The 72,089-nt window shown below is 40.4% G+C and overlaps 2 protein-coding genes across 4 annotated transcripts; one reads left to right on the top strand and one right to left on the bottom strand.

Annotated features, from left to right (window-relative positions):
- Positions 1–16,057: 16,057 nt before the first annotated feature.
- On the top strand, positions 16,058–27,136 carry LOC110792301 (uncharacterized). Of its 3 annotated transcripts, none has more exons than XM_021997120.2 (8): positions 16,058–16,293; positions 20,254–21,652; positions 22,245–22,433; positions 23,157–23,252; positions 23,335–23,500; positions 23,617–23,749; positions 24,130–25,901; positions 26,009–26,182. In XM_021997120.2, exons 2-8 carry the CDS (start codon positions 20,275–20,277, stop codon positions 26,031–26,033), a joined length of 3,759 nt encoding a protein of 1,252 aa, XP_021852812.1. In that variant the 5' UTR covers positions 16,058–16,293; positions 20,254–20,274; the 3' UTR covers positions 26,034–26,182. The 3 variants fall into 3 exon arrangements, with proteins under 3 accessions (XP_021852812.1, XP_021852810.1, XP_021852811.1); XM_021997118.2 differs by having other exon boundaries at positions 16,061–16,293; positions 24,130–25,896; positions 26,009–27,136; XM_021997119.2 differs by having other exon boundaries at positions 16,061–16,293; positions 23,338–23,500; positions 24,130–25,896; positions 26,009–27,136.
- Positions 27,137–32,298: 5,162 nt separating this feature from the next.
- LOC110792300 (probable auxin efflux carrier component 1b) lies at positions 32,299–36,184 on the bottom strand. Its single transcript, XM_021997117.2, has 6 exons — positions 34,673–36,184; positions 33,869–34,145; positions 33,695–33,780; positions 33,442–33,599; positions 33,252–33,328; positions 32,299–32,696 (listed from the first exon to the last, which is right to left on the bottom strand). The coding sequence occupies exons 1-6, from the start codon at positions 35,829–35,831 to the stop codon at positions 32,624–32,626; spliced, it is 1,830 nt and encodes a 609-aa protein (XP_021852809.1). The 5' UTR covers positions 35,832–36,184; the 3' UTR covers positions 32,299–32,623.
- Between the last annotated feature and the right edge of the window lie 35,905 nt (positions 36,185–72,089).

The following is a 72,089-nucleotide window of genomic DNA, read 5'->3' on the forward strand; positions in this document are numbered from 1 at the left end:
TTTAATTACTCCGTATATATGGCAAATGTTTGCTAAATAAGAAAAATTAGGCGGGTATTAGCGCGGGTATGAAGCGGGGATAAGACGGGGATGGATACCCAGTTGGGTGGCGGGGCGGGGATGGACTTTAGCTTACACCCGTTGGGGCGGGGATGGGGATGAATTTTGTACCCGCCATGGGTGATGGGGCGGGGATGGGGATGAAAATTTTAGGTGGGGATGGGGATGGAGGGACCTACATCCGCATCCGCCCCGCCCCATTGACATCCCTATTTGTGTCTTACAAAAATCACACAAAAGATAGAATTAATCCAGCTGTCACCAGAATAAATTTTGGCGCTCAAAGTGCAAGCACTAGAAATAACCAGCGCTCCTGATCCAAGCGCTGGAATTTTCTAGCGCTGCACAGATCTCAGTTGGAAAATTCTCATTTCGAATATTTATCTTATTCTGGCCTATTTTACTCTAAATAGGGCCTCTGAAAATCGGAAAATAGCACACACTCCTGACCCTAAACCCTAAAGCTTGAGTATTGACCGAAGCTTTTCTCTGTCCTGTATTCGTGTGTCTGCCGCATTTAACACACTGTTAAGCAGAGCCTGCCCGCACGACCACCTGATAGCATGAATACTGTCGAAGTGCTGAAACCTAAACATAATCCTAAGCCTAAAATACTCAAAACTCTGGAAGCATCTCGTCCCATAGTTAGTCAGTCATCGGAAAGTTCTAAAGCCAAACGGAAAGCTAGCAAAGTCAAGTGGTAGGTGTTCTTGAGAACCGCAGTAAAGCCTACGCTTTGCTGTAATTTGAATCTATAATTTATTGCTTTCTTCTCCATATAAATATGCTAACTTTAATTTGTTATATTGTTCATGCTTAAATCAGATAATACTTGGACAAATCGGTTTATTGTTAAGCACCTTGAATCAATCTAAATCAGCGTTTTGACATCTGTTTAGTAATATCTGTGTATTAAAATCAATCAAGAGTAGTAATGTAGCATAACGCATGTCCCATCATCGTCACAATTGAACTAGTAAAGACCGCGTCGCGTAGGCTAATGCTGGGCACTCCCCGTATTAGTAAACGTCCCCCGAACTCTCAATATCTACTCCGCTGGATGTACGTTGAGCGATCTCCACGTCAGGGATCACAAGGGAACCTATGGTCGTTGTGAGTCAAATATGTTTGCACTCCAGGCATATCACGATAACCGGGTTTTGTTAGTTTTTTAAAACTGAATGGCGACTCCTAAAGATTAGTAAAAAGAGGCTAACGCCCACAATTAGTTCCTATTTACTTAATATGCTTGCCACATCCAAGGGGAAAAGTCGTGCGGGCCGTATACTCTTTCTAAGAGGCGCCCCGTCGTATTTTTCGACCCCCTCACAGAATCGTAAGATTCTACCATTTGAATCGCGATTTTAATAACGATATACAACCATATCGTAAAGTTTAGCGCTTTCAAAAGAATAGAAAACGTAAACAAAGCCTCTAAATTATACAGTAGTACATAACAAAGGACGACCTCAGAGGTAAAAATGGATTATGTAATAATTTGTACTATACTTAAAGTACCTATTTTTATACAGTATAACGGATATAGTATGCATGTAATAACTTGTACTATACTTACAGAACCCATAAAATATAATAATATGTACTATACTTACAGAACTCGTACTATATCCCTTGGGAAAATCCATTTTTATTACATGGTTTTTGATAAGAAGGTGGCATAGAATTTCATATTTTTGATGTTAGAGCAACATAAGGCATAAAAAATTCACACTTGCGGTGCTGAAGAAGGAATGTTTCACATTGAACCTATATGGTGAGAAATGTTCCCTATTAGAGATACAAAAGTTATTAGAGGAAAGAAAAAAAATTATTGTATGAAAATTTCACCTGTGGTTTTTGGTAAGTGTCATGAGTTAATCATCAGACGTCAGTATCACAAATTATCCTTTGCCAACCAAAAAAAAGCCAAATGGAACCAAGCATCATTTCATTTTAGATGATATCCTCCCTGGAAGATTTTTTAAGGTTTAGGAGTATTGTTTCATCAAAATGTTCATTTTTACCAATGTCGCTTGTGCTTCCCCCTGTTATTTGGGCCAACTTTTCACAGCAACACATAATAAATAAAATAGAGGGAATGAATAAACATAAATTATCCAAACAATGAAAGATCAACCGGCTAGACAAAAACGATATGCTCGACACGTGATTACAAAAACGATATGCTGGGCCAGGCCTTTGCGCTGGACCTGGTCGAGGCTTGGCGTGTGTTTGTTGCGCTTTGGCTTGCTGGGCGATGGCCCGGCTTTGTGCTTGGCCTTCGTCTAGCAGGCCTCGTCCGATGCTAATTCGTACGATACACTTCCGATTAAATTCCCGATTCCGGAATTCATTTCCGATACGAACAATATTTAATATTTCCGATTCCGAAATAAATTTCCGTTTCGAACAAATATTTAATATTTCCGTTTCCGGAATTATTTTTCGATTTCGATAATATTTCCGATTCTGACAATATTTCCGTTTCCGGTAATATTTCCGATTCCGGCAATATTTCCATTTCCAATAATATTTTCCGATACGTACCATGTTTCCGTTTCCGGCAACATCTACGACTTGGATAATATTTATATTTCCGATACGATCCATATTTCTGTTTCCGGCAATATCATCGTTTCTGGAGTATTCATTTCTTGCCTTTGACGATCTCAGTTCCCACTGAAACCAAGATCCGTCGATTCCGAATATCCATAGATGGAGTATTTAATGCCATTAAATAATTGATCCGTTTACGAACTATTTGTGTGACCCTACGGGTTCAGTCAAGAGTAAGTTGTGGATTAATATCATTAATTCCACTTGAACTGAAGCGGCCTCTAGCTAGGCATTCAGCTCACTTGATCTCACTGAATTTATTAACTTCTTAATTAATACTGAACCGTATTTATTAGACTTAACATTAAATGCATACTTGGACCAAGGGAATTATTTCCTTCAGTCTCCCACTTATCCTTAGGGACAAGTGTGCATTTCCTAATTCCTTTGTCGCTCGATGCTTGCTCTTGATCATAAGGTAAGAGATGTCATCCTTATTACGTCCAGAGGTGTTTCTCGATTTCGGAGTTCAACTGATCAAATAAACAGATAATCATAGCCTATGATTCATTTGAGCACGGCCATGCATTTTACAGTTTCTAGCTCTCTGAGTGGCCTTGTACAACTTTTAAGCATCTCATCCCGATTTATGGGAGGACAATCCTAATCTTGCGATCTTGAGATTAGACTTCGTTTGATAGGTGATTACCTGAGCGTTGCCTTTATAGCCTCCTTTTACGGTGCGACGGTTGGTCAACATCAAAGTAAGCAGTTCTCAAACAAGTAATCTCAAATCACTCAGGTATTGAGGATTTAGTGTCTAATAATTTTAATGAAATTTACTTATGACAAATTTTCATCTCTTACAGTAAAGTTTCATAGGTCTGTCCGATACTAGTCTTCCCAAAGTAAGTATCTATGCAAATGATTACGACATTGCCATGTCCACATAGTTCAAGAAACAGAACTACTAGTCATCTTACATTCTAGTCGTCTAACGTTTTCTATGCGTCCATCTTTATAGAAAACTCCGACCAGGGACTATTTTCAACTTTTGACATTCAAGTTCACTTGATAGACATTTCTTAGTCACAGGACTGGTCCTGACAGTCTATCTTGAATATTTCGTCAATTTGAAGGGACTCATCATTTAATAAACCACAAATTAAATGGAAAAATGAATTCTATTCATTTATTGTGAATGATTAACCAATAATGTTTTACAAAGTATTAAACTCTAAGACTTTAAAACATTAAACAAGGACATCAAAGCCATTCTCCAACATGCTTGATTCCCATAGCTGCAGTTTGCGAGTTGTGCTTCGCCTGCGGCAGAGGTTTAGTCAATGGATCTGAGATGTTGTCATCAGTTCCAATCTTGCTTATCTCGACTTCTTTTCTTTCAATGAACTCTCGTAGAAGGTGAAATCTACGAAGTACATGCTTGACTCTTTGGTGGTGTCTAGGCTCCTTTACCTGTGCAATAGCTCCGTTATTATCACAATATAGGGCTATTGGTCCTTTAATAGAGGGGACTACACCAAGTTCACCTATGAACTTCCTTAGCCATATAGCTTCCTTTGCTGCTTCATGTGCAGCAATGTACTCCGCTTCAATTGTAGAATCCGCAATGGTGCTTTGCTTAGCACTTTTCCAGCTTACTGCACCTCCGTTGAGGCAGAAGACAAACCCAGACTGTGATCTGAAATCATCTTTGTCGGTTTGGAAACTTGCGTCCGTATAGCCTTTAACAATTAATTCATCATCTCCACCATAGACTAGGAAGTCATCTTTGTGCCTTTTCAGGTACTTCAGAATATTCTTGGCAGCAGTCCAATGTGCCTCTCCTGGGTCTGACTGGTATCTGCTCGTAGCACTGAGTGCGTACGCAACATCCGGGCGTGTACATATCATAGCATACATTATTGAACCAATCAATGATGCATATGGAATCCCATTCATTCGTCTACGCTCATCAAGTGTTTTTGGGCACTAAGTCTTGCTTAGAGTCATTCCATGAGACATGGGTAGGTAGCCTCTCTTGGAGTCTGCCATCTTGAACCTTTCAAGAACCTTATTGATATAAGTGCTTTGACTAAGTCTAATCATCCTTTTTGTAAATCTTGATGCCCAGTATGTACTGTGCTTCTCCTAGATCCTTCATCGAAAAATATTTCCCAAGCCAAATCTTGACAGAGTTTAACATAGGAATGTCATTTCCGATAAGTAATATGTCGTCGACATATAATACTAGAAAAGCAATTTTGCTCCCACTGACCTTCTTGTATACACAAGATTCGTCTGCGTTCTTGATGAAACCAAATCACTGACTGCTTCATCAAAGCGTATATTCCAGCTCCTGGATGCCTGCTTCAATCCGTAGATTGACTTCTTTAGCTTGCATACCTTTTTAGCATTCTTTGGATCCTCAAAACCCTCAGGCTGTGTATAAACACAGTTTTTGTTAAAACGCCGTTTAAGAAAGCGGTTTTGACATCCATCTGCCATATTTCGTAATCGTAATATGCAGCGATTGCTAACATTATCCGAATAGACTTTAGCATTGCAACTGGTGAAAAGGTTTCATCGTAATCCACACCGTGGACTTGCCTGTAACCTTTTGCAACCAATCTAGCTTTGAAAACTTCAAGTTTCCCATCCTTGTCCTTTTTTAGTTTGAAAACCCATTTGCTTCTTATGGCTTGGTAGCTATCTGGCAAATCGACCAAATCCCATACTTGGTTTTCTGACATGGAGTCTAATTCAGATTGCATAGCTTCTGGCCATTTCTTGGAGCTAGGGCTCGTCATAGCTTGTTTGTAAGTCACAGGTTCATCACTTTCAAGTAATAGAACGTCATAGCTCTCGTTCGTCAAAATACGTAAGTACCTTTCCGGTTGAGATCTATATCTTTGCGATCTACGCGGGGTTACATTTCTAGATTGTCCATGATTCTCACCAGGTACTTCTAAAGATCTCTGAGTTTCATCCTGAATGTCATCTTGAGCATTCTCTAGAGTTTGTTGTTCGACTCGAATTTCTTCGAGGTCTACTTTTCTCCCACTTGTCATTTTGGAAATGTGATTCTTTTCCAAAAATATACCATCTCGAGCAACAAACACCTTGTTCTCAGATGTATTGTAGAAGTAATACCCCTTTGTTTCCTTTGGATAGCCCACAAGGATACATTTGTCAGATTTTGGATGAAGTTTGTCTGAAATTAATCGCTTGACGTATACTTCACATCCCCAAATCTTAAGAAAAGACACATTTGGAGGCTTTCCAAACCATAACTCATATGGAGTCTTTTCAACAGCTTTAGACGGAGCTCTATTTATAGTGAGTGCAGCTATATTTAGTGCATGTCCCCAAAATTCTATTGGAAGTTCGGCGTGACCCATCATTGATCTAACCATGTCTAGCAAGGTTCTGTTCCTCGGTTCTGACACACCGTTCCATTGTGGTGTTCCAAGAGGAGTCAATTCTGGTAGAATTCCACATTCTTTCAGATGGTCATCAAATTCATAGCTCAGATATTCACCACCTCTATCAGACCGCAGTGCCTTAATCTTCTTGCCTAATTGATTCTCTACTTCACTCTGAAATTCCTTTAATTTGTCAAAGGATTCAGACTTATGCTTCATTAGGTAGACATAACCATATCTACTGAAGTCATCAGTGAAAGTGATAAAGTAGCTGAAACCACCTCTAGCATTTGTACTCATTGGTCCACATACATCTGTATGGATTAAACCCAATAGTTCTGTTGCTCTTTCTCCAACTTTAGAGAAAGGTTGCTTTGTCATTTTTCCAAGTAAACATGATTCGCACTTACCATAATCCTCTAAGTTAAATAGTTCTAGAATTCCTTCCTTTTGAAGTCTTTCTATGCGTTTCAAGTTAATATGGCCTAATCGACAATGCCACAGATAGGTGAGATCTGAATCATCCTTTTTGGCCTTTTTGGTATTTATGTTATAAACTTGTTTGTCGTGATCTAATAAATAAAGTCCATTGACTAATCTAGCAGATCCATAAAATATCTCTTTAAAATAAAACGAACAACTATTGTCTTTTATTAAAAAGGAAAATCCCTTAGCATTTAAGCAAGAAACAGAAATGATGTTTTTAGTAAGACTTGGAACATGGAAACACTCTTCCAGTTCCAAAACTAGCCCAGAGGGCAACGACAAATCATAAGTTCCTACAGCTAATGCAGCAATCCGTGCTCCATTTCCCACTCGTAGGTCGACTTCACCCTTGCTTAACCTTCTACTTCTTCTTAGTCCATGTGGACTGGAACATAAGTGTGAGCCACAACCTGTATCTAATACCCAAGAAGTTGAATTAGCAAGTATACAGTCTATAACGAAAATACCTGAAGATGGAACGACTGTTCCATTATTCTGATCTTCCTTTAGCTTCAAGCAATCTCTCTTCCAATGCCCCTTCTTCTTGCAATAGAAGCATTCGGATTCAGAAGTGGGTTGACTGACCTTCCTCTTTTCAGACTTGGCGCCAGTTTGCTTAGTTGGGCTGGCCTTGTTGCCACCTTTCTTAGCATTCCTCTTCTTTCCAGATTTCGTGAACTTGCCCCCACGCACCATAAGCACATCTTGCTTATCACTTTTGAGCGTCTTTTCAGCGGTCTTCAGCATACCGTGAAGCTCAGTGAGCGTTTTGTCCAGACTATTCATACTGTAGTTCAGCTTGAACTGATCGTACCCGCTATGAAGAGAATGGAGGATGGTGTCTACAGCCATTTCCTGAGAGAACTGCTGATCCAGCCGACTCATATTCTCAATGAGTCCAATCATTTTGAGAACATGTGGACTTACGGGCTCGCCTTTCTTAAGCTTGGTCTCAAGAATTTGCCTATGGGTCTCGAACCTTTCGACTCGAGCCAGATCTTGGAACATGTTCTTTAACTCACTGATGATCGTGAAAGCATCTGAGTTGATGAACGTTTTCTGCAGATCTGCACCCATGGTTGCAAGCATTAGACATTTCACTTCCTTATTGGCATCAATCCAACGATTGAGGGCTGCCTGAGTGACCCCTTCGCCTGCGGCTTCGGGCATCGCCTCTTCCAAGACATACTCCTTTCCTTCCTGCATAAGAACTATTTGCAAGTTCCTTTGCCAGTCAAGGAAGTTTTTCCCGTTCAACTTCTCCTTTTCGAGAATTGATCGAATGTTGAATGAATTGTTGTTTGCCATAATTAAAACTACAAAAGAATAAACAAATAAATAATCATTCACAGTTTCTCTTAATAAACTTAAATTCTAGCATACATGCATAATTTAATGTTCATTAAGCATTTTATTCAAGTTATGTGTTCCGGTAGGTGTGAATAAAATGATTCCAAGACCCTAAAACCCATTGAAGAATTAAGCACATTATGTATTTAGACTCAATTCTAAAATCTTTTAGGTAAGCAAAAGCCTTTTGCTAATAGTCTAGAAACTACTCTTGGTTAATAGGTACGTCTAAGAGCTTATTAGGTAAACCTATCGATTTTGCCACGACATAAAAGGACTCCTTACTTATATCGTTGAGTTTCACCAAAACTAACATGTACTCACAATTATTTGTGTACCTTACCCCTTTAGGATCAATAAGTAACACCTCGCTGAGCGTAAAACTATTACTAGATTGATGTAAAGGTTATCCAAGTAAGTGTTCGTTTGGCATGGCACCTTTTAACTCAATTTTTAAGTTTGGAACTTAAGGCTCTTACTATGTTGGTAAGATTTTAAGTGAACTAAAATCCTTAATCATGCAACATAATCAAGCCACAATCTCATGCATAATTAAGACATATTTAAAAGCAATAAATAACTTAAAACATGCATAAGATAAATGTGATCTAGTATGGCCCGACTTCATCTTGAAGCTTCAACTTCAAAGTCCGTCTTGAAAATGGTTGGAAACTTCGTCTTGAATTTCACCGTGGGAGGCGCCATTTTCTTCAAACAGAATAAGCTATAATTAAACTAATTACAACTATTTGATGGTACGCAGACCATATTTAAATTGAAAAAACAAACTTTGGTGCATTAGACCAATTACATTCAAATTAATGGTACGCAGACCATATTTTCTATCCTATTTGGGCCATACTAGTCACTTCATAACCTGCAAAACAGTACATATACAATATATACCATTCACCCATTCATTATCATGAATGGCCCACATAGCTGGTTAGTAAAAACACGTTGTATGCATCACATAAATATTTGCACCAATTTAATCAAGGGCACCAATAATCTACCAATTATTCAGTCCTTATTAATTCTAATCAAGTTGTTTAACCTTAAAGGATTTGTAGACCTAATCAAGAGTTTATGACTAAAATTGCTCCCACTTAAACCAATAACTTTATATATGCTTTACTAATTTTAAAAATAAAATTGTATTTCTAGTCTAACCGGAAACATACAAGTTTAATTAAAATTTAAAGCTCATATAAAATTACAATCGAATCCATTTATTGAATTTATTTTTCAGTTGAATTAAATAAATTTAAATTAATTCAAGGCTTAATTTTAGTAAAATAATTAGTATAAATTAAAATTTATAATAATTATAATATTCAACATTAAAATCCAAGAAAACAATTTAAATTATTAATTTTAAAATTAATTAAAATTATTTCTGAAAATTTAAAATTAAAACTAAACGCATCAATAGTTTGCAAGACGAGGCACTTGGGCTTGCGCCCAATCCCCATCGAGCTACGAGGCCCATGCCCCGTGCCATTGACCGTTGCACATTGCCCGCACAGCAACACCGCACACACGCCCCATGGCCACGCACACACGCAGCCTCGAGGGCCACGCTGCGCGCAGCTAGGTGTTGTGTCGTGGTTGTCTACCTTGCGGCAGGCTTGGTGCGTCGTGGCGCAGCGCTGCTGCCCACACGCATCTCGCTTGTTGCTGTGTGCCCATAGCCCTCGCCCATCGCCCTGCACGCACGCCCAGGCGTAGAGCCTTGCGTGCCGCATAGCTCGTTGCTCGCTGCATTCGTACCGCATGGGCAACGAGCTCCCTTGCTCGTCGTCGCGTGCCCGCACTATACAACACCCCTTTAGGGTAACACGTAGCTTCCATTGCTTTGTGCGTGCAACATTTATGGGGGGTTTCATAAAAATTTAAAATTTTTAATTTAAAACTAATGACAAATTAATAAAACATATTAATTTTATAATTTTAGGGCTAAAAATCGAAAATTTATTAATCAATTAATTTCCGATTAACATGGATTCAAATTTAGGTCATAAAAATTTAAAATTTAACATAAATTGACAATTTTTATGGTGGATTTTAATCATGGATACCTAATTAAATTATTAATTAATTATGAAAAACAAATCAATTCTAAATTATTCGAATTTCAACAAATTAATCATAATTACAAATTAGGTTGTACAATTAACAAGTCTAGGCATTCATAAATGTTAAACATATATTGTAGGTCAATCAAAAACTCAAGATTTATCAACAAGAATCGTAAATATTCAATTTAACATCTTAAATTTACAAACTTTTGCGTTCGAAAAACTAAAACCTCTGAAAAGTCATAGTTAGGCTTCGAATTTGGGAATTCTGGGTTCAGCCGAAAAATACTAATTTTGTCAAAATTTTAGAATGCCTTTTACATGCGAAATTGACACAAAAATCACTCGATTTGGTTGAGTAACGAATATTCTGCCGAAAAACTGCGTACATATAATTAAATAAACGCAATTTGCAATTAATTACGAAAAATAATCACCCCTTTTAATTCCTTGCAAATTTGTAAAATTTAACCATGTTCATGCAATTTAGATTATGAAAATAATAAGAGGCTCGTGATACCACTGTTAGGTTATGATACATATGACAAAACATAAATCATGCGGAAAACCTTAATGCCAGGAAACATATTATTTACACATAATCATTTAGCATAATTCAGATGCATACACTTTGTAGCGTGCCCTCCCTAGCTGCGCCCGAACCGAACAAGAACAAGTCTTTAGGACTTCAAGTGTCGTCCCTCCGTAGATACTCCACAGCACGTCCGGATCCGCCTTAAGCTTGACCAACTAGAATCGCCCTTAAGGTTCCTAGGATTTTCGGCTAAATAGGTTGCAAGTGTTTGGCTGATTTTTGCTCCAAAATCTTACCTTTGAATACTTCAATTGTGTGTATAAATCTGTGACCCTAGGCACCTATTTATAGTGTTATGGAAAAGGAATTATAATCCTATTAGAATACAAATTTATTTAATTATAATCCTACTAGGACTCTAATTAAACAAACTTTATCTATTAGGATTAGATTTAATCATATGACGAATCCCGGTAGCCTTAGGATTTCGAGTAACACACACGAGTGGCGCACAAGCACCGCACGCAAGCCTTACGGCCCACGCACAGCGCAAGGCCCAGCTCGTCGCTGCCTTTGATCCGCGCGCGCGCCCAAGGCCTTGGCTGGACCTGGCCTTTGCGCTGGGCCTGGTCGAGGCTTGGCGTGTGTTTGTTGCGCTTTGGCTTGCTGGGCGATGGCCCGGCTTCGTGTTGGGCCTTCGTCTGACAGGCCTCGTCCGATGCTAATTCGTACGATACGCTTCCGATTAAATTCCCGATTCCGGAATTCATTTCCGATACGAACAATATTTAATATTTCCGATTCTGGAATAAATTTCCGTTTCGAACAAATATTTAATATTTCCGTTTCCGGAATTATTTTCCGAGTTCGATAATATTTTCGATTCTGACAATATTTCCGTTTCCGGCAATATTTCCATTTCCAATAATATTTTCCGATACGTACCATGTTTTCGTTTTCGGCAACATCTACGACTTGGATAATATTTATATTTCCGATATGATCCATATTTCCGTTTCCGACAATATCATCGTTTCTGGAGTATTCATTTCTTGCCTTTGACGATCTTAGCTCCCGCTGAAACCAAGATCCGTCGATTCCAAATATCCATAGATGGAGTATTTAATGCCATTAAATACTTGAGCCGTTTACGTACTATTTGTGTGACCCTACGGGTTCAGTCAAGAGTAAGCTGTGGATTAATATCATTAATTCCACTTGAACTGAAGCGGTCTCTAGCTAGGCATTCTGCTCACTTGATCTCACTGAATTTATTAACTTGTTGATTAATACTGAACCGCATTTATTAGACTTAACATTAAATGCATACTTGGACCAAGGGCATTATTTCCTTCAATATACAGGGTAACACAACCCTCGTCTTCAAAAAGAATACATACCTCTTAAATAAAAGTCGAGGCAAATGAAAAGAAATAACTCCAATTAATTGTTGGCTAACCTTCTCCAGTTATCTCCATTTTCAAATGAAACAGCATCCTAACCTCTCTATCCTAGACATGAAGAAATATGAATCTCGTCCCTTCGTAAAAAATGCAACCTCTAGTACAATTGACTGCCTACTCACCATCCTTGACAACTTTGAGATCCAACTATACGTATTCGGTAGACTTGAATTATCTTGTCCTGTCCATACCAGATTCACAACAACTTATTTCCTTTCATGCAAAAAGAGCGCCATGAAAAGACACTACCGTAAAAAGACCCATACATTCTCCATAAAAGCTGATGTCTAACACTCTGTAATCATGAAGCCAATTCTTCCGGACTTACACGCAATTTCCTCGGCCATCGATCGATCGCGCGAGTACGACCCCATTGAAGACGAGAGTGAGGTACAACAAGGCCATTTATGTCCACCGCCCACAAGTGCGAAACTGCCAATAATTTTCTTCAAAGCCCGATGCCGGAGGGGCACCTCCGATTTCTGGTCCCCTTCGCGTAACTTTCATTCCTTAGTTTGAGCTTGCTCGTGAACGGAAGGACGAATTCATTACACTCCATATCCTTAGAACCCCAGTTGCTTTATGAACAACAGCAACATGAATGAGTTGATCCCAACATGCAACTTATTTTTTAACAAAAGTAGTAACCAAATGACATATGTGAGTTCTATAAAAGATATCTAAAATGCCCTCTTACACCAGTTCTTAAAAACCACATAAATGGTATTACATGATCGCTTGAAACAACAATTTCATCCATGCAAACATCTGGCATGTCAATTAGATTTATATCAAGGAAATACAATCTTCAACACGTCATATTTCTCAGAATGTATTATAAAATGTTGCAGGAAGAGGGAACACAAAAGAAGAAAAGATAATAGCATATTAGCATAAAAATTGAAATCCTATATGGCTGCATCGAATGTCTAACATCATGATGGATACGAATCACTGCAGACTTCCCTCTTTCCTTCAAACTGCAATGTCTGCAACAACATTTTTCATACCAACTAAATTTTTATACAGATTAACACCTTAACTCTTGACTTTTTTCCCGATTCTTAAACAATTAAACTTCATTCTTATTTTATATTGTAGGTTCTACTGCGTTCTATCATAATATAAATCAACTTATGACACACCTACCAGTCTACTACGGTTAACTTACCCATTTCTTCTTTACGTCAAGTAGAAAGTGATTCCCCTTAAATTGTCGTCCTCCGTTGATCAACATGGACACTATTAAAAGACCAAACCAATCTATACCTAGTCTATAAAAAGGAAAACCATTGATTATTATATGACAAGTGTCACCTCCATTATATTGATTATTATATGACAAATGCCACTTCCATCTTATTGATTATTATATGATAAGTGTCACCTTCATCTTATTGATTATTATATGACAAGTGCCACCTCCATCTTATTGATTATTATATGAGAAGTGTCACTTCCATCTTTCATCTATAAATTTGTATTTTTTTTCCAACTTTTCCTTTTGTCGTTTGTTATACGAATTAGTTATGTTACAGCTTCAACACATCTTTCACTCTATCTGGCTCATTGAACACCAATTCACCATTTAATTTATGCGAAGTACTTTAGATTATTCAACCTCTCCACTTCATTTCCTGCTTTAACACTCATAATTCACCATCAAATTTATACGAAGTATATACCTAGTATTTAAAAAGGAAAACCAACTTCATTTTAAGGACACGTAAGCAACACCATTTTAAATACACATGGCGGACACATAATCGTCACCACTTAGAAGACACGTGGCCAAGAATACATAATCAATTCTTCATTTAATACGCAATAAGTCATCTCAACATTTCATCATCCCTTTCCAATTTAGTTTAACCGTTTAGAACAATTTAATTAGAGACATCGGGTAATACATTGGCGGTTATGGTGAATCAAGAATGAAAAACGTTTCAGATGGTTATAATTCTCGGGTTAATAAATTTGACTATTTATTAAACCTACATGTTTACAATATTTTATAGACCGACATTCCTTCCTAACTTATTTTTCTAAATTTCTTCATTATGAATTTTTTTACTATTTTCCTATAAGTGGTTGGAAGTTAGAATTATGTTATTAACTTCTAATTCATGCCCACCCCTCTGTTTTTTGGGAAAATATATCTTTTAATGAGGTTGGTATTAGTTAATGTTATCATTATATTCATTTTTTTAGCCCATTTAAATCAATGGTGCATCTTCTTTGCATCCCGTTGCCTGACTTGCCTCAATAATCATCATATTTAATTTCAAGTTCTTTTACAAACGACTTAAAAAACCGACAACATGGATGCATATTTGTTTTGAAATCTGTATGACATCTACTACTACCACACCCCTAACTCTGTAAGCATATTTTCGAGTTTTTAAAAAATGGTTTAGTCTTTGATATTTTCCAGAATTTTGACATATCACGTCTGGTTAGCTTGATCAACAACTCTTAATTCTTAGGTCATTTTCCTTTTTGTTAGTTTTCTTGATTGTGATGCAAGATATGGTGCAAAACTTCATGTATACTTGGCAATTGAAACATAGCTTTTTAATCCAACAAACAACAATCGTGAATTTCTTAGCACATTGAAGATTTGTGGATTTCTTTGGTTTAATCCAAAGAATACACATGCTTAGCTTCCCTTCAAAAAAAAAATACACATGCTTAGCTTAGGCCCTGTTCTGTTCGACTTATTTTGACTTATTTCAGATAAAATAAGTTCAGATAAGTTCAGTTAAGTTCAGATAAGTTAAGATAAGTTCAGTTAAGTTCAGATAAGTTCAGATAAGTTCAGATAATATAAGTTTAGCAAAAATAAGTTTTTTTCAGACATTTTCACACACAAATAAGTTTATTTCAGACAAAATAAGTTTTTTTCAGATAAAATAAGTTCAGATAAGTTCAGTTAAGTTCAGATAAGTTCAGTTAAGTTCAGATAAGTTCAGATAAGTTAAGTTAAGTTCAGATAAGTTCAGATAATATAAGTTCAGTCAAAATAAGTCCAATAGAACTGAGCCTTAGTTACTCTGTACTAGCATATTTCTCTTATTCTCATTTTTTAAAAAACCCCTTGGATAAAAGCTATACTCCTAAACTAAGAATGTATTTGTGGTCTTGTGGGAACTCATAATATATTCCATAAAAGTAATCATTCCACCCAATATATCTTGGAAATTTTATTTTGTCTACGTACTATCAAAATAATTAGTGAGAGTTTTTAAGTTAAGTATTATACATTTATACCTTTATCATTTTGGTATATCAATTTACCATTTTTTTTAATTGAGTTTTCTAAAATATAGCCCGTGCATAGAACGGGCCAAAAACTAGTCTATTACTATATACTAAAAGAGACACCAGGAATGACACGTGTCACTTCCTGGTAAAAAAAAAATCCCGCCAAAAACTCTTTCCTAAAAAGACATATTTATTTTATTCTTTTTTATTTTCTCTCCTTTTGTATAAATGTTTATATATGTAAAAAAATATAGGATTATGGAATATGCCATTATTAAAATTTTGGTAAAATTTTAGTCAAATTGTCATGTCAATAATAGAAAATATTCTTACTCGATATTTTGGTCAAATTAGCATATTAAATATATCAAATATTTTAGTCAGATCATTATATTAAACATATAAAATATATACGGAGTAATACGTAGTAAATTAAAATATGATAAAATGAGTACATTCGAGATTATTAATTTACGCAATAGATTTAAGGGATAAATAATTCAATTAATTTTTTTATAAAAAAGATAGTCAAATAATACTTTTTAAATATCCGTGCGTGCACGGGACCTAATCTAGTTAATATAATAAAGCGGAGGCGAATCAATAGTCAAATGACACGTGTTATCTATTTGAGGAAGAATTATTAAAAAAAAAAAAAGAAATTGGGGGTTGTAGGTGAACAAGGGTTTGGGTTTGGGGATTCTCTCTACAATTTTTATCTCCGTTAAATCTGTTAAATTCCAACGTTCCTTCAACCTCGGGTATGAACTGACAATTTTACCCCTGTGATGATCCAAGCAATCCAAAATCACAGTTATAAAACCTCCTTCCTCCCTCCCTTGAACGCTAAAACCAAATCCCTCTCTTCTTTCTCTCTCCAACTCGATCTCCATCTTTCTCTCTCCTCTTCATGCATCTGTCATCTCCGTCGCCAACTCCGCCGTATCCTCCTTCGTCATCGTCTCCGCGCAACCGCTTCAACAACCATCCAGGCAGGCGTCTCCTCCCACTCGCCACCCTCTTTCACTCGAATTTGAACTCGGACTCGAACACTAGAGCTAAATCTCCACAAGGTGAGGATATTTTTTTTTTTATCTTCGATTAGAATTTCGAATAGAATCCAGATCTATGTTCTCACGATTATTAGGTGTTTAAACTCGAATTTGATTTTAGGTTAATTTGTTGCTCTTCAGATTTTAGGTTTCGGAATTAGGTTTTTTCAATGTAATATAGCTTTCCTTACCGTAAGTGATGATTGATTGTTAGTCATACACTCCTCATTTACTCCATTGATGATTGTTTAGTTTTCTCAGTGCCTCAGCTTGAAGTTTCTAGGTACTGAACAACAATGCCATTGTGCCCTGAGTTTGCTGGATATAACTTTGGAGACTGCTTTTTTCTTGACTGATAATATTTTATGTATAGGACAGCCAATACACTTATCCGGTAGCGCGAATGTTTAGAACTTTAGACGTGTTCTTATTTTGAGGCTTTGTTGATTTCTATTTGCTCCTTTTTTTTGTATCAAATAGAAGAGTCCAAGCGCGTATGTTAGAGTCGTGTCCTTGTTCTTGAGCCTTTGTTGATATGTTATTGTTCGTACACTGGTTTTAGGTGTTAGGTGATTTAGGACACTAAGGGGAGGCATATGTGATAATGAAGAACACATATATTTACTTTGGAGAAAACATTTATTTTCTTATGAGGGTTGTGGTGATATGAACATCCTAGAACCGTTATCAATGCTCCCCATTTCTATTTGCTCATGGCAGTGATTGAAAAAGCTTCTTCTGGCTTTGTTAATACATTAGTTATAAGTTCTAGTGGAATTATTAAACACCCTTCTCAATAACCATGGTTTCTCTCTATACCGATTATCCTTAAGTTTAGTTGGACTGGATTTAACCTCGAGGGGATAGATAAGGAGGGGGGTTGTCACATCTTCTTGTGTTTTGAGATGTAGGTTGGGGCAGTGGATAATGTAGTAGTCAGTCATTAAAGATTGACATGAGAAATTAACCATGGCTTGACCCAATTAAACCCGAGAAATTGGTAACTCTTATTTAGATCAACATGAACACAACTGAGATCCAAACCTACGCCCAATGCTAAAAAAATCTGAATCATAATTTAGTCTGGTTTGTAATTGACACGGACGCTAATCTAAGAAAAACAAAAATACAATTCAAGTCGACTTGTTATTAGTTATTACTCCCTCCATCCCTTAATACTCGCCCCGCTTTCCTTATAAAGCCGTCCTTTAATACTTACCCCGTTTCTATAAATGGCATATTTTTATTAATATTATATCATTTCTCTCACTTAACCATGACCAACATATATTCCTATTTCCTAAAAGACATTAAAAAATTCAACCCAACCTCACACCCACCCCTTTATTTGACACACTTTTCACTAACTATATTAAAAAAACATCCCACTATCAACTACCACCTAATAAATTAATAAGTCAATTGAATTGCCTAAAACTTTACCCCGGTCATACCAGGGCGAGTATTAAGGGACGGAGGGAGTACTAGATTTGATAAAAATGATAGGATACATGTAAATATATGTAATTATGTCAATATGATTTTATTGCTTTACGTATTGGTTAGGTGTATAATTTTCTTCCTAGTTTATAGCCTAGATGCAAGCCTATGATCAATCTTGTGTGTTTTATATTACTAACTTGGTTGGATATCAAATATCAAGGACTTGACTTCTTTTATGCTACTAGATTTAATCTTGAAAGAAGTCTATTCCCCGATCATTTTTTTAACCAAGTTATTAATATACAACGTGCAAGATTGATCATATGCTATAAACTAGGAAACAAATTATAGACTTAATGAATACATAAAGCACTAAAATATTATTGACATAATTACACATATGCTATCAAAAAACCTAAAAATCTATGAGCCGACTTGTTATTGACATATAAAATCAGTAATTACTTATTAATTTCACTCTATTCAACAAGGCTTGTTATTGATCTAGTTTGATACTTATTGACTTGGTATATTAACAATATTTGATCAAAATTGTATGTTGATAAAAACTTGCATTAGTGTGATAGTAATCCTAATCAACCTGTAAGTATTTATTGTTGGTTTCTAGAAAGACCAAAAGCATGGGGGTTTGATGGAGCAAAGGAGAAGAAATAGCTTTAGAGAAATGATGTGATGGCAATCCTATGGAGCATTTGGCTGAGAGCAATTACCGCATCTTGGTGTTACTGTTCCACGTGAAATAAGTGTGGAATTGAATATATTTGTTTGTGTCTTTATTGGCTAAGGAGGGCTGCGGCATTCTAAAGCTATAGAATAGGAAATTTCAAAGAACTAGGCTAATTTGCATGTATGTCTAGTGTTTATTTGTGTGGACACCTGTCTCTTGCATTATTCCTTTATTTCAATGGCTTAATAAGGTACTTTATCTTATTTAATAAAATAAATAAAGACCGAAAGTGACTTGTTTGGTTGACCAAAAATAAATCTGGAATCTGAGCAACCCTGAATTCGAGTTGACCCGACTCTGTTGTTTAAAAATCCAATCTAAATGTGTAATTAACTAATTACCCGATCCGAACTTGGTAAAGATCCGAGTTTGACCTTAACCCATGATTATATTAACAGAATCTGAAACAACTCAAATGGATGAACTGAACCAGAATAACCCAAACCAGGCGTAACCTAATGACCGTGGTTATCTATGTGTGGTGATTGGCTGCTGGGTAGCAAGGTACAGGTTTTAGATATGTGATTGTAAAAGGTGCACGCCACACATCTATCTGAGGCATAGGATGGTAAGGGTCAATCGTTTTTATTGGGCTAGGCAAGGCAATTTCAAAGATGCATAGAAGAGTTATCAAAGATTTGAAGGTGCTAAGTGGCAGGAAAGTTTATTGATAGATTTGTGTATACCATATTACCATGTGATGTCCTGAAGATGGTAGGCCATGGGGTAAAAATGAAACAAATTTAATACTTCGTATAATTTTTTTTAAAATCTGATAGGAGTAGCTTCATCTTGCTTGCTTGAATTTTAAGTGCCGCCTTTCCCAAACCTTTAAGAGTATTAAGCTCCCTCCACATTTCAACCTGCTGAACTTCTTTACCAAATAGTCATACACGTAAATCTCATTTATGTAACCTGTATTATACTTCGTTGTTGACCCCATTTTGCGTCTTTTCAGTCATGTATAGCCTTTGATTGCATGCATTTACCCTAATTATCAATGAAGTGATAATTATATGGGACTTCAAATAAATTTCAGTGGGTAGTGGAGCAAAGTGAAATTAGCATTGTATTTTCGTAAGTTTTGAGCTGTTGTACAGCCGTATTGGGATCTTAGTAATACCATAGTTTTATTGATTTTGTAGATAAACTGTTCCATATGTCTTAACTGCATGAAAAATTTGTCTTTAGCCCTCCTTTTGATCATGGGTGAGACCCCCTTGGTGTCTCTCATATGTAACTCTTATTTTGGGTTTTTTCACTGACCTGTTTTATTCATTGTAAATTTGTAATACTTGTATTTAGGTCCTACTGTTATATTCCATTTGATGGCTAATTGCCTTTTCATTTCTCTATCCTGAAACTTACATAGCAATTGATATGTACTAGTACACTGCACCTTTTTATAGTTTCCAAAGGTGCTGTAAAATGTCTGGTGTAGGGCTTCGTTCTCTCTTATTTACAATTTTCCCCCTTTTTTTGGGTTTGTGATGGCAGGGAATATTTAGGACAACCAGGTGTTTTTGGATATGTCCACTAGCCTTACTATTATGTCTACTTTTCACCAACCCTTTCGATAATTCTTGCTTTTAACTGTGTGTAATTTAAATGACTGTCCTGTCTAGACTGTTACTGTTAATTTACTGTATGATTCGTCTTTTATAAAAGTCATGATTTATATGTTAATATGACTTGCTTATACTTACATCTTAAGTTATTTTCACCTTTGATAAGGATGCTTTGACAAGTTTTAAAGAAACTGAATCTTTTTTCTTAAATTGATGCTACAGGTTTATGAATGTATGTGAGAAATGGGATCCCGTGGGAGGCTATTATTTGATCTTAATGAAACCCCCGTGGAGGTTGATGAAGAGATTGATTTTCCATCTGGTGTCCTGCCTCAAAAAGTTCTCCCTTCTTTAAATTCCTGCACGTCTGATCTTCTTGTGTCATCAGTTGCTCCAACCAGCATTGTAAATAACAATGCCTTCTCTCATGCTTCTTCCGTTTCCGTTTTTCAACCTTTTGTCAGAATAAAGGAGTCCGGATTAGATAGGATTGTTGATCAGCAAAGGGCTAGAGATATGGACTGTAATACTTCATTGCCTGAGGTAGATGAGAATAGTGATAGGAAAGAGGTGATGAAGGTGAATTCAGGCAATATTTATGCTCAGGTTATCGAAAAAGAAGAAGGAGAATGGTCCGACGGAGAATGTTCTGAGCCCCATGTAAGCCAAAGGATGGAAGATAATTCATCTGCCAGTGGCAATAAAGACTTAAATGAGCAAGGAATCCCTGATGTTGCAGCAAATAATTCTTCTTCTGGGACGTCGTTGAAGAAAAATTCCCGTGATTCTAGTCCTGCTGATTCTAGGAAAATAAAACATGATTATGCTTCAGCTAAACCAGATACATTTCCAAATGATATAACTGGTGGCACCAGCCAGAATATGAATGGAAATGCTGAACGCAATACATCCGTTGATTTTCAGGGAGATTCAGAGTCAGTCTCTAAACAAAAGGAAGTCAAAGGAGCTGAAGCGATCCATGCTTTGAAATCTGCTAATAGTCTAGGTAAACACAAGCTTGATGAGCACAAAGAAGCAATGTTGGGGAAAAAGAGGAGCCGTAAAACAATGTTTTTAAATATAGAAGATGCTAAACAAGCTGGTGCAGTAAAGTCATCAACTCCGAAGAGACAGACAGTTCCAACACCAAGCAGCACTCGTACGGTCAAGGGATCCCGAAATGCACTTTTATCTGCAGAGCGAAATGGAGAAAAGCAAAGCGAGCCTGCGATCAGGGATCAGAATCAGGTGGAATTGTCATGCAATGAAGAAAGTAATCCCATGGAACCTATTGATCGTAAATCTGAATCCAACAGTGATGTGAATGCAGGGCTTCTAGCTAGGCCTAGAAGACTAAATAGTTGTAACGATCTGTCGACAGAGGGAAACACCAGGCATAATTTGTGGAAACAACCTACTGATCCGAGGCAGTTTAAGGATCCACAGACCCAACCAAGGAAGCTAGCTTCAAGTAGTCATGGCTCAGGTTTAGTTGATGTAAAACAATTAAACAAAAAAAATCCTCCTAAGAGACAACTTGTGACCAATCACCAATATCAAGATACTTCAGTGGAGCGTCTCTTACGAGAGGTGACTAGTGAAAAGTTTTGGCATAATCCAGGTATCCTAAATTATTTACTATAATATTTTGTTACTAGTGTGTGTGTATCTGGTTGAATTTTTACTACCTTTTCACAGTGGACATTTTTTTTTTTTACTCTCGAAGTGCTTGTATGAGTTCTTATTTTTTTCCTGTGCTACTCAGCTTCATATTTTAAACGTTAAAGGTTATGCAATGAAGAATTTGAAACATAATTGATTAAAATTTTGAATGTAAATTCCATTATCTTGACATGGAGAAATTTATCAGCCATCAGTTACCTCCTCCTTGTATAAGTTTTTTGAAATTTGTTTCTATGGCAAGATTCAGAGGTTTTGAATTTCAAACAATTAGATTATTTTTCTTCCCAGGTCCATTCTTGATTATGTTATTTTTTTACTGTATATTAGTTGATTGGTAATGGAAGAGGAAGTGCATTCTGTTGAGGTGCATACTAGGCAAGAATAAAAGAATTAATGAACGTGAATTCTTGCTCTTTTATCAAGTGATCAGTTGATTTGTTCGTGTGGAGCAAGGGCCTCTTTCTTGTTCTATTGATGAACTTATTGCTTCCTTTCTTGACTGTGATCGTTTTTATTTTAACTTTTGGCAGAGGAATGTGAGCTTCAGTGCGTCCCTGGTCGGTTTGAATCGGTGGAAGACTATATCAGAGTTTTTGAGCCTCTGCTTTTTGAGGAATGTCGAGCACAGCTATACAGCACATGGGAGGAATTAACCGAAACATCTGCAAGAGACGCACATGTGATGGTCCGTGTGAAATCTGTTGAAAGGCGAGAAAGAGGTAATATGGATGATTCTTTTCCTACACTTTATGTTTCAATAGTATGATCAGCTAGTTCTATACAACTTGATGAAAAAGGACATGGGCAAGCGGTTGGTTTGATTTTCCTGTGTTTGGTAAAATAATCAAGGAATTAGTGCCAATGTGCCATTTAATTAGAACTACAGCTGCTTACCTGTAGTGGTTGCCCAAACCAGCCAAACTAGGGTTCCTATTTCACCCTAAGAAAGTTATATGCAAAATTCTACCTTGATTGTCTCTATGTTGTCGTTTGAGCATTTGTGGTACGCCAATTGATAGTATTGAAATTTTTAAGGGTTTGAGAAGAAACCTAAATCTTTAAATAGAACAAAGTATCTGCATAGGAGTTGTTCTGATTCCTTTTTAGTATAGTAATATTAATTTGTTAAGAGTGGTATATAAACTGTAGAGTTCTCCATAATTTTGTCTCGGTACCTGTGTCCAGATTAAGGACAGTGTCCTTGTTTCAAAAGTTTCCATGATTAATGTGTCAAACGCTCAGGTCCTTCCCTATCTGATATCTATACGACTGCTTCATTGTTTTTCCTTTTCTCTAGTTTCTTTCAGGAATATGTGTCTTTACTCTAAAGTATAATACGGAGTAATATATTGGCTAATTGCAAAAAATTGCTTTCCCCGTTAGATTTCACTGTGTATTCTTAGCTGCTTGCCTGACTTGATTTTATTTTTCGGGGGTGCTAGGATGGTACGATGTGGTAGTTCTACCTGCAAATGAGAACAAGTGGACTTTTAAAGAAGGTGATGTTGCAGTTCTTTCCTGCCCAAGGCCTGGTTCAGGTTTGTCATAAAAAACACTTATTTGAGGGTTTTTTCTTCATCTGCGCGTACGTTGTTAATTTTTTTTCCTTTCTGTTTCAAGCAGTCAGATCTAGGAGAAACAGTACTTCATCTGCTGAAGAATATGAAGAGCCCGAAGGGAGTGCTCGTACTGTTGGTACAGTCAGAAGACACACCCCGCTTGACGTTCGTGATCCTCAGGGTGCAATACTACATTTTTTTGTTGGGGGCTCTTATGATCCAAATAGGTCAGCTTAAAGATCTTAGATTTTTCTCGTTCTTGTTTCATGTTCTGCACTTTATACCATTATATTCCAGTTTCTACTATTCATGCATAATCCTAAATAATCTATTTTCTGCACAGCGCTGCTGATAGTGATCATGTAGTGAATAAGCTTCAGCCTAGAAGCATCTGGTTCTTAAGTGTGCTTGGCTCTCTGGCAACAACGCAACGCGAGTACGTTGCATTGCATGCATTTCGTCGGCTAAACGTACAGGTGAATTTTGTTTTAAATTTTATTGTGTGTTTGAATGAGAATATTGAAAGGCAAGGGGAATGAGGGAGAGTGAAAGATCTAATTTCTCTTGGAAATAGTAGGGCAGTTAGAAGAACAATGAATTGGATGGAACTATTTTCCTTCCCTTTTTAATAAAACGAATTTGTCCACTTCTTCCCTCGGATTTGTAAGGAAATGGAAGCGCAGTTCTCCCCCCCCCCCCCCCCCCCCTAATGGCTTGTTTTCTTGACCTCCACTCATGTCCCCTCCCCTTGATAATGTTTGACAGCGCGCATTGTTAACGTTCTGCTGTATTAATTGAATTATTGTTCCATGAATCTCTCACTGTCATGATCCGAATTTCAAATTAAAAAATGCAGATGCAAAATGCAATCCTCAAGCCAAGTGCTGAACAATTCCCCAAATACCAAGAACAGACTCCAGCTATCCCTGAATGCTTCACTCCAAATTTTGTTGATCATCTTCATAGAACGTTTAATGATCCTCAGCTATCAGCAATCCAGTGGGCTGCAATGCACACTGCAGCTGGTACAAGTAATGGGGTGACCAAAAGACAAGACCCATGGCCATTTACTTTAGTTCAAGGTCCTCCTGGGACAGGAAAGACACATACAGTGTGGGGTATGCTAAATGTGATTCATCTGGTTCAGTATCAACATTACTATACAGCGTTGCTTAAAAAATTGGCACCTGAAAGCTATAAGCAAAATAATGAGAGAAATGCTGACACTGGTTCTGCGGGATCTATTGATGAAGTTCTCCGAAGCATGGATGAGAACCTATTTCGCACTCTACCAAAACTCTGTCCAAAACCTAGAATGCTTGTTTGTGCTCCATCTAATGCTGCTACAGATGAGTTGCTTGCACGTGTTCTTGATCGCGGATTCATTGATGGAGAGATGAAGGTTTACAGGCCAGATGTAGCACGTGTTGGTGTCGATACACAGTCGCGAGCAGCACAAGCTGTCTCTGTTGAGCGTAGAACTGAGCAGCTTTTGGTCAAAACTCGTGACGAAATTTTTGGGTGGTTGCAACAGCTGAGAGGTCGTGAAGCTCATTTGTCTCGCCAGATGGCTACTCTTCAGGTGCAACTGAATTCTGCTGCAGCGGCTGGCCGTTCTCAAGGTTCTGTTGGAGTGGATCCTGATGTTCTTATGGCACGGGACCAGAATCGTGATGCTTTATTGCAAACTCTTGCCGCAGTAGTTGAAGAGAGGGATAAAGTCTTGGTCGAAATGTCTCGTCTTCTTATTTTAGAAGGAAAATTTCGTTCGGCCAGCAGTTTTAATTTGGAGGAAGCTCGTGCCAGTCTAGAAACAAGTTTTGCTAACGAGGCTGAAGTTGTGTTCACTACACTCTCAAGTAGTGGTCGCAAGTTGTTTTCACGTCTTACTCACGGCTTTGATATGGTTGTGATTGATGAGGCAGCTCAAGCTAGTGAAGTAGGTATCCTTCCTCCACTCGCTCTTGGTGCAGCCCGTTGTGTTCTTGTAGGTGATCCTCAGCAGCTACCTGCAACAGTAATTAGCAAGGCAGCTGGAACTTTGCTGTATAGCAGAAGCCTTTTTGAGAGATTTCAGCAGGCTGGCTGTCCGACAATGCTATTATCTGTGCAGTATAGAATGCATCCTCAAATCCGGGACTTTCCTTCAAGGTACTTTTATCAGGGACGGCTTACAGACAGTGAAAGTGTTACTAGCCTGCCTGATGAGAGATACTACCAAGATCCTTTACTTAGGCCATATGTATTTTTTGATATTACTCATGGTCGTGAGTCACACAGAGGTGGTTCAGTTTCCTATCAGAATATACATGAAGCTCAGTTCTGTCTTCGTATGTATGAACATCTACATAAAGCAGCAAAATCATTGGGATTGGGTAAAATCACTGTGGGTATAATAACACCTTATAAGCTGCAGTTAAAATGTCTCCAACGCGAGTTTGGGGATGTTCTCAATTCCGAGGAAGGCAGAGATCTGTACATAAATACTGTGGATGCTTTTCAGGGGCAGGAACGTGATGTCATTATCATGTCTTGTGTTCGTGCCTCCAATCATGGAGTTGGTTTTGTTGCTGATATACGTCGAATGAATGTTGCACTTACTCGAGCACGAAGGGCTCTTTGGGTATGGTAAAAAATTTCTAAGCTAGATTTATACTAAGTCATGTGTCCTGTTGTGAAAATTGTTTATCCATGATAGTATGGGTCTGATTTTGTTAATAACTTTGACTTGACAGGTTATGGGGAATGCTAATGCTCTGATGCAGTCTGACGATTGGGCAGCTTTGATTACTGATGCAAAAGCTCGAAAATGTTACATGGATATGGATTCGCTTCCTAAAGAATTTTTGATAACTAAAGTACCTCCTTACAATTCTTTTTCTAGTAAGTTCTCTTCTGGTGCTAGGGGCTCACGCCCAGGTGGTCCACGACCTAGGTTATTTGATTTGCATATAGAGTCCAAGTCTGGACCAGTTTTAGATGAAGAAAAACCAAAGCATTTCTCTAATCGCAAGGACTAACAATTTCTTTAAGAAATTGATAAGAATTTCTGTAAACACAATTATTTTTCTGTGCCTACCAAGACATCTTCTGACCAGGAGGTCCCTTAATCTGGCATTCAGAAGCAGCAGCAGCAGCCATGTTGTGGTATTAAGTGGGAGCACTTGACTGGTAGTCAAACCAATAAAAGGGTCTTTGCTGCCTGTGCTGTCAGAAATATTTGCTACTGATTTGACAACGAACGAACCTTTGAAAAAAAGATCAAATCGGCTGAAAGATCCTAGATTCATCTTTTGGCACTGTGAGTTTCTATGGCTCTTGGTCCATCATGGGATGGCCTCACTGGCCATGAAGTTTGCTTGCATGGCAAGCAATTGCTTCAGCAGACGTGGTCCATGCTTTAGTTGAACCTCTCCGATCATGTTAGCACGATCTATTCGTAATGAGGAGATGTCAGAGGGGACCTGATTGTCTTGCTTTTTGGAGCAGCAATTGTTGATTGTCAAGTATATGGGAGCTATGATCTTGTTGACATGCCGCTGATGTTATTCAATGTGGCTTGAAAGTACTCATCGAAGATCTGTGCTGCTACTACGACGGAGCTGCTAGCCTGGCTGCAGTTGCATTTTGAGGATGCTGTGCATATATTTGGAAAGTGCATGGGCATTTTTTTATCAGTTGCTTATTTATTCAGATCTACCAGGAAACTACCTTTTTCATTTTTTATAAAAAGAAATTTATAGAAAAAGTACATGATTGATTTGTACAAGAAAAATCTACTAGTCAACAGGTATAAAGGATGCTTTTGGAACAATTTTGTACATACAAGATTCAGCAATAGATGAAGAATTCTTTCTTTTGCAGCTCTAGCATATAGGGATTAGCTATTGATTAATTGTGCACCGGAAGTACTATTAGTTTCTTTAATTCGAAATACAGGGTTTTGTTTATCTTACTGCATATGTTTCAGATGTTCAGTAATCAGATGTTCTTCCCAGGTTTATTTGATCTACTGCAGCATTGCCACTTCGCCTGCCTGTAAATCATGCTACTGCTAATGTAATACTCTGAAAATTAAATTTCTCGTTTGCTTTGCCAGTCGCCATAAAATGTGAGCTTTCTTATGGGAAATGCGAAAGCTGAAGCTCGCCATTTATCTGAGATGTATTGGAAGCTCCTATCCTGTGTTTGCTTACTTTTTTTTAACATGCTTGGTTAATTTTTGTATGTTATTACATGTTTGGTTCGTAGATTCATGCATAACAAAACCCGCTTGTGTATGAAAAGTTGCGAATACTTGGTTATGTAATTTTCCCGACAATGTAGGCCAAGTGGCCCATTTTTTAAGGTTAATGGACTGACTTTTAGCCCATAGGTGCGTCTAAGTTGACACGAGATAACGGGACAACCCGAGGGACAATGCTTAGTTTGGGTTGCATTTAGCAACTAATAAGCTGCAGTGAATCAGTTATTAGTAGCAAAAACTAGATATACAAGGGTTAAACATACAGCTTCACAGATGCTTTTGTCTCTCCTCTCCTATGGAGCTGATTGTTTTATCTTCCTATCCTTGCAACACTTATGCGTCGTTTGGTTTGGCGTAAAACGTTTTCAGTGAAAAATAATTTTACATGAAAAACATTTTCCAAAGGACAAATACAATTTCAAATTAGTTTTTCCTTTATTTGGTTACTTATAATAAAATTAATAGAAAACGGAGCAGATGAATGAAGATTGATGAGAAGAAAAAAAAAAAGGTAAGGAAAATAAGTGAAATAATTGTTTCCCTTCCTTTCAGTTAGAAAAGGTCCACATTTGATGGAGTTATGAAAATTTATTTTTTATCTCTTACCAAATCAAACAACGTAAAATGATTGAAAAGAGGAAAATTATTTTTCTTGAAAACATTTTAAATCAAACCAAACACTCACTTAGACTCTTAAACACTCGTATATACGATAGTACTCGATGTAAGAGCTTCAAGTAGGTGCTTATTTAAGGAGACGTTACTATGTACCAATGGTAACGCGCGGCGCAAGCAGCAGCTGCTTTCCCATTTTTAAGTTACTTGATGTACAATAATAGAAAGGTGGACAACAATCAAAGGAGTGTGTGAAGAATAAAATTGAAGTCCATGTTGAAAATCTGTATAAACTCATGTTGCACGATTGTGACTTTGTGAGTGTGACTGCAGCTTCTGACCTTCTGTGTTGATTCAAGTTAGAAATTTAATGAAGATACGGAATACTTGACTTATGGAGATTGCGAGGATACATGAAGTACGTGTTTTAGTTTACTCCTTCCATTTAACAAATATAGTCAATTTGGTCAGGGTCGTCTCCGGCAATATGGAGGCCATGTGCTATATATTGGGCCCCTACAAATTTTTACGGGCAATTATTTTATGTAAAACACATAATTATTATATTCACATTGTTTTATTTATACAAAATGTAGAGTCAAATTAATAATATGGTTAACGTTTTATGTGTGATGATTTGAGAAAATTGATGAAAATGATGTTTGGTTAGACATGGAAAAAAAAAAACAAATAAAAAAGGGGACAAGGGAAGAATTGAACTCTGGTTTCAGCTATCACATTTATGAGTTCTTACCAATTGGCACAAAGATTACCTAACACATAATAAAGCAACTGTTAAATATATAATACTAGTAGCGATTACGATCCAGCTATTCGGCAATGCGATTGATCTAGTGTTAGAGTTATTATTACATAACAATGAAAGGTGGGGAGGAGTTAGGACGAGATATAGAGGATGAAGGAGATGAAACCATGGTTGCGCGTTGTGTTTAACGAAGAGAGAGAAAATGGGATGGAGACTTGGGACGATCGAGTTTTTTCAGAAAGACGTTTTGTACAAGCAGGGAAGGGAAGGGAAGGGAAGGGATGCACATAAGCTGATTTTCTCATTCATAAAGAGTATTTAATTTATTTATTTTTAACTTTGCGAGGAAAAGAGACCCGTGTATCGAGTAAAGGGGTCTCTCTTTTACTTTCATGCGTGAAAGTGGTAGGCCCCAATGTTGACAAGACCCGTGAGCATACATAAGGGGTCTCTTATCTCTCATATGTTTTATCGTAAATTAATTTAGTGGGCCCATATGTAGAATAGAGACGCGTTATTAATAATATTAGATCTCTCATATCAAAGAGACCCTTTATTCAAATAGTGGGTCTTTTATTTGAGGTCTCTTTGCCCATTTTTGTAGTAGTGCCTGCAGCATTGTAAACCAAACTTACTACCTACGTCATGGGTTACAATATTTGAGAATGATTTGATTGTGAACGACGTTTGTCGTGGATGGTTTAATTTCATACTACGTTATTTATACAATAATATATAAGAATGATATATTTGTGGTGGTTCTGTCACGCTATAACTTATCATTTAATTAGATAAATTTTGTAAAGTAGTTTGTAAAAGATATTTGTGATAAGTTACCCAACCATATTATTTTATCCCCATTCGTTTTTATCTTTTACGTAGTATTTAATATAGAATAAAATAAAATTGTGACTGTACAATCCTACGTGACGCTCCAAAATCTCTTGAAAAAACTCCCCTTTATATATGTATATTAGATTTGTTATTGGGGGGTTTTACCAACATAATTTCTTTTTGGGCCTCTAAATTTTGTGGCCTCGTGCTGTAGGTCCGATTGAACCTCCCTTTAGCCGGCCCTGACTTTAATCTACAATGTGATCTATATATGTTAATCATTGATGGGTTTTTTCCTACACCAAATTTGACCCCTACTAGTAAGATCACCCCTTCCTCAGTCCTCACTAGGGTTTATCGGCCCTGAAATACTCTTTCTCTATTTTTTTTAATTGACCTTTTTGATGTTTTTTTAGTTAACATGTTTTTTTTGAAATGTTTTGTGAGATGCAGTTCCAAGTTCCAACGCTATCCTTATCTTATCACATTTTTTGTTTTTTTTGTTTAAAGAGTAACTTGGATAGGTATAATTAAGGCCATTATTGTCTTTAGAGTTTCTTTTTCACTCGTTAATTTATATGCCTTGGAACCAAAAAGAAGGAAGAAATGTCATTTGACATATAATTAATAATAATTTCATATATCACTATGATAAAATTAATAATTCACATGTAATATAGCAATAACAATTTCATGTATCTATTGAGGATAACGCAGTTATCCTATATGATAGAATATCGAATATAGTAGAGTTATGTTATAACTAGGCTATATGATATAAGATAGAAGTCTATATGAATTAGGAAACCTATGAAGAGTAGGAGATCTAGTTTGTATTATAAATAGAGGCGTATGCCCACAAACACAATACAACACAACATTATATTTCTCATCAATAATATATTTTATCAGTATCCCTATGGTAAAATATTAATGCTCAACAAAAAAAAGGAAAGAACAACAAAAAAAAAAAAAACATTTTCAAAAGTTTTAGTTGGTCTGAAGTTTGAAGTTGAATTACACAGTATTAAATGTGAAGCACAAAGATAACATCACCGATTAAACTATAATAAAGTCTTGGTATAATCATTCCAGTCACCATTCACCAAGATCACCAACAGCATAAAGCAATATTTATTTTATGTTCTATTTTATGTTTATTTATAATAAACGCCTTAAATAATTAGCTAAAAGTAATTCAAAGCATGTGTGCTGATCAGAGTGATTAAATTAATTACTGAAAAGTGGAAAAAAAAAAGAGAGAAGAAAACAGGTTGACATAAGCAGGCAAGACCGCAAGATGCAACAGCAAATTGTCTGCTTTGATTAAATGTTATCATAATTAATTAATCAACATCATTATTTTAAGAAAAAATTGACATAAATAATCCCAACTTTCACCATCTTTTAAAAATAATCTCAATTTTAGATTATTTTAGAATAATCCAAATTTTAGGGGTTACCTTATCAAAATAATTCGAAATGTTTTTTTCTTGTCATTACCAATCCATTTTGGGTCTATTGTACATATGCAAATTGATCGTTTGGATTATTTTGAGAAGATAACTCTTAAAGTTTGGATTATTTTGAGAAGAGTGAAAGTTGGAATTATTTATGTCAATTTTTCATCTAATATTTGTAAGTACTATTATTATTTATTTATTTGTAATTTATATAATTGGTTATAGTTTAGCTTTATACAAATGTGTTCCATGAAAAACTGCATGCCTTTTAAACAGAAGTTACGGCTTTTTAGAAAGAGTAATTATGATAACTACTAACTACAAGTATACTACTCGTACTATTTTAGCCTGCATGCCTCTTCTATTAGCCGACCTAAACTTGAGTATCTCCCTATTCTACTATTCTACTCGAGTACTCGCTCGTTACAGGGTGCTACTTACTCTATTATTAGTCCAGAATTAATGGTCGAAACATTTATTACGGAATACTACGTACAAATTTTCAATTAATGCACTTCTTCGTACTATTTATGGTTAACCATATTTTTTTCCAAATGAACACATCCATACTTCTAAACAAGTACTGCACCCTAAAAATGAACACATTCGTACGTACTATCTATAGTCTGTATAAGTTTCGGATTATATTTTTGCATTACTAGATTAATTTCTGAGCCTTATTTACAACTATTTTTTTATGAGATCGTTAATCGGGTATCATTTTCTTCTATTATTAATGTTATTATTACCCCACTAAAAATTAAAAAAGCTAGATGAATAACATGTTATTATATTAGCCCGCTACTTCGATCTTATCTTGAAACATATTAGTATAAATTGAATGTACATTGACAATAATATCACAACAACAAATTCCATGAGAACTTGATTGCCCAATGACTGTAAAAGGTATTAACCAATCAAATTAACCTAATACTAATTAAGTTCAATACTATGGACATTTTTGTGAAGAAACACATGCAAATGTGTAACCGATTTTCCTTTATTTTTTACTTGATAGAAGAGAAAGGGATCAAACATGAGATTGTAAAGGTAAGTACAGACAAAGCTTTACTAAAAAAAGATCAAAAACACCAAAAGTTAATTAAGTTGTAATCTTCATTAAAATACCACCAAAATTAATATTCCCCTAATTAAGTCAGATTGTCTTCTTTTTTTCCACCAAAATTACCTCAGCTTGAAATTACAAAATAGGCTTCTCCTAAAAATTTAATTTAAAAAAAAAAAAAAGACCTGGCAAAAGGTAAGAATCTACTACTGTAAAGTGGCACTGGTTAAGCATCCTCCTGTAATTTCCACCAGCTTTTGTTTTAATCATATATTGTAGCTGGCCTTTCCTGCTTCTGTTGCTTTTTCTGCTGCTGCTGCTACTGCTACTGCTAATCTGCTACTTCCCCTTTCATTTTCATCTAAAAAGGCCCAGTATGATGTAATATACCAGTGTTATTGGTAGAGCTATCAGCATTCCAAATATTACCCTGCATCCATATATTTATGTCATGTTAGCAACAAGGGAGCACCAGTCCGCCTAATTGTCCAACAGTTAGTACAAGATACGGAGTGTTACATGCAAGAGTCCCGGCTTATTGCCTAACAATTACCGATTTTACATAATACACTTGTATGGTTTTCGTGTTTATGTTTTATATCAGTATTTCCCGGCTTATTGGCTAACAGATAGAGAGATATTACACGCACTCGTTTGGTTTTACGTGTTTTAAGTTTCATTTCAGCATTGGGTGGTTGGATTTGATTTAAAACATAGATTATAGACCTGATCATCTATTTCTCGGCCCGCTGGCCCAACCCAACCCGGACTGAAAAAGTGCGGATTTGTGTAGCATAAATATGCATTTTAGATCAAAACCCAGCTCCACCCGAAAGCCCGTACCAAATTTATGGGTTTCGGCGTGATTTTTTGTATGTTAAAGCGCAGCCTGTACCCGAATAGATTCGCTTCAAAGTGTTTATTGTTGCAGGACAGATAAGGAAATATATCAATTTTACGAATATATAGGAGGGAGAAGTAGTACGCTGTGCTGAGGATATCGGGATGAACATTGTACTCTTTGGCAAAGACGAAAGGTACGATTCCTTGGGGTAGAGCAGCCTGAGAACAAAATTAAACGAATAGAATATTATAGAGTTAGATTGAAACCCATTCATTCAACAGCTGAAAGACAATTGATAGTACAAGTAGGAAGTATGGATGACCACAATTACCTGTACTATGGCAACATGTAAAAGGGTCCCTCTTAACCCAACCGCGATGGAGGAAGCTGCCATGACGGCCGGACCAGTGATAAACCTAACCGCCGCTGCAAACGAAGCCACTGAATTCCCACAAGCTATTATCCTCGGCTGCAATGCCATGAACAACCCTGCAGTTTGACACATACAGTGAGATTGACTGCCTAAAACATGGAAATCATATCATCTTTATGCAAACTTGATATGCAAGAGTACTAGTGCTTACCAAGACTGAACATGGCCATTCCTAACCCGGCATCTGAGAGAATTTTGATCGAACTAGCCACGATTGCAGGCATTTCAACATTCCACCTGCAGAATTTTCAGAAAACACAACTGTAAAATTCAAAATTACACCATTGTACTGATGAAATAAAGACTGATTTTCAAGATTACACACCTGAAACAGATCAAGGACCAACAAAGACCAATAAGACTAGAGTATGTGTTAGGGTTCCTGATGAGTTTCCTCCAAACCATGATCAGTATCAGCCTTGTCATGACGCTAGCAGGGGGCATGTTTGTTGCCTTTGCTTCACTCTGAGCAGCAGCTTTGGGTCGAAGTTCGGTGGTTGAACTCGAACCTAGCTTTGATAATGTTGGACCATCAACTTCTGCCCCATTCCCACCATTTTTGTTCCCGAAACTAAACTCATCCCTTCCATAATCATCATAATCTACAAATTAACACATAATCAATGTTATGTTATGTAAATTCATTAATGAAGCATTCATTCAATTAACAGTAACTATACATTGCTAAAATTCACCAAATAAGGCCAAAAATCATGAACAATTATAGAAACGTGTTTCCTAAAACCCTCAACATTTTAGACAGTTTTAAGTCAAATTACCACAAAATCCCCAACATAACCCACCAAATCTCTCGCAGTTTATGGAGTGATTAATGACATTACAAACCAAAAACATATAAAACAGGAAAACGACATAAAATAGCAACATCTGCAGATATTATCAACAATTAAAAAATCACATAGAAACCAAAAACACCAAATATAAACAAGCAAGAAATTGAGAGAACAAACACAAGTCAAATTCAATTATTAAATTTTCTTTGCTTTTGGGTCAAATAGGAGAAAAGTAATATCGAGCCAAATAACTCATTTAATTTTTTACCATGTCAAAAATATTACTGTATTTTATAACAAAACAATACTCCGTAATAAAAAGTTAGAAAGTAAACCTTTAGTATTAGGAAGCGCTCCATGATCATGAGTATTATAACCAGCAGCAGCACCACCTCTGAAAACATGTAATCCTCCTTCTGAAACTGGTGAAGCACTTGAACTCCATACAAACATATGAAGATCTTTCCCACCACCACCTTCACCCTTCTTCTTTGCACCACCACCACTACCACCATTCACTACCGCTGTTGGCCCGGCCGCAGGAGAAAATATCCCAGCAGTAGGTGGTGCAGGATACCCACTACCACCTTGACCACCTCTTCCTCCAAATGCCGGTGCAACACCACCACCACCACTTTCCTCATCAAACCCCACATTTCCATAATTAGAAGTTCTGGGACTAACAGTACTCAAACCCTTTCCATTCACAAACGAGTAAAAATCAGTGTGATTAAAACTAGAGCCTCTTGGGGTCTGATTCCTGGAAGATTGTAATGAATAAATCTCCGCATTTGTCAAATTTGACGGCCGAGGAGTCAACGACACCCCATGAGAGTTCCTGGAGAAGATTTCCGACCGAGAACTCGCTGATTTTCTTACTTTCACATGAAGCTTACCATCTTCACCAATGGCGGCCTCGGTTTCGAGGGGCTCCTTACCATCAAGCGAGATAATATCAGAATCAACCTTAAACGAAATGATGGAACCAGCTGTATCAGGAAACTGCTCTGAAATCAGGAGTCTTGCACCCCTATACTCAAACAAAAACAACATTAAAGTGTACCAAATTATACACTGTAACACCACAATTTGCACCATAAGAGTTCCCGATTCATCCCCGTACATTCCCTTTAACAGGGGAATCCCCATTACCAGAGTGTTTGGTAAAGTGGAGAGAGAAAACAGGGTAATTGACCATTCTAAAGACCCTCTTGAACTCAGCTTAGACCAGAGGAAAAGGATGACTAAAACGATGAGTTTTTGCAGGGTGTCTGCTGCTATGAAACGGTAGTTCATTGCGTAAGGGTTGTTTGTTGAAATGAAATGGAATGACAAAAGTGGGACAGCGAAAAGTGCGACGAATCTGTTGATTCCTGAACATTGATCTGGTGAAAATATTTTCCACCATTTTACTGAACCATATGCTAAGATCATAGCCACATAGAGTGGAACTACTGCAGTTAAAACATGGTATAAATCTATCAGTTTAATCATCTTTCCTCTGTTTTTTTCTGGGCTTTTGATGAGATTTGGACTACCTAGATGGTGAAATTCTGTATTTTTAGTGTAAAATGAAGAACAAAATGGGTTTCCTCTGTTTTTGTTAGGGTTTTTGTGGGGGTTTTTGAAGTGAAAAAGATGAGATTTTTTTAGAAGATGGGGATTAACCCATTTGAGCTGGGGGTGTAAATATGGAGAAAAAGTATCGGGAATTCGCCGGAAAGTTGATTTTCCGGCGAAAGATTGGAGCTTTTAGAGAGGGAAGAAACACAGGGCTCAAGGAAGGAGGAGAGAGAAAGGAGGAGAAGTGTGTAGTGTTGTTGTGTGGGTGGAGGAAGCAAAGTGAGGAGTGAAGGAAAGAGTATATTTATGGAGGGATTGGTTGAATGGCAGACAAAGAAATTAAAGTTGGGTCTTTGTGTTTTCTGTCCTTTCTTTTTGCCAATGGCATGCGTTTTTTTTTTTTTCTCTTTCGGAATTCCAAGTTTTTGGCATCGGAAAAACCAGAAAAATATCTTAATTTTGTTCGGATGTTTAAATTCCATTCCAATGAATTCCAAAAATAGTGATTGTGTTAGAATTTTTGTTACGGGTGTGGAATGGAATGTGGAATCTAGTACGAGAGGGAAAGGTAATGGTAATTTATGAAAAGGTTACGTGTACACCACCGTTAATTTGTTGACACATTATAAAACCAACTAAAAAATGAGAATGAAAAACAATAAATATGTCATTTTCACCAATAGAAAAGCATGGTGTACAAATGTCTTGTACACTATGTGTACATGTAGTAGGATCCGGAAATTTATATTGGAATACTTATTGCAAATGTTTTGTTAATATTGTAGAGATAATTGAAAGTGTTTGGGCTCCCAATCGGACACCTATTAGGCCAACAGTCCAAAGCCCAATGGCTCTATACACAACATAACCCCATTCTAACCTATATGGCTTGTCAGCCACCAACAAAGGCCCAAGGCCCAATTGCAATAAATGACTTATGGGCATTTATTACACAAACCTACATAGGCCGTCAAGGCTCACACCTCAAGGTACGTCCAATTTATTGTCTTAAGACTACTCTCTAGATAACTCTATCTAGAATCCGAGCATCGCTTTTAGTTAGGCATCAGAAGGGCTTTCCTCGGAAACACCCCCGAGGCTAGTAACATTGTTATTGTGCAGGTAAATTCGGACACAACTCACTCAAGCAAGCAAGATCTTCTAACGAAAAGGGCCTTCATACGAAGCCCATTGTTTCAACACCAGAAACAATTTGGCGCCGTCTGTGGGGAAGAACACTTCAAAGCCTTGGAAAATCAACCATTTTTGCTCTAACAATGGATAATAACAATAATCACAACGCTGATAACGATGTCATCGTTCGCACGGATTTGGAATCTGAAGCGGAGATGCAACCACGGTCAGAGGTGAGGTCACAGCCGAGCAGGGCTACGACCACCATGACCGCAAGACCACCAGTCCCAACCCGGGAAGAGCTACTGCGGCCATAACTATCATGCAAAACTTCCTCTTCAACGAGAAGGAGAAAGGATTGGCAAATGACCGCCGACAAGAGAGGATCACTAGGCGGCGGCTGAACATGCCACCTAGTGAAGAGGTTGCTAGACCGAACAGAGTACTTCCTCCCATGTTAGGAACTCACCTCACATCAAAGTGGGTGGAAAGTACGTGGGATACTCAGAAAAGGGCCCAACAACAACCAGAATGGTTCGCAAGGCCATCACCTACTCTGCAAGCTCTCCCAAGCAAATCGACCACACAGAATACTCGGATCCGAAGCTCGATACTCAGCAGGTTGAGACCATCGGTTCACGAGAGATTAGGTGAGTCGAGCAGATCCAGTGAGCGACCCGAGGTCAGCAGCTGGTCGGCGAGGAGAAGACACAGGAGGCACGACCGAACCCTTAGCCCTCGACGTACACCCGAGCGTTCCAATGCTAGAACCTCGGCGAGTGGAGGCATAAGAGCGAGGCTGGGGAAGAGGATCATGACCCCTACATCATCCCCGTTCACGGAAGAGATAATCATGGAAGAGATACCAAAGGTTAGGCTGCCAGCACACCTAACATATAACGGGACTACGGATCCGAGAGACCATGTCATCTCCTACGAGCAGCAGCTGTCCTTGAGCCTCTACTCCGAAGCCTGTTGGTGCAAGTACTTCCCAACCACGCTAACCAGAGTGGCAGGAGATGTTAGGTTATGATACATATGACAATTCATAAATCATGCGGAAAAACCATATAGCCAAGAAAACATATTATTTACACATAATCATTTAGCATAGTTTAGATGCATACTCTTTGTTGCGTGCCTTCCCTAGCTGCGCCCGAACCGAACAAGAACAAGTCTTTAGGACTCCAAGTGTCGTCCCTCCGTAGATAGTCCACAGCACGTCCGGATCCGCCTTAAGATTGACCAACTAGAATCGCCCTTAAGGTACTAATAATTTTCGGCACTTTTAGGCAAGATATGTGACTGAATTTTTCTCTCAAAAACTCACTTTAAATACTTGAAAACTCGTTATAAATTGTGAACCCAGGCCACATATTTATAGGGGTATGGAAAGCGAATTGGAATCCTATTAGGATACGAATTAATTAAATTAGAATCATAATAAAACTCTTATTTAATTGATTTATCAAATAGAATTAGGAATTTAATCATTAAACGAATCCTGTACGTTTTAGGTTTCGTATGTGAACACAAACACCCACGCACGCACAGCAGCCCACGAGGGGCGCCATGCGCGCGCGCGCACAGCCCGAGCATCGCAGCCCACGACTGCCGCAGCCTTGGGCGCGCGCTGGGCCTGCCTTGCGGTGGGCCTGGCGCAATCTTGGGCTGGCGTGTTGTGGCGCGCGTTTCCCTTGCTGGACGTGGGCCTGGCTTCGTGCTGGGCCTTCGTCTAGCAAGCTCGTCCGATGCTAATTCGTACGACGCGCTTCCGATTAATTTTCCGATTCCGGAATTCATTTCCGATACGAACAATATTTAACATTTCCGATTCCGGAATTAATTTCCGTTTCGAACAAATATTTAATATTTCCGTTTCCGGAATTATTTTCCGATTCCGATAATATTTCCGATTCAGACAATATTTCCGTTTCCGGCAATATTTCCGATTCCGGCAATATTTCCATTTCCGATAATATTTTCCGATACGTACCATGTTTCCGTTTCCGGTAACATCTACGACTTGGATAATATTTATATTTCCGATACGATCCATATTTCCTTTTCCGGCAATATCATCGTTTCCGGAGTATTCATTTCTTGCCTGTGACGATCTCAGCTCCCACTGAAACCAAGATCCGTCGATTCCGAATATCCATAGTTGGAGTATTTAATGCCATTAAATACTTGATCCGTTTACGTACTATTTGTGTGACCCTACGGGTTCAGTCAAGAGTAAGATGTGGATTAATATCATTAATTCCACTTGAACTGAAGCGGCCTCTAGCTAGGCATTCAGCTTACTTGATCTCACTGAATTATTAACTTGTTAATTAATACTGAACCGCATTTATTAGACTTAACATTGAATGCATACTTGGACCAAGGGCATTATTTCCTTCAGGAGAGTGGTTCAGATCGCTGCCGAAGGGAACGATCGACGGTTGGAAAGATCTGAAAGAAAAGTTCCGTGTACAGTTCGTGAGCAACAATCGCCCCGAGCGAACTACCGCTGAACTGACTTCCATCCAGCAAGAGATAGATGAGAGTCTCCGTGATTTCATGGCTCGATTCATGAAGGAATCAACCAACATCCCGAATCTGCAGCCCGACGTGGCAATCTTCGCTTTGAAGCACGCCCTCCAGGAGGGAGGTTCCGCGACAAACTGTCGATGAAAAACCCCACCAAGATAGCCGACGTGCTCCAAATGGCGGATGCATTCATCAGAACCGAAGAGTTCAACAAAGCCGTTGCTAGATTGGAAGGTCCTCGGACCCGAGGGATATGAAAACCAATCAGAGTAAGCCCGAGGGCAACTCAAGAAAGGGGAAAGAGAAACAGGGTGCGAGAGAGGCGAGCCCAAAGAAAGACGGGAGAAAGGGTGAACTTCAACCCAAATACACCAACTACACTCCACTCACTCTGCCCCGAAAAGAGATTTTCAACCTCCACAAGAACGATGAAAAGTGGAAATTTCCAGGGAAGCTCAGAACCAACCCCCTTGGCAGAAACAAGAACAAGTGGTGCGAGTTCCACGATGACTTCGGCCACCACACCGAGGAGTGTAACGTGCTGAAAGACAACATCGAGGACCTCGTCCGCCGAGGATACCTAAAGTAGTATCAGTTAGACCGAAGGGAGGAAAAGGAAAAAGCCACAAATGACAAGCCACAAGAGCAAACCCAGAAAAGGATCTACGAGGCCACTGGGCAAAAGAAAAATGACATCTTAGTGGTGTTCGGGGGACAGAAGTCCAACCATGCCAGTAAGAAGCACTTAAGATCACTTTCCCACCGAGTCAACTTCAGCGCTGTGGGGGATAATGAACCCCATCCTCCAAACATGACCTTCACCGCTGATGACTGCCTCGGAGTCCAATACAAACATGGGGATCCTTTGGTAATATCCATGGATATCAACAACCACAATGTTCATAGAGTATTGGTGGACGGGAGAAGCTCTGTAAGCATTATCTTTAGAAACTGCTTCGAGCAGTTGATCCTCGGGGAGGGAGAAGAGTTACTGACCAAGGTCAGCTACCCGTTGATCGGCTTCAACGGCTCCGCAACAATCCCCCGAGGAAAGATCACCCTACCAGTCACAGTTGGCCAAGGCCAAGTAGCAAGAAACGTCCGAGAGGAATTCTTAGTGATGGACTGCGATTCAGTGTACAACGTCATCATAGGACGCACCATGATACACAAAATGCAAGCAATCCCATCCACGTACCATCAATTGATGATATATGTCTCGGATGCAGGCTTCGCCGAACGAGTAAAAGAAGAACTTGCAAGCAATCCCATCCACGTACCAAATTGATCTTCAAGAGGTCGGAAGAAGAACTTGCCACACCGCCATCCGAAAGCCAAGGCTGGGGGATGGTTCCGAAGATGATGAAGATCAATTTGACCCCCAAAGAGGGGGAAAAGAGGCAAAGAGGAGAAAGGCTGGACCGAGCAGTCTGGTGAAACCCGCAGAGGTTGATGCTTGACCCGAAACCCCTTCTCCCGAGCCAAATCAAGAAATGGAGGATATCTTCCTCGAAGATGACTCAGACAGGAGTGTCCGAATAGGCAAAGGCCTAAGCTCGGGACTTCGAATCGATTTGATCCAACTACTCAGGAATCACAAGGATATTTTTGCATGGTCGGCGGCTGACATGCTAGGGATAGATCCGAAGATGATATGTCACAAGTTGGATGTCAACGCCGAAGCCCGACCAATCAAACAGAAAAAGAGGAATTACTCCTCGGAGAAAAACAAAGCCATCGCCGAGGAGGTGAAAAAGCTGCAAGAGGCCGGTTTCATCGAGCCATGTATGTACCCCAAGTGGTTAGCCAATGTGGTGATGGTCAAAAAAGTTAACGGTTTGTGGCGCATGTGCGTAGAATTCACGGACCTGAACCGAGCCTGCCCCAAGGATTGTTATCGCCTGCCAAGGATAGATAAGTTGGTAGACTCCACAAGCGGTCACGCGCTGCTCAGCTTCATGGATGCCTTTTCAGGTTACCATCAAGTATTCATGCACCCCGATGATAGGGCGAAGACAACATTCATCACAAGTGCAGGAGTGTTCAACTACAAAATGATGCCCTTCGGCTTGAAAAACGCCGAAGCAACCTACCAAAGGCTAGTTGATCACGTCTTCGCTGATCAAATGGGAAGGAACACCGAGGTTTATGTGGACGATTTCATAGTGAAAAGCATCAAGGAAGAGGACCACATCAAAGACTTGGCCGAGACCTTCGGCAATCTGAGAAAGTATAACATGAAACTGAACCCAAAGAAGTGTGTCTTCGGGGTGAAGGCAGGAAAGTTCCTCGGATTCATGGTGAGCGAGAGGGGAATCGATGCAAACCTGGATAAAGTCCAGGCAGCATTAGACTTACCCGAGCCGAAGACAAAAATAGACGTGCAGAGACTAACTGACAGGTTAGCAGCACTGTTAAGGTTCATATCGAAAGCTTCGGACAAAGGGCCCCCCTTCTTCAAAGCTCTAAAACCAAAGACCCTCTTAGGAGGAGAAGCATAACCTATCAAAAAGAAAGGCGTCCCGAGAAAGGTGGACCCCGAGCTAACATGGGAGCAAGAGAAAAGAGATGCGTTCTAACATCTCAGGGCTCCTCTGGCCCAACTGCCGACACTGGCTAGACCGAAAGAGGGGGAAACCCTATACTTATACGTCGTAGTTAGTCCCGGGACCGTAAGCGCAATACTCCTTAGGGAGGAAGAGAAGAAGCAACAACCAATCTACTTCACCAGCCAAACTCTAACAGGTGCCGAAACTCGGTACCCGGTCATTGAGAAAGTAGCTTATGTAGTGGTGGTAGCTGCACGAAAGCTAAGACCCTACTTCGACTCTCATCAGATCGTAGTATTGACCGACCAACCGCTCGAAAAAGTACTAGATAAAATAGATTGGTCGGGAAGATTGGTTGCATGTGCTTTTGAACTATCAGAATTCGGCATCAAGTATCAGCCGAGGACAACCATCAAAGCGCAGGCACTCACTGACTTCTTGGCCGAATGCTCATACCAAGAAATGGTGGATGACACAAAGACCACTTGGGAAGTCTACACTGATGGATCTTCCACAGTAAATGGCTCGGGAGCCGGAGTTGTGTTGATCCCTCCAACAAGAAAAAGCGTAGAGTATGTCCTGAAGTTTGGCTTCAATCCAACTAACAACGAGGCCGAATATGAGGCTGCAATCGCAGGGATAGAGCTTTGCTTATCTCTGGAAGCCGAACATGTTTGCCTCTAAACTGATTAACAGCTTGTAGCCAACCAAATCCGAGGGGAGTATGAGGCCATATGGCCAAGTATGACAGCTTACCTAGCAAAAATCAAATCCTTTACGTCAAAGTTAAGATCATTCGAAGTCATCCTCATTCCCCGAGGCCAGAATACACAAGCTGACGCATTGTCAAAACTTGCAAGCTCAACGTTCATCGACCTAAACAGGTCGGTCCATGTGGGAGTTCACCAAGAAAGGAGCATTGATTTGCCACCCCCTACAATATGCAATTTATGTCCTGAGCCGAGCTGGATGGACGCAGTTATAGCATACAAGGAGAGGGGAGAACTTCCCAAAGAAAACCTGCAAGGAAGAAAGTTGAAAAGATTCAACAGGTGGTTCATCATTGATGCCAACGGAGAGCTCATGAGAAAGCCATTTTCAGCCCCACTGCTGAAATGTGTCGGGCCAACCGATGCTGACTACAGCCTGAGGGAAATCCACCTCGGCATATGTGAAAATCACATTGGAGGTAGAGCCTTGGCACATATGGAACTTCGGGCCGGATACTGGTGGCCCACCATGGTTTCCGAAGCAAAAGCGATGACAAGGAAGTGTGAGAAATGCCAGAAATTTGCACCGGCTATCCACCAACCAGCTCAAAACCTACAATCAACACTCTACCCCTTACCATTCGCAAAGTGGGGGTTGGACATCATCGGTACCTTCCCCTCGGATGTGAACCAGAAGAAGTGGTTGATAGTAGGCGTTGACTACTTCAGCAAGTGGATCGAAGCCGAGGCAGTTTCTGCCATCACCGAAACACAAGTCCGCAAGTTCATTTGGCAAAACATCATCACAAGGTTCGGCATACCAAGGCTGATGGTCTTCGACCATGGGAAACAGTTTGACAACACCCCACTGCAAAACATGTGCAAGCAGTTCGGGATCCACCTAGCTTACTCAGCAGTGTGCCATCCTCAGAGCAACGGGCAAGCCGAAGCCGCGAACAAACTCATCCTCAACGCACTCAAGAAGAGAGTTGAGGACGAGAAGAGCAAATGGCTAGAGGAGCTTACTGGAACGCTTTGGTCCCTTCGGACCACCGAGAAAGAGGCCACTGGACAAACACCCTTCCATTTGGTGTACGGTTCCGAGGCTGTCATCCCTGTAGAAATCGGAACAGAAAGCTTGAAGATCCAGTCATACAACAAGTATTATGGAGTCCATGGAGAAAGCAACGACCAACTTCTGTCCAAAGCTCTCGATCTACTAGATGAAGCCCGGAACAACGCCAAAACTCTCAACGCAGCATACTTACAAAGGGTTAGCAAGCATTACAACCGAAGAGTCAACGCCAGACCCCTGAAGGTCGGCGACCTAGTGCTCAGAAACGCTGCCGCAGTTCAGAAAGGAAGGATCCATGGAAAACTCTCAGCAACCTGGGAGGGACCATACATCATCCACTCTGAGAAGAGGGATGGCACTTTTATGCTTAAACAATTAGATGGAACAATCTTGAAGAACCATTGGAATGCCGATGTTCTCAAGAAATATTTCGTATGATCAAACCTTCTTTGTAATCCAAGTAAGTCGTTTAATGAGAAGTGGAAAGCCCTTGGCACCATGTGTTTCATTAAACATATCTCCCTATTTTATTTCATTGTCTTTTCATTATATGCATGCAACCTCAGAAATGATCAATCCGAAGTTAAAATTAAAACCGAGTTAACTATTCCTTGGATAAAATTCCAAGAAATGGTTAACCCAGGAAACCAACGCCCAAGGTACCGTCCAAAATCCCCGGATTTGCGATACCTCGGAAAACTCTATTCGCAACAACAGTCTCTCGAATCATGTTATAACGAGTTCGGCTCAGATCTACGGATCGCCGAGGTCATAACTAAGAGCCAGACTAGCGGTTTCTTACCTAGGTTTCCGAACCACAAGAAACCGGAAGAACAAAAATAAAACGAGCCTCTTAGCAGATTGACGGATCTGAAGAACTCAGAAACAAATTGAGTCTCTTAGCAGATCTACGGATCCGAAGAACTCGAAAACAAAATGAGTCTCTTAGCAGATCTTCGGATCTGAAGAACTCAAAAACAAGGCGAGTCTCGTAGCAAATCTACGGATTTGAAGAGCTCGAAGCAAGACAAGTCTCTAAGCAAATCTACGGATTTGAAGAACTCGAAACGAAGACAAACCCCCGAGCCGGGCTAAACAAACTTTCGGAGCTAAAGAAAAATTAGACAAAGGCAAAGCAATCAAATAGCAAAGTGAGGCCATTTTTCATTCAATATTCGGGGGAACAAAGTACGATTACATCAATTAAACTCGGCACAACACGAGAAATCCTAAAAAATTGAAGCAAAATGACCCTAAAGCTAAAATCGGCAGCTATTAACAGATGATATCGGCCTACCGAAGTACAAGGAAAGCAAAAAGAAATTATTAAAGTACAATGCATCGCCTAGGCAAAAAGGGAAGAGGTTTAAGCACAAGTTCAGAAGGCCTCAACTAGAACCATCCGACTCTGAGGAAGACGACTGCCCGAGTTCCTAAGGGATATCACCAGCAGGCTCCTGAGGTGTAGCCTTCGAAGAGGTGCCCACATTAGTGTCACCCTCAGAGGCAACCTTCCGAGCTTGATGCGCCTTAGCAGCTTCCTCTCATGCCTCTTCTTCTCAAGGGTCTTAAACCTTTCGGAGTCGAGCGCCACGCGGACCTCGAGATCCCCAACCTCCTTGCCGATGATCTCCAACGCAGACGTCCCTTCGGACGTAAACTCAACGACCTACTTCTTAGCCTCCGCTAGCTCAGAAACGAGGAAATTGGCCTTCCGATCAAGGTTCGGCACGTCCCGAGCATAAATCTCTTCGAACTTGGCCAGACGCTTCTCATCATGATATTGACAGTCGGCGGAGAAAGAAGTCCAGAAGTGGGCCTAGAAAGAAGAAAAAGGGGGTTTGAGTAAGAAGATCAAGAAAAACGTAAAGAGAGAAACGAAGAGAAAGTTGCATACCTTGTTCATGTGATATTGAGCCATCTGAGTGGGATGACTCGCCTCGGCTCCCTGAACTCGGAACTGAGTAATACCCCGCAACATGTTCTCACGAGCCGCACCAGGTCCAACCATGGATCCCGCGTGAGCAGCAGGATCCTCGCCCAGAACCGCGGGCCGAGTATATTGTGCCATGATCTCCCGAACCTCCTCGGGAATCGTCCTCACAAGGACGTCGAGGCAAGGGTCAGTGTGAATTAGCCTCTCCAACGCAGAAGTTGAAGTGGAACCCAGGGTCTCTCGACGCCTTTTGATCCCTTGCCTCAGATTAGCTTCACCAACCTCAGTAGCCGCGAGGTCGGTACCTTGGATCTCCCTTTCAGCAACCGAAGGACCAGCCATCGGAGTGTCCGAATCAGTAAGGTCCACGAGGACCTTAGGAGGAGTCTTTGGGTCTTCCTCGGAACCACCCACATCACCCTTACTTCCGAGTACAGGAGGCTCGATAGAGCCCAGCTGAAGATCAACCTCGAAAGCCTCCACCTCGTGAGTGATGTCCTCGACTATCACTCCCGAAGAGGTCAGCGGCTTCAGCGGAGAAGGAATGGGAGTCTCCTTGACCAAAGGTTGGTCCACTGGTTCGCTCCCCACCAACACCGCCACGCTTTTCAGCTTCTGGCTGGGAAAGGGAAGGAGATTGCGAAGGCTCGGTGGTGGATCCATTTCTCGCTATCATTGATCTGCAAGATAGTGCTCACCCACTTCGGCGAGACTTGGATCTTCAGCAACAACCTGTCGAATGTGCTCCTCAGTAAGGTGAGGACGACGACTCAAAAATTCGAGAACTTCGGGACGAGGAGTTACCTTCCCCGAAGATGAAGAAGTCTTCCTCTTCGATTTCGAAGGAGATTCCTCCTTAGAGACCTTCTTCCTTTTTGGTGAAGACCTCTCCTCCGAAGTCTTCCTCTTCCTCGACTTCTTCCTCTCCTAAGCCACCCGAAAAAGCAGGGCATCGGAATGGGTCAACGAAAAGACAAATTAAAAACAAAAATGAAACACTGCTTACTTCGGGCACAACGAGAGGAGGAGATGAAGCAGACGAGACAATAGGAGCAACGACTGTTACCTCAGGCCCCTGAAGGGTAGAGAGAATAAAAATCAGACACAAAACCTCGAGCTTATGGAAATTCGGATCCGAAAAAAAAGAATTAAATCAAAAGTTGTTACCGGATCAGAGGTAGTTACCAATTCAGGAAGAACGGTCCGCCTCGGAACCGCCTCTCCAGGATTCCTAGAATCCCAAGGATCAGCCCGAACGTCGCTGAGATGCGCAAGAGCGTGAGTCGAGAACTGATGATCCTCTAGCTTCGGTTGTCGAGGATTTTGCTTCTTAAAATCGTAAGGCGGGCAACGAACAAGGACCTCGCCACCGCCAGACTTGTAGCCAAGAACCTCGGGAACGATAGCTCTTTCGCCTTGCTCTGCACGAAAAAGAAAAGACAAAAGATTAGATCTAAAGACACTAAAAAGAGGGAGGCAAACACCTCAACTGAAGCACGATCTCAGCATGAAAAATCTCACCCCTGTCATAGATCCTACTGAGACCGGCAGCAGCGAGGATGGCCTCCTGGGTAATGTAATGCAAGTTCGGGAGCCAATACTCAAGCTCTCGAGATGTCTTCACCTTGAACCACTCCAACTGCACCGTGTGGTCCGTATTCCTCGGATCGACAGGTCCGACCCTCGACATCGACGGACCCACCCTCACAAACCACTTCGGAGGCGAATAGTAGTTAGGATGCTTCGGTTCCACATGCACTCGAACCAAGAGCCACTACTTCTTCCACTCATGGACCGAGGAAACGTACGGATACGCGGTCATATAGAGGGTCTCACCGTTCCGTTTATTCTTGTTGTTGATAGCCCACCAGCCAGCTTCATCATTTGAGTTCCTCACGAGCTCATGCATCTCTTTGAAAACCTCAATAGATGGCTTGTAGTCGAGGAAGTCACACATCCAACGGTACCCTACAATGTGACGCATAAACTTCGGCGTCAACTGAGCCAAAGAAATGTTGTACTCCTCCAACACGCGAGCAATGAACAGATCCACAGGGAACCGAAGACCATAGTCAAAGTGATGAAGGTATACAACAATATGACCAGGAAGAGGACGAGTCACCCTCGCATTCTTCTGGGTCGGAAGCTCGCACCAGTAACCTAAAGCGTACTGAATACCGTACAGATCTTCGGCCAGGTGATGGTAATGCCCTTTTCTCGCACTTACCAACCACTTTCCGTCAACTGTCGTACCTTCCGGACCAGCAATCTCGGTTTTATCATTGAAGAGAGGCGCAAGCCTCCCCAAAGGATCAGCCTCCTCCCATCGCCTCGGAAAGAGAGGACGAACTACAAAACAGCCAGTAACAACAGCCCCACGGCTCGATCCAGCACGAGCTTCCTCCCCCGAGCGCTCTTCAGCATTAACCTCAGGAGAAGCTTCCCTTGGGCTCTCCAAGGAAACTCTGTTTTCTTCTTCTTCACTATAAGAAGACACCACGCCAGACTTCTTTTTCAATCTTTCCCCAGCTATGGCAAAACTCCAAAGTCTAGAGCGCCAAAGAACACAGAAATGGGCAACAAGAAAAAGAAAGAGAAAACTGGAAACAAATTACCTTTCCTGAAATCGCCGATAAAACGAACGGAGTAAGGTCCCAAAGAAGATTCTCAGTGAATTTGCGAAGATCTGAAGAAAACTCGCAAGTTAATCGCCGGAATTCTTTGGAAGCTTTGAGAGATTTGAGTGAATAAAGTTTGAAATAGGGAAATGGATCCGGTATTTATAGGCCACGATCCAAAAACCGCCCAACTTCCACTTTATTCCAACCCACTTGATCAAAAACACTCCCGAAGAGCTTTTCGACACATGTCCCACAAAGACACGGATTCAAATGCTCCTTTTTGAAAAAAGAGAGGGAACTTTTGGACTCCTGACACTTGGAAACCCACCCATTTAATTCTAAATGGACCGGGTCTGGGGGGCATGTTGTTTGGGCTCCAAATTGGACACCAATTGGGCCAACAGTCCAAAGCCCAATGGCACTATACAACAACATCAACCCCATTCTAACCTACATGGCTTGTCAGCCACCAACAAAGGCCCAAGGCCCAATTGCAATAAATGACCTATGGGCATTTATTACACAAAAACTATAAATAGGCCGCCAAGGCTCACACCTCAAGGTACGTCCAATTTATTGTCTTAAGACTACTCTCTAGAGAACTCTCTCTAGAAACCGAGCATCGCTCTTACTTAGGCATCGGAGGGGCTTTCCTCGGAAACACCCCTGAGGCTAGTAACATTGTCATTGTGCAGGTAAATTCGGACACAACTCACTCAAGCAAGCAAGATCTTCAACACTAACGAAAAGGGCCTTCATACGAAGCCCATTGTTTCAATACCGGAACAGAAAGTGAATAAATAAAATATATGGTGAATTTTTATGTTTGTTATGGAGAAATAAATAAGGGAAAAGTTTGAACTTCGTCTAACTAGGCTCGGATAAAGTATGAACTTGAATTGGACAAAATATTTAAGTCCTTAGTATTTCGAATAATTGTCTCAACCTTGAGCCGTATAAATTCTAAATTTATGTCCGTTGAATATAGTATGCACTACAAAGTGGAGTATAGATATTTGCGCGATAAAAAGAGGTAAAAGCGGCCTTATAGGATCGAGGCATGGACCTTACTTCTTCCCCAGGTTAAGGAAATTATAGCACGGAATGGGCAACTAATAATCAAGCCATGGGCTTGAACACAATTCAAAGAAAATTGGAGAAAATTTGGTTGAATTAAAGGATTGGTTTATGGGGTACAAGCGTGATCAAGGAATTCAGTGGGAATGTATTTAACACAGAGCTTATGAATATTCAGCCGGTCTTATTAACGATGTAATCTTCTTCTCATGATATAATGATATTCATACAAGAAAAAATTTCAATGAGGAGGCTAACCTCCAATGGTGGTATTGGAAACAAATATCGAAGTCAAATTGGGATAACTTGGGTGACCAAGTTTCGTCTTTCTTCTTCAAGTCTATTAAGCAACGAAAGCTAAGGAATTACATCGGCACCATCAAGATATTAGATGATTCATGGTCTTCGTATATGTCATGTATCAAACACGAGTTTATTTTGTTCATCAAACAAATTTATGTGGGCCACCCTTATCCCACCAAGGCATGTAGTTTCAAAATTCGTCTCCAAGTCAAGGTCTCCCCTCTAATCTCGAAACTCCTTTGGCTCTATCATCTATCATAAGGGATGAGTGGTTTTACAACATCACTTCTATCGTTGCTAATCACCGTGCTCTTCTTCTTGTTTCGTTTTCTGATGAGGAGATTAGGAAGTCAATGTTTAGCACGAAACCCCTAAAGTCTTCAGGACCGGACAACGTCCCTCAGGTTTTCTTCCATAAGTATTGGGACTTATTAGAAACTCACATTACTCATTCAGTGAAGAGTTTCTTTAAGACAGGTTCATTACCAAAAGGCTTAAATGACACGTCTATTTCCTTGATCCCGAAAGGCGAGAGACTTGAATTGGTTAGTCAGCTTCGGCCCATAGGCTTATGCAATACTCTTTACAAGATTATTACGAAAGTGCATGGTTATTAGTCTCAAGCCGGTCTTTCGGGCATAGTTAGTGACTTCCATAATTCCTTTGTCCCGAGGAGGCTAATGCCGGATAATATTATGATAGCCCATGAGATGATGCACTCGGTGAAACATAGGAAAATGGATGATGATTTTGCTGCGGTCATGAAAATAGACTTGAACAAAGCCTATGATCGTATTCAGTGGGACTTAATTAGCAAGGTCTTAAAAAGTCTTCAATTCCCCGACTGTGGGGTAACTTGGATCCTTGAATGCATTTATTCTACCTCGCTTTCAGTTCTCATTAATGGCGAACCATCGGAATGTTTTAGACCATTTGTGGGCCTAAGACAAGGGTATTCCCTTTTTCCGTATATGTTTATATTGTGTATAGAGGTCTTGTCCCGACAACTTACCTCTTTTCAGGATCATGGCCTTTTAATTAGGTGGTTTACGCATGGGAAGAAGGGCTCAGACTCTTAACCATTTTTTTTAGATAATCACTCCCAAAAAAGCCAAAAGAAACCACCTGAAATTCCCTTAAGAGACTTCATGAGAGGTGGTTACATGTCTCTTAGGTTAAGAAACGACTTTTTAGGGGGATTTCTTTGCTAAAAATAAAAAACTATCTACCCTAAAAAGGTGGTTATTTATAAGTAAAAATTATTATTTAATTAAACTATATAAGGAACCACTTATTCCAGAAGGAACCAATTATTCCAGAAAAGTGATTTCTTTATAAAATAAAAAAGACCACCTCCGATAGAAAAGGGGTCTCTTTAATTATATTTAAGAAATCAACTTTCCAGAAAAGAGGTATGTTATATTTTTTTGGGCATAAATAATTAATAAACCTAAAAAACCATTTTTTTTTTCCGGAAAAGTAGTTTCTTTTTTTTTTTCCTTTATTTATTTATTTATTTATTTTTTTTTCCGGAAAAGAGATATGTTATACTTCCTCCGTTTCGCACTAGATGCATCATTTTTTTTTTCACGTATTTCAACATGCTCGTTTGAACATTAATATCTCTAATTGCGAGTAAGTAAAAATTATAAAAAATTGATATTTGGAATCCTCACATTGATACGAATTTAACAAGATCTCACTTGACTATGTTTGTTTTTACAAAATGTGAAAGAATAATTGTCAAAGTTAGTTAACAAATAGTGTTCAAAAGAGAAATGATGCATCTATTGGAGGAAGTATTTTGTCAGGTGCTTTTTTTTGTTTTTTTTCCGTTATTTTTTGGCGCTAAATGTGTTGCACTTTACATACATTTTCACTTAATTATACTGTACATACGACCCTACATTTCCGATTCGAGTCATGTAGCTATTTTTTGCCACCTAATAGTACTATTATTAATTCACAAAACCGTAACATACTTATAATACCAAAATAATCCAAATCTTTCATTAGTCCCAAAAAAATATTAAAAAACATATATAATTACATTCATGAGAAAAGTTTAAGGTGGTGCATAATCTAAAGGTACTTAATGTTTCGTCTTAAAATCATCTCCTTAGAGAAAATACAAAGTTCTAAAATTAAAATGAAGTCATAAATCACCGACGCCATATCATCATCTTCATAATTTATACCATCTTCAAACTCTTCATACAGTTCTTTATGCTCAGACACATAGGTAACCCATAAGTCCCTTACCTCGTCAATCTTTGCTTGAGAATAACTAGTAGGTACTACACTGTAGTAATACAAAACATCAGAAAATTTGCATTTGTATAGTGTGCATTGGTGTAGTTCTAGGACATATATGGATAACAGTTGAGGTTCTGGCAATGTTCATTGGTGTATCTTTTGTGTGCACGAGAACTTGCAATCAACGAGAGGAGAAGTCACGGAAAAATACACAAATCACGAATCAAACTGGTGCAACCACCAATGTAGGTTACTGTAGTCACTTTAGATGTTCAGCCACCAGAATATGCTACTACAACTTCTAATGCGAAACTGCAAGTTCTAACGTGCAGGTCAGTCTATCATGGTTGCATCAACAGCAGTACATCTACTTAATTATCCATCTTAGCCAGAAATACATAATAGAAAAAACATATAATAATAGAAAGATAAGTAGTAATAAATACATAAATATATCACTAAATGCTCCTTGTGTTAGCGCTTATTGTTGCTTTAGTAAGTGTGGACCTTGAGGTTAAGGGTTTGAATCCTTACCATTAACATATACCTATTTTTTAGCTTTATTTTTTTCTCGCACCCCGGCCCCAGCGTAAAATTACTGGCTCTTCCATTGATGAGAAGAGGCAAAGGTTGGGGGTGAAGGTGAGGTTGTGTTCAAGACAAATGATGGGAAGACTCGAAATCACAAGAGGTTAGGTACATTTCAAGACTAGCTTGTTCGTAATCTCATATTTTTGTGTTGTTTGGATAGCTTGGGTTACACTATTCATATTGAGGGAGGTCTTTTTGGAGGTCACTAAGACTAGAAGTGTGATCTTGAGGGGACGAAGTAACAAACAAAACCTCTTAATACTTAATGGAGGTAGTGAAGGACAATTTTTGGCTCAACAAAAGGCAAGTTTTAGATATATCAAGGCTTCTTTATCGAAGCACATTGCAGAATGCAGAGATGCATATAGATGATCATGAAATAGAGAATATAAAGTGTGATTTTTTAATAATTTTTTTTTAAAAAAAGTGAAAATGAAATTGCGATGAACTTCAAAAGAGATTGTTTACTTTCTGCAAATGTATTTTTTACACTTTATAGGAGACATTTTTAAACATGATCTGATTTGTTTTTCTGCATCATGTTGTGGGATTTTTCCGGCCAGCTGATGGCTAGGAGGTTTCCGGTAGAATACGGCCCGATCTCAGCTCTGACCTGCAAAATAAGAATATTCCTCTCGGAATATTCCCTCCGATTCCTAAGTAAGTATGTGTTTTTAGAGAGAGACGGTAGATAGAAGGCAGAGCATATAATACTTGTGGTTGTTGTAAATTGAATGTCCTTGTCCTTGGGATTTTGTGCTATATATAGTACTAGGTTAAGAAGGGATGACCTAGAATCCTGTCAATGTGATTGGTTGAGCACTTAAGAATTGACACGTGTCCCTAAGTATTAAGGCAGCCGGCCTAATATGGACATAAATGGGCCTTTGGGCCTCTGTGCCACTAAGTAAGAAAATCAGTATTTTCCCATTATATTAACAATGCGCAATCCTAACTAGAAGTGACAGTGGGCCCAGGCCAGGTGCCATGGTGTCAGCCCCTCTGTTGTGCAAGGTCTGCCACGTTGCATATCCTTTATCAGTCCAGGTCGGACTACCAAGTGGCATAATTCATGCCACGTGTTACTCTTTAGAGGCATAGGTGGCATGGTAATTTTGCCTACATCATTTGCCCCTCAAGGAGGGTATTTCTGGAAACGATCTTTCAGATATCACTTCTTGACCCTTGGCATTCCAGATGCTTTTTACACAAGCTCTAGAGAGGATGACAAGTGTCATCCATCTCGTCTTTGCCCCTCTATATATAAGAGGGGAGGGTAATTTTCATTTTTACATTTGACTTCTTAGATTTACTGAGCCTTTGAGATTTTGGCGATTTCCGGCGGGGCATCAAACACTAGGAGGCGATTTCCGGCCACCGCAAAACCCTAAGCTGATCTTCACCAAATTCAACCTGTTCTTCACCAAGTTCAATCGGTTCTTCATAAAAATCAACCCTTTTCGTTGCTAGATCCTTTGAGGTTAGTTCCTTAAATCCGTTTACATGTTTTCTTGTTTTGTTCAGTTTAGCTCTTCCATTTATGTGTAGTTAATGGGTGGCAGTCTAGCATTAGACGAGGGTACGTTAGGTTTACGAAACGTTGTGCCTGAGGGAAATGGTGCCCTTGGTCCAAGTATGCATATAATATTAAGTCTAATAAATGCGGTTCAGTATTAATTAACAAGTTAATAATTCAGTGAGATCAAGTGAGCTGAATGCCTAGCTAGAGGCCGCTTCAGTTCAAGTGGAATTAATTATATTAATCCACAGCTTACTCTTGACTGAACCCGTAGGGTCACACAAATAGTACGTAAACGGATCAAGTATTTAATGGAATTAAATACTCCATCTATGGATGTTCGGAATCGACGGATCTTGGTTTCAGTGGGAGCTGAGATCGTCACAAGCAAGAAATGAATACTCCGGAAACGATGATATTGTCGGAAACGGAAATATGGATCGTATCGGAAATATAAATATTATCCAAGTCGTAGATGTTGCCGGAAACGGAAACATGGTACGTATCGGAAAATATTATCGGAAATGGAAATATTGCCGGAATCGGAAATATTGCCGGAAACGGAAATATTGTCAGAATCTGAAATATTATCGGAATCGGAAAATAATTCCGGAAACGGAAATATTAAATATTTGTTCGAAACAGAAATTAATTCCGGAATCGGAAATATTGAATATTGTTCGTATCGGAAATGAATTCCGAAACCGGGAATTTAATCGGAAGCGCATCGTACGAATTAGCATCGGACGAGGCTTGCTAGACGAAGGCCCAGCACGAAGCCAGGCCCACGCCCAGCAAGCCGAGCGCCCAACACGAAGGCCACAAGCCTCGCCAGGCCTAGCGCAAGGCCAGGCCCAACAAGGCTGCTGGCGCGCGCGCGCTGAGCGTGCTCGTGGGCTGCGAGGCAGCGCTCATGCGTGTGGGCCGCAAGGCCTGCGCGGTGCGTGCTTCCCTCGTGGTCGTACGACGCTCGTGTTCGTAACGAATCCTAATCCTATTGGAATCCGTGCATTGATTAAATCCTAATCCTAAAAGATTAAATTTATTATTTAGAGTTCTAATAGGATTCTAATTAATAAATCCATATCCTAGTAGGATTATAATTCCTTTCCATAAACTCTATAAATAGGTGCCTAGGGTCACATATTTACATCGAGATTTGAAGTATTCAAAAGGTAAGATTTTCAAGCAAAAATCAGCCAAACACTTGCAACCCAAATAGCCGAAATTCCTAGTAACCTTAAGGGCGATTCTAGTTGGTCAAGCTTAAGGCGGATCCGGACGTGCTGTGGACTATCTACGGAGGGACGACACTTGGAGTCCTAAAGAATTGTTCTTGTTCGGTTCGGGCGCAGCTAGGGAGGGCACGCTACAAAGTGTATGCATCTGAATTATGCTAAATGATTATGTGTAAATAATATGTTTCCTGGCTTTATGGTTTTTCCGCATGATTTATGTTTATTCATATATATCATAACCTCACAGTGGTATCACGAGCCCTTTATTATTTTCATAATCTAAATTGCATGAACATGGTTAAATTTTACAAATTTGCAAAGAATTAAAGGGGTGATTAATTTTGGTAATTAATTGCAAATTGCGTTTATTTAATTATATGTACGCAGTTTTTCGGCAGTTTCTTCGTTACTCATCCAAATCGAGTGATTTTTGTTCAATCAAGAGTAATTGGATTTCCTGTGAGTTTACACCCAATTGACTAGTAATATAGGAGTCGCCATTCAGTTTTTAACGACAATGAGAAAAACTGACAAAACCCGGTTATCGTGACATAAAGGGAGTGCAATTATGTTTGACCACGACGGCCGTAGGTTCCCTTGTGATCCCTGGTGTGGGGATCTCTCAACATACACCCGCTGGGTAGAGATTGAGGGTTCGGGGGACTGTAACTACCGAGAGGAGTACTCGCTCGTCGATAACTCCAGAGACAGGATATCCTTACTAGCTCAGCATAAATAATTGAAGGGACATGCGTTAACTATTAAACTAATCTGAGTTGATTTTAGCAATATGCAACACATAATACTAGATCGATCGCGATTACCTGATTTAAATAGCATTAAGGGACCTAGCATAATAATCCAATTTCCCAAAAATATTATATTTGTTAGGAGTGGTAGAACAATCAGATTTAGTTAGTTTAACAGTTCATAAAAAGGGCGAGGAAAGCAATTAAATCATAGAAAAGGGACACATTACGACGCACCCTTGAGAGGTGCGTCATGGTTCTCAGAAAACTAACCACTTTGACTTTGCTATTTCTCCTTTTTATTTAACGAATCTCAAATTATGGGACAGGATACGTTCTGTTCGATTTATGGATCGATTGCGACAGAACGTGTGAACAATTTCGCAGCGTGAGGCTTAGGCTAGGGGTTGGAGTCAATACTCAGAATATGAATTGTGTGTTGTGATTTCACGTCGAACTTGGGCTATATTTATAGAAAAGAGTTTGTGGAAAGATAGAATTGCAGAGCTCTAATCCACAAAGAATTAGGAAAAAACACGTACCCAGGTAATTCCAGCGCCCAGGCCTGGGCGCCGAAGATTTCGGCTCCCAGAGCCAGGCGTCGAAAATAGGGTCTGGGCTGTTTTCTAGTCAGATTCGGATTCCTAAAATCCGTAGTGTTTGAGACTTAATCGACTCTTTTAGTGCATATCAATTTCATGACGGAATGCGTCTGGGCCCGTTACGAACTCTAGGCTCGTTAGGATTTTAATTAATACGTAACTCTTATTTCCGAATCATATTAGGAATAGGATTCTCACAGTTTTCTATCTCATTTAGGATTTATGTTGGAGTGCAACACCTAATTCTGACAGGTTTCTATCTTTTATGACTTGCCACTTTTAGAAGCTACCCTTTACGGTAGTTACTATTTTTAGCAGGTTTCCATAAATAGCAGGTTTCTATAAATAGCATGTTTCGGGTGAAACGAGAAGGGTGATTGAGATTCGTTATTTTATAGGAGATGCGTTGTCAAGTGGAGATTTATGTTTTCATCATCGAACCTTTCCCTTTCGGGAATGGGGACAAAAGTAGGTGTCTACAGTTAGCCCCCACTTTGACTGAGTCTTGGAGTAAGATGATGGTCAAAGTCTGCTTCCCCCCCAAGTGTTCGTGGTTCTTTTGATGGTTCGAAAAAGGAGTACGAACACTTGCAGAAGCGGGAGGATAGGTGGCAAGAGAGAATGACGCCCATACACGGGCGTAGGAAATATCAGCGCCCAGGCCTGGGCGTGAAAAATAACAGCGCCCAGTCCTGGGCGTTAAAACATGGTCCTTCGCCTTTTTCTACTTTATCGAGTTTTATGCCGTTTGCTTAGAGTAATGTGCAGAATGCTTGCTTATGAGTCTTTAACGTGTTTTATTAGATGCCTTAACTCCGGACTGAATTTTATTAAATATAGTACTTTTTCAATTGGTCTAAGTTCGTGAGGTTAGCGAATTCCGCTCCATCTATGTCAGCTAGTTAGACTGCTCCGCCAGGTAGGATGGTCTTTACAAAATATGGTCCTGTCCAGTTAGGCCGAAATTTTCCTCGAGGGTCTGTAGTAGGTGCGCGGACTTCTTTTAATACAAAATCGCCTTCTTTGATATTTCGAGGTTTGACTCTTTTGTTGAATTGCCTTGCGATGCGCTTTTGATACACTTGCACGTGATGTAAAGCTCTCAACCTCCGTTCGTCTAAAAGGACGAGCTCGTCATACCTAGCTTGAACCCAATCAGCCTAGGGTAGCTTGCTTTCTAGGACGATCCGGAGGGAGGGAATTTCCAACTCGATCGGTTGAACTGCTTCCATTCCGTATACCAATGAGTAGGGTTTTACTCCAATGGAGGTGCGGATTGAGGTTCGATAGCCCCATAATGCGAAGTGTAATTTGTTGGGCCAATCCTTATAATTTTCGGCCATTTTTTCGATTATGACTTTAATATTTTTGTTGGCCGCCTCTACCGCGCCGTTCATTTGCGGCCTGTAGGGAGAGGATTTATGGTGTTTGACATGATATTTTTCGAGCAGGTCTTGGACTTCGGCCCTAAACTGGGAACCTTGGTCACTTATGATTTCATGTGGAACCCCGTATCGACATAATAGGTTCTTTTCTAGGAATCGAGCGACATGTTTGGCCGTTAATTTTGCATAGGAGACTGCCTCTACCCATTTAGTGAAGTAATCAATTGCGACTAAAACGTACTCGTGTCCCCCTACGCCTGTTGGTGTTACATTGCCGATTATATCTATACCCTAGGTGGAAAAGGGCCATGGAGAAGTGAAGGTGTATAGTTCTGAGGGAGGCAGATGGTTAAGGTTACTGAAGATTTGGCATTTTGGGCAAGTTTTTACAAAGTGATGGCAATCGGTTTCCATAGTGGTCCAATAGTACCCTGAGCGGGATATTTTTCGGGATAGCATTTTTCCGTTCATATGGGGTCCGCACACGCCGTTATGGTATTCTTCCATTAGTCTTTGGGCTTGGTTTTGGTGGACACAAAGTAACTTGATTTTATTCGGCGTGTACTTGTACAGTTCTCCCAGAGTTATGCTATATTGTGAAGCGAGGAGGCGTAGGGCCTTTTGTGCTCGCGGGGAGGTGTTTGGGGGGAATTCCCCACTTGTTTTGTAACGAAGGATGTCCGTATACCACGGTTCTTCTTCGGTGTTTTCAGGTTCGGAGTCTATGGCACAGCAATAAGCCGGCTCTTTCCTTCGCTCGACCCGAAGGGTCATCCCGTCCCATTCATTCGGGATGTTGAGCATTGAAGCTAGCTTCGCTAGTGCATCCGCGAATTGGTTGTCGTCTCTTGGTAAGTACGTATACTCGATTTTTTCAAATTGCTCGACTATTTGGTCTAAGTGAGCTTGATATTTTGAGAGACTAGTGCTTCGGACCTTCCATCTTTTGGATATATGGTTGATTATTAGGGAAGAATCCCCGAAGACTTGTAGATGTTTGACTCCGAGGCTAACTGCGGCCTCTAGCCCAACTATGCAGGCCTCGTATTCGGCGGCGTTGTTTGTGGCCTCGAAGTCAAGTTTGACGGAAATTGGTATATGGGCCCCTTCGGGACTGACTAGGAGAACTCCGACGCCGCATCCTTTCTGGTTGGACGCGCCATCGAAGTATAGTGTCCAATAGTCGTCTCGTATCATCAGAAGTTCCTCGTCAGGGAGGAGGTAAGCTTCTGTGGTTTCCTCATTCGTGGCATGCTCGGCCAGGAATTCGGCTACCGCTCTTCCTTTGATTGTTTTTTCTGGCATGAATTTTAGGTCGAATTCTGAGAGCATGACTAGCCACCTGGACAGGCGACCATTTAGGGCGGGCTTTTCGAACATGTATTTTAAGGGGTCTAGTTGTGACACTATATGAACAGTGTGGGCCAATAGGTAATGTCTGAGTTTTTTGGATGCCCAGACGAGGGCGAGGCAGGTTTTCTCAAGTTCTGTGTATCTCGTCTCGTACTGTATGAACTTCTTGCTAAATTAGTAAATGGCTCGCTCGGATCCATGTACACACTGTGAGAGCATAGCTCCCGCTGCAATATCCGTGACGGTTAGGTATAGGCGTAAAGGGATTCAAGGCAAAGGCGGGGAGAGGACGGGTGGTTTGCTTAGATATTCTTTGATTTTATCGAAGGCAGTTTGGCATTGTTCATCCCATTCGACTTTTTCTTCTTTTCTTAATTTTTTGAATATTGGCTCACAAGTCATAGTAAGCTTGGAAATGAACCTACTAATGTATTGCAGCCTTCCTAGGAAGCCCCTTATCTGTTTTTCAGTTTTTGGTGGGGGAATTTCGGTAATGGCTTTGATATTGGATGGGTCAATCTCGATTCCTGGCGTACTAACAACATATCCTAGCAGTTTCCAGAGGTTACCCCGAACACACATTTTTGTGGATTTAGTCTCATGTTATATTTCAAGATTCGGATGAAGAACTTTTTAAGTGCCGGGAGGTGACCGTGCCGGTCTTTAGATTTGACGATCATGTCGTCCACATAGACCTCGATTTCTTTGTGTATCATATCATGGAGTAACGTGGTGGCTGTTCTTTGATAAGTGGCCCCCGCGTTTTTCAAACCAAAAGGCATTACAGTGTAACAATATGTACCCCAAGGGGTAATGAAAGTTGTTTTTTCCATGTCTTCTTCTGCCATGAGTATTTGGTTATATCCGGCGTACCCGTCCATAAAGGAGATGTAACACCCCCGATCACTAACTATAAATAAATAAGAATATAAAAGACTTTATAATAAATTGCGGAAGCTTATAACTAGATCGGAGGTATCACCGCCACACTTGACCACATTGTCAAGTGCTAAGGCTTACAAAACTCAAACTATTACAACTCAATTACTAGGTGATCTATTTACAACTGTACAACTGTTATAAAGACTAAACGGTAACACTTGAGCTCCTTTAACTTCTAAAGACAGTCCTTTACGATCAATCTGCTCCAATCATCTTGACTGCTCACCATAGAGGACAAATTCCAAAAGGATCGTCGCAGGGCCACCATAAGAAAAAGACATGGCCGCAAACACACAAAGCAAATAAACACACGTCAGCAAAAAGCTGAGTAATCACCTGTAATATACAAAAACATACTAATGTAGAATATATAATAAAGGCTCATGTAAACAATGTAGTATGAAACTACATTTCAAGTACGATCCCAAATATAAAACTAACTTCATACTCTCTATAAAAACTATAAATCTTCTCTTCATATGAACCTCAAATATATTGATATGATATTTTCCTCTACTAAACGTACTCAAACCAATAGGTGCCATATTTGCTCTTTGTTATATACCTAGCCTTGGACATGGGTAATTCGAATAATAAACCAACAAGTATAAAAACTTGAAACTCTCAATAGCTACTAGAGAGACTCTTTGAGTCAAGGCCACTTTTGGACCAAATCCCACTTTGGAGATATAAAGAAAATAATAAAGATTGTATCTTGCTCCTCTACTAATGGTTATCATCTCCTTACCAAACATGTCAAGGACTAAGGTGTATAACGCCGAGCCTCAAACCAAAAATATAATAATCATTCTCTAACATTTTCTAATAATCTTATCCATATGATCAATACCCATTCCTGGTTAATAATCTATACTTCTCAAAAACAGCATAGACTCCCAAATAATATTATACGACATAGTTTGTCTATGAAACATCTCAAACCTTTTCGGGGAACAACATCAATACCCAAATAAAACTTCTAAACAATCCCAAAAATACATGCGACTAAGTCCTCAATACTTATTAGATAAACTAGCTAGTCCTTCATAGTTAATTGATATTCTCCCTTAAATGATAATAACAAAATCAATATAACTATGACCATTATTATAGAGCATAAGAATCACAAATTGCTGTGATTATCGCACAAAAGTATCATACAACTAACTATTTTCATGATAATTGCAAACACATAAGCACTTCTGTAAGACATCAACAAATCCAACATCAGATAAACAACATGTATACTCAATACAATTCCAACGATAAATATAAATAAAATCTCTAAAGAATAGGCATGATAACAACTAATGATACACACAACGATTCGAGAGACTAAGTGTGCGTGATTACCTTCCCTAACCACAATAAGCGAAATCAAAAAACACGAATTGCGGCTTGCGGGATATATATATACGAGATGAAAATTGTAAAAGGGCTTATGACATATTTTGTGTGCTAAATAAAATAATGGCGGTAGATCAAGGGAGTGATAAAATAAGGATGATGATTGTAAGGTGTAAGATATGAAGCCATGATAAAGGAAGGCATCATTACTCATTAGTTTTGATTAGTGCTTGATCTCACAGCCAAACTCACGAGACTCGTCAAAAGAATGGCTGCCACACAACTTTGAACAGATAATATTAGGTTAAACAAAGGTATTTATAAACTTAGTCATTAGTGTCATACTCAAATTACAATAGGTTTTCAAACCTTTCCGAAAACATAAATAAACTATGAAATTTGAAAAATAAATTTACTTAAAACACAAATATGAAGTTAACTTTATTATAAAATATATTTTATAAAATCATAAAATATTGGGATATTACAATATATCTCCCTTAAAGAAAGTTTCGTCCCGAAACTTAAAAGTATGAAAATTATGGGTTTTACAATCTACCCTCCTTAAAAGAAGCTTCGTAGTTAGAAAAGTTTAGGGTATTTCAATCTACCCTGCTTAAAAGAAGTTTTGTCTCGAAACGTAACATTTGAAAAACATAGGGTATTACAATCTACCCTCCTTAAAAGAAGTTTCGTTCCCAAAACTTAAGTTAAAAGAACTTAGTTACTTTAATATCAAATGCTAAACAATTTTTTTGTTTTTAAATAAAGAAACAAAAAAGTTATACCAACTTAAACTTTTGCCACATAAAAATATTTGGGATATTACAGGAGAGGAAGCGCGTGCTCTGCGGTATTGTCTACTAGTATGTCAATGTGAGGTAGAGGGAAGTCATCTTTGGGACTGGCTTTGTTGAGGTCTCGAAAGTCTACGCACATTCGCACGCGTCCATCTTTTTTAGCTACGGGGACAATATTGGCCACCCATTCTGGGTAGTTGGAGACTTTTATAAAGCCGGCGTCTAATTGTTTAGTGACTTCTTCTTTTATTTTTAAGGCTATCTCTGGTTTGAGCCGCCGTAGCTTTTGTTTTACTGGTGTCATTTTGGGATCTAGCGGAATTTTATGCTCAGCGATTTCTCGATCTATTCCTGGCATGTCTTTGTAGGACCAAGCAAAGACACCCTCGAATTCCCGCAAAGTGGAGATTAGATCGGCTTTTTCGGTGGGAGTTAAGGTGAGGCCAATTTTAATGATTTTAGGATTTTCTTCTGTTCCAATATTTACCGATTCTGTGTCCTCAATTATAGGAGTTTTGAGTTCTTGCTCATTTACAGCTTTTATCAATTCGGTATATTCCTCTTCTGGCTCTTTTTCGTGCTCATTAGTGACGAGACATTCTGCATTATTACTCTGTTTTTTAAGCGGCATATACTCAAAAGTTTTGTTTATCTTATTAAAGTCATGAAGCATTACATCAAAAAGATCTCCCGGAGTAGATATTTCCGGGTCTAAACTATTTTTGGGAGGGGTTACAATTTTGCTAGGTTCGGACTCGGAGTCAGACTCGGATTCAGACTCTAATTCTTCGTACATCGGACCCTCTCTCGCAGATATCTTGAACTTCATCCCACGAGCATTAGTCCATTTGAAAGTCTTGCGCCACCCTCGTTGGATTTGGTCATCTTTTGAGGGTGATGGAGCGATCAATTTAGTAGGATCGAACACTTCATCTTGGAGAGCTAATGCCATAATTTCTGTTTCATTTTTCGTTCTTTTCTTTTCTAACCCAAACAATAGCCCGAAAGCATGTGAGTTGGGGAGCGTTTTTGGCATAGCACGATTCTTTGGGGCGAGTGGCCTTTGAGAACGTAAAGGGTCGTGTTCCAGAATCGGCCAGGGCGTTGAAAATGCGTCCCTGGCCGATTCTCGTTTTCTGTTTGCGTCTACTTTTGTTTATGCGACTTCGATTTGCGTGCTTGCCTAATAACGTCCTTTACGCGTTGTGCAGCGTTTGTGGGATTCGTTACAGGCCATCCCGAGCGTCGCTTATTTTTGTGGCGATCATTCGGGTTTGCGGAACACGTATTTCGGTATAACTCTTTGGCAAATTGGTTTATGAATGTTTGGGCAATTTTTAAGGTCGTTGGTTTTTCTGGGACAGTTTGTCACACACAATCATATATTTCGCTACACATAACTAACATTCCATCATGAGGCAATAATGATATGTCATGTAGTTTATGATAGGCTTCTATGGGTAGTTATTTGCGCCTGGCTTGGTACCGCTTCTATCGTAGATCCAACACATGCCCCGGTCGAGGTAGTGTCTTCAGCAGACGAATTTCGCTTAAGAGGCCAACCCGCAAGTGCAAGCCAAGGGGGCATGCAGGCGAGAGGGACCTAGTGGGCGAGTGATTGGGTTTGGGACGGGTGTACTACCAGCAAAAGTGCCGAGTGGACAACATTCGAAGCGTATGCACCCCCCGATTGGCGATGGGTATCCTTAGTCCAAACTCCCTGAGGGAGCCAAGATTCATTATGCGGTTCTGCCCGTTCACATTAATATGCTGATTTTCAGGTCGTCCCAACTTAATGGGGAAATAAACGCGGGGTAGGATCGTTTCACCCTTCGGCTATTTTGATTACCTACAAGCACGAGTATTTCCTTCACTATCCCCAGCAGAGTCGCCACTGTGAGGGGGTCGAAAAAGTACGAGGCTAATGCGTGACCTCGTCCCTCGTGGGTGTGACGATTCTTTTTATTCAATCAAGTGTAATTGGATTTCCTGTGAGTTTACACCCAATTGACTAGTAATATAGGAGTCGCCATTCAGTTTTTAACGACAATGAGAAAAACTGACAAAACCCGGTTATCGTGACATAAAGGGAGTGCAATTATGTTTGACCACGACGGCCGTAGGTTCCCTTGTGATCCCTGGTGTGGGGATCTCTCAACATACACCCGATGGGTAGAGATTGAGGGTTCGGGGGACTGTAACTACGAGAGGAGTACTCGCTCGTCGATAACTCCAGAGGCAGGATATCCTTACTGATGTGGGCTTGAACAAATCTCCCACAAAGCCCAAAGAGGCAGCTTACGACTCATGCTGATCAGATGGGCCCAGGCCTGGAAAGAAGGCCCAAAGTCCTGCTACTCCACCAGAATAAAGACAGAGCCCCATTGGGCAAAGCCCATTATTTTTAAAAGCCGGTCCAAATATGGGAGGCCCATCATTGCAGGATAAAGGCCACGTGTCCTAAATCCCCAAGGGGCACGTGTCCCATAGTTAGGGTTGAGGGTGCAGTCACCAAGGAACCCTAGCACTATAAATAGCTCAGATCCCAAGGTAAAAGGGCATTCAATTCTTGCCCAACCACAACAAACTTGTCTTTGCTCTGCCTTCTCTCTACAAATTACTTATCTCTCTAGCTTATACTTACTTAAGCATCGGAGGGAATATTCCTACGGGAATATCCTTGTTTTGCAGATTGCCAGAAGTTCGTGCCAAGTCATACTTGATACCTCCGAGGAGCGCGTGCCACGTCAGCACCGTAAAAGTTCCCACAACATTTGGCGCCGTCTGTGGGGAGGTACAGTGTCATGGCTGAACTTCAAACTGACTGCGGAAAAACCAAGAGTAAATCAGAACTCCCAGCCAGAAAAGGAGTGTTTAAGGACGGGTCCAACATTCAATGTGACACGGCAGCTAGCCAGCCTGCGGCCGTCATTCCTATTCGACCCTTGCTGGATGGTCCTCACGGAGTCAATTCTAAGCATGATAGTGGTAGGATGGTAGAGTTTCTGTCAGAAGATTCTGACTCGCCTATGAGGAGGCGCAACCTGGAGGAAGCTAGTCCGCATGTCAAGGAGGTTCGTCCAGGAAGAAGGACGAGACGAATCTTGCAGAAGAAAAATGCGGACCGTTACTCTCTAGAGGCTCCTGTAAGACAGCATGAGTGCGTCGCCCGAAGGAAGAATGGCTGTGGCTCCGAAGGAAAAAGGGGGCGAAGGAGGACGTCCTCTAGAGGTCCCTTTAAGTTCAATACGGCCCTTGGCGAGATCCTCCTTGCGGAAGGACCAAGTCTGGGAATAGAACCGTCACCCCGACGATCGTCCACCTCCTGCCCACAAGTACCTTTCTGTGCTTTTCACAACGACGAAGGGCATGACACTCAAAGTTGCCGGATGTTGAGGAAGATATTAACTGATCGCGTGGCTGAAGGACACCTTCGCCAGTACGTCCATTTAGAGGACGCACATGAAGAAGCGAGCCCCACCTCTAAGTACACAGATGAAAGAATTATGGTAATATCAGGAGGAATAGCGGCAGGAGAACCATGTAAGGAGGGACGACAAAAAGGCCCACCTCATCTTCGCCCAGTACAGAAAAACCTACCCTCTGTGGAAATTTCCGAAGACGACTATAGAAGGGCGGCCACACCATATGATGATGAACCTCTGGTTATTGAGGTTAAGGCGGCTAATCTTAAGGTAAAGAGAGTACTGGTGGATACGGGAAGCTCGTCTGACATAATCAGTCTGCAATGCCTGCGGAAATTAAGGCACAATCCAGGAGACATAGAACAAGTTTACGGGCCCTTGGTAGGATTCGGGGGGAGCATCGTTCGTCCGATTGGTTCCATTTTGCTGCCGGTTTCTTTTGGAATTCCCCCAGTAGTCAAAGAAGTTGCCATCAGGTTTATAATAGTGGAAAATCTCACCACATTCAACATCATACTTGGTCGTCCAATACTCAACGACCTAAAAGCTGTGATCGTCCCTCATTTACTATTGGTAAAATTTGTTGGAAGCAACGGACGCGTTGGATCTCTCTATGGAAATCAACAGTTGGCCAGGGATTGTTACTTGTCGACGTTGGAACCAACGGCCTGGGGAGCTTCTCCAAAGGGAAAGGAACAAACTAAACCTCCAGTGAGTCGCTGTAAAACCCGGAAAATTCCAACAGAGCACAATGCAGAAAGACGACCTGAGCCAGTGGGAGCACTTTCTGATGTAATTCTGGACTTAGCGGATCCGTCTCGAATAGTCCCCATTGGGGTCCACCCTGACGACCCCATGTCAGCAGCATTAGTGCAGCTACTCCAAGAATATAAGGAGATATTTGCCTTCACGGTAGAAGAGATGCCCGGTATAGACCCGGCGGTGGCCGTGCATAAGTTGAATGTGGACAGTACTGTGAAGCCAGTACGACAAAAGAAAAGGAATCATGGAGAAGCAAGAAATTTGGCCGCCGCTGCCAAGGTCAAGAAACTAATGGATGCAGGCTTCATACGCCCATGCCAGTACCCAGACTGGGTAGCCAACGTAGTCCTGGTACCCAAGCCCAATAAGACGTGGAGAATGTGCGTTGATTACACTGATCTCAATACAGCATGCCCTAAAGACAGCTTCCCACTGTCGAAGATAGACCGACTCGTCGACTCCACCGCTGGACATGCCATGATGAGCTTCATGGACGCCTACTCTGGATTCCACCAAATTCCATTATGGCCCGAAGATCAGGAGAAGACGTCTTTCGTCACGGAGCAAGGATTGTACTGCTACAAAGTAATGCCGTTCGGTTTAAAAAATGCCCCTGCTACCTTTCAACGGTTGATAAACACAGTTTTCGTAAAGCAGCTGGGGAGGAATATAGAAGCCTATATTGACGACATGATTGTAAAAAGCAAGCAGAAGAAGGATCACCTTGACGACTTGAGAGAAACCTTTGAAACCATCAGGACATACCAGATGAGACTCAATCCCAAGAAGTGCATATTTGGGGTATCTTCTGGCAAGTTCCTTGGCTTCCTGATTGACGAAAGGGGCATTGAAGAAAATCCGGACAAAGTGCAAGCGGTCATTGATATGACGTCGCCAAAGACGGTCAAAGACGTGCAACGCCTCACTGGGTGTCTCGCCGCCTTAGGACGATTCTTATCTAGAGCTGGAGACAAGTGTCACTACTTTTTCAGTACCATCAAAAAGGGAACCCAGTTTGAGTGGACGACGCAAGCTGAGGCTGCCTTCCTCCGCCTAAAAGATCATCTGCACACCTTGCCACGGCTGGTCAGCCCTCTCTTGGGGGAAGTTTTGTATCTGTATCTTGCCATCTCAGAATACGCGCTAAGCGCCGTCTTGCTTACAGAGAGGGAGGGAACGCAACTACCTGTGTACTTTGTCAGTCACATGTTGCAGAATGCTGAACTCAAATATCCAACGGTCGAAAATTTTGGTTTTGCTCTGTTCTTGGCTAGTAAGAATCTTCGTCCATATTTCCTGGCCCATCGATTGGTAGTATACACGGATCAACCGCTTAAGCGACCTTTCACCAACCTTGAAGCGTCAGGAAGAATGCTCAATTGGGCATTTGAGCTTCACGCGTTTGATATCTCGTATGAACCAAGGAAGGCAATAAAGGGACAGGCATTTGCTGACTTCATCGCGGAACTGACCAACCCACCCTATTTGAAGAATGAAAAAACTCAGTGGATAGTGCATGTGGACGGCTCTGCTACTCAGAACGGGTCAGGAGCCGGCATTATCTGTGAGTCACCAGAAGGAGATATCTATGAATATGCAATGCGATTCAACTTTCAGGCGTCAAACAACGAAGCCGAATACGAAGCCCTGATATGTGGAATTCAGATGAGCAGAGCCGCAGGGGCAGCAGACGTCCTCGTTTTGTCTGACTCGCAATTAATTGTCAGTCAGTTCAAATGAGAGTATGAGGCTAAGGACGAGGCCATGATAAGATAATTGGAAAAAGTCCGCCAAGAAGCCCAACCGCTGTCTAACTTTGAAGTAAAACACATTCCCCGGTCTGAAAACAATAAGGCAGACGCTTTATCTAAACTGGCAAGCTCAGCATCCTACGACACGCCACGTCATGTATTCTGGGAGGTAAAACAGTCCAAAAGCATTGACGCCTCGAGAATAGACATCTTGGATCGAACAGCCACCTGGATGGATGACATTGTCAACTTCAAAATGAATGGAGTACTCCCTGATGATCCCAAGCAGGCAGAAAGATTACAAAAGAAATGTACATGGTTTGAGATATGGAATGGAACACTATACAAAAAAGCCTTCTCACGGCCACTTCTCCGCTGCGTAACCCCCGAGAAGGGGCAAGAGGTACTGGAAGATCTTCATCAGGGATTATGCAGCTCCCACATAGGAGGGAGGGCCTTGGCCGAAAAAACTTTAAGAACTGGATACTATTGGCCCACTCTCAAAGAAGACGCCCTCAATATGGTCAAGCGTTGTGATAAATGCCAACGATTTGCTCACCTAATTCTACGACCAGCACAGAAACTGACGCCAATCACCAGCCCTATACCTTTTGCCAAATGGGGGATGGACTTCTTAGGACCCTATACGACGGCGCCAGGAGGACTGCGTTATGTAATAGTAGCCGTCGATTACTTCACTAAATGGGTAGAAGCTGAGGCTTTAAAGAACACTAAAGCACAGGGTGTGAGAGCGTTCATCTGGAAAAACATAATCACAAGATTTGGCGTACCTCAGTCTATCGTCTTCGACAATGGGCCACAATTCAAGACGCCCAAATTAGAAGAGTGGTTGGCCGACCATGGTATCACAGCATGTTTTGCATCAGTAGGACGCCCCCAAGCTAACGGACAAGTAGAGGCATTCAACAAGATTATCTCTGAAGGGATGAAGAAGAAGCTTGATGAGGCAAAGGGTTTATGGGCCGACGAGTTACCCAATGTTTTATGGTCTATACGGACCACGGCAAAAAATTCCACAGGAGAAACACCATTCTTGTTAGCCTATGGGGCTGAAGCCGTCCTACCCATTGAAATGTGCGAACCCACCCTGCGCGTCATGTTGTTTAATGAAGATGCCAATTGGGAAATGATGAAGGCGGCCTTGGATTTCTTACCAGAAACCAGAGGGAATGCGGCTCTACGAAAGCAGCTATACAAACTCCGCATGACAAGGGAATACAACAAAAGGGTTTCTAGAAGAATACTTAAAGTTGGAGATTTTGTGCTTAGGAAAATGGAAGCCGTGGGACACGCCAATGAACAAGGGAAACTCACCCCTACTTGGGAAGGTCCATATGAGATTTACGAGGAGGTTCGAGACGGAACATACCGGATCCAAGACATGCAGGGACGTCCGATTTTGCGTACTTGGAATGCGGATAACCTCAAGAAGTACTTTTTCTAGATTGACACTTGTCTAGATTATATGCATTGTAAAGACGTCTAGAGCCTAGACGCACCGTGTAGCATGTTTTAAACATTAAATGAAAAATTCACTGCAAGCCGGTCTTGCTGAGAAATCCTTCTGAAAAGAATGTCATCAAAACTCTCGGAGAAATGCAAACTAATGCTCTCCCAAAAGACTAGTCGTTTAAAGGCCTAAGAAGTGGCCCAGACTAGCACCCTCACTAGGCTGATCACCTAGAACACAGGGGTTACACATTCCTAACACAGCTATATAAAGTAGCAAAAGACCTTGGCAAAAAGACAAGGGCAGACATCTGACGACTCAAATGGGGGGCGTCGGACGTAATCATAAAAAATATGATGAAAGCTAAAAAGCAGTAAGATGTTCAAAAGGGCATCATGTCATTCCCAAAAAGTTAGCCATAATTACAAGAATTATGCACAAAAGCCACCAAGCATGGCGTCAAAAAAACAAAAACACATTAATAAAAACAAAGACGCGTAGGAACTCATTCCTCATCCTCGCTGGGCACGAACTCAGGAGGGGTGCGTCCTTCCCTTTGAGCCTTCTCCACCTCAATCTGATAGGTGAGAAACTTCTCAAACCAGCTGAAGGGACGTTCGCTTGAAAATTCAGCATTCCATGCAAGCTCCATACCCCTTCGGATCGATTTCTCACCCAGCATGGCCGACTGGGCGAGAACACTCTGTGATGAATCGACTTCCTTGCTAGCCGCTTCCAGTTGAACCTCCAACTCTTTAAACTGAGTCTCCAGACGAGAAAACTCAGCCTCTTTCTCCTTTATCTTCTTGGAGAGATCCTCCATTTCAGAAAAATTCTGATCAATATGCAGGAGACGAGTTGTGTTCTCAGCATTTTGAGAGGCCAGGGCGGTAGTCACAGCGTCAATCTGTTCCTGCCTGTCTAAGCGAAGCTTCTCCAGTGCAGCAAAATGGTGGTCACCACATTGACTGGCCAGAAGACGGTGACGAGCTTCTTCATGCACCAAAGCAGTGCGCCACTTTTTCAGCGAGTCCAGCAGAATGAACATCTGCGCAAAATAGTAAGTCAAACAAAAAGAAACGAGTGTGTAAAAATAAAGGTATAACGAAACTTACGTCCAGCGCCGAGGACTGCATGGCGGCAAGCATATTCTCGGCCGCCTCAGGAAGGGTTTCAGCATATTGGGGAGGAATGGCACTGCGCATCAGCGTCATTATCTTCCTACGGTTATGAGAATTGAACCCGCCTGAAGAAGGGATCTGATCCAATTCAGCATCTATGTCTTTCTGAGGATCGGGAATTTCTATGGGAAAAACAACGGCCTTAGAATCCCTGGGGGAAACTATAGAACTGCTAGACGAGGAACGGCAGGTGGTTACGATGTTGGAGTAAAACTTACCCCCAGAATTCCTAGCTCTCTCCGCCGCCCTCAGAGGGATGTTGCGGCGGACGACTTCAGGAATCCCCGCAAGAGGATCAGCTGTCCCTCCAGTTTTCTCCAAGCTAGGAGAAGCAGATGCAGCCTTGGGGACGGCAAAACCCTTAGAAGCCTTCGACGTCATCGACTTGAAGACAGGTTTCCCTGTATCGCCAGCCCTGCGTTTGGGAGTAGGAGCCGCGTCCGTGCTCGCCTTCCTCGTCTTCTTAAAAAAAAAAAATGATAAAAAAACAAGTTGTAAACAACAAAGGAAATCACGTCTGAAGATTTAATCAATACCTTCTCCTCCTCAGCGGGAGGGGGAGCCATTTGCTCATGAATGGCTTGCTCGGCTGCCTGCTGACGCTTCCAAGCTCTGAAGGTACTGGCGTCAAGTACCTTCGCCAACCAAGACTGCCTGTCCACTTGTCCTTTGGAGGCATCATCCAGCTGACCCATGGCCTCGTCTGGCAAAACGAGATAAAGACATTAGTGCGGTTTTGATTAAACAGAAGAATGGAAAGTATAGATACATTACCTCTCGGCATATACGGACACAGGCCTACAGCCGAGAGGAAAGTGGGATTGCTCAGTTGATTCAGATGAGGCAACCACCCCTCGGGTATGTAGGCCGTCTTGTC

The sequence above is a fragment of the Spinacia oleracea genome, chromosome 1 (assembly GCF_020520425.1).
Source record: "Spinacia oleracea cultivar Varoflay chromosome 1, BTI_SOV_V1, whole genome shotgun sequence".
Taxonomy (NCBI): Eukaryota; Viridiplantae; Streptophyta; class Magnoliopsida; order Caryophyllales; family Amaranthaceae; genus Spinacia; species Spinacia oleracea.

What these genes read in the sequence shown, in the direction of transcription:
- LOC110792301 (XM_021997118.2), top strand. Translation starts at nt 20,275, where the DNA reads ATGGGATCCCGTGGGAGGCTATTATTTGATCTTAATGAAACCCCCGTG. An exon ending in GGCTCTTATGATCCAAATAG is followed by an intron (nt 23,501 to 23,616) that starts GTCAGCTTAAAG and finishes TTTTCTGCACAG; the next exon opens with CGCTGCTGATAGTGATCATG. An exon ending in GAGCACGAAGGGCTCTTTGG is followed by an intron (nt 25,897 to 26,008) that starts GTATGGTAAAAA and finishes TTGACTTGACAG; the next exon opens with GTTATGGGGAATGCTAATGC.
- LOC110792300 (XM_021997117.2), bottom strand. Translation starts at nt 35,831, where the DNA reads ATGATTAAACTGATAGATTTATACCATGTTTTAACTGCAGTAGTTCCA. An exon ending in TACATGTTGCCATAGTACAG is followed by an intron (nt 33,329 to 33,441) that starts GTAATTGTGGTC and finishes TTTTGTTCTCAG; the next exon opens with GCTGCTCTACCCCAAGGAAT. An exon ending in CCCGATATCCTCAGCACAGC is followed by an intron (nt 32,697 to 33,251) that starts GTACTACTTCTC and finishes ATATGGATGCAG; the next exon opens with GGTAATATTTGGAATGCTGA.